This window comes from Citrus sinensis, chromosome 9, assembly GCF_022201045.2.
Source record: "Citrus sinensis cultivar Valencia sweet orange chromosome 9, DVS_A1.0, whole genome shotgun sequence".
Classification (NCBI taxonomy): domain Eukaryota; kingdom Viridiplantae; phylum Streptophyta; class Magnoliopsida; order Sapindales; family Rutaceae; genus Citrus; species Citrus sinensis.
The window spans coordinates 5882193-5954281 of NC_068564.1; the positions used below are offsets into that span (position 1 = coordinate 5882193).

General features: G+C 32.5%; 3 protein-coding genes across 4 annotated transcripts; 1 reads left to right on the forward strand and 2 right to left on the reverse strand.

Annotated features, from left to right (window-relative positions):
- The first annotated feature begins 15676 nt into the window (after window positions 1-15676).
- On the forward strand, window positions 15677-20256 carry LOC102625254 (target of rapamycin complex subunit LST8). The gene is made up of 12 exons (XM_006493833.4): window positions 15677-15808; window positions 15882-15998; window positions 16088-16207; window positions 16554-16655; window positions 16758-16870; window positions 16981-17050; window positions 18068-18145; window positions 18703-18819; window positions 18908-19002; window positions 19099-19178; window positions 19280-19339; window positions 19846-20256. The coding sequence occupies exons 3-12, from the start codon at window positions 16100-16102 to the stop codon at window positions 19971-19973; spliced, it is 951 nt and encodes a 316-aa protein (XP_006493896.2). The 5' UTR covers window positions 15677-15808; window positions 15882-15998; window positions 16088-16099; the 3' UTR covers window positions 19974-20256.
- A 192-nt stretch (window positions 20257-20448) lies between these two features.
- LOC102625708 (DNA-directed RNA polymerase I subunit 1) lies at window positions 20449-37306 on the reverse strand. Of its 2 annotated transcripts, XM_006493835.4 has the most exons (21): window positions 37106-37306; window positions 36668-36837; window positions 36191-36350; window positions 35764-36084; window positions 35234-35491; window positions 34966-35136; window positions 33728-33893; window positions 31828-32012; window positions 30604-30867; window positions 29549-29637; window positions 29320-29467; window positions 28976-29194; window positions 28197-28625; window positions 27960-28104; window positions 25895-26103; window positions 24674-24876; window positions 24238-24436; window positions 23771-24018; window positions 22585-22725; window positions 21624-22431; window positions 20449-21167 (listed from the first exon to the last, which is right to left on the reverse strand). In XM_006493835.4, the coding sequence occupies exons 1-21, from the start codon at window positions 37121-37123 to the stop codon at window positions 20571-20573; spliced, it is 5148 nt and encodes a 1715-aa protein (XP_006493898.2). In that variant the 5' UTR covers window positions 37124-37306; the 3' UTR covers window positions 20449-20570. The 2 variants fall into 2 exon arrangements, with proteins under 2 accessions (XP_006493898.2, XP_052289264.1); XM_052433304.1 differs by lacking the exon at window positions 37106-37306 and having other exon boundaries at window positions 36191-36373; window positions 36668-36813.
- A 1574-nt stretch (window positions 37307-38880) lies between these two features.
- LOC102625993 (1-acyl-sn-glycerol-3-phosphate acyltransferase 2) lies at window positions 38881-45871 on the reverse strand. The gene is made up of 11 exons (XM_006493837.4): window positions 45512-45871; window positions 44870-44992; window positions 44204-44243; window positions 44014-44087; window positions 43807-43866; window positions 43132-43209; window positions 42813-42971; window positions 41153-41278; window positions 39926-40018; window positions 39579-39665; window positions 38881-39475 (listed from the first exon to the last, which is right to left on the reverse strand). Exons 1-11 carry the CDS (start codon window positions 45590-45592, stop codon window positions 39233-39235), a joined length of 1164 nt encoding a protein of 387 aa, XP_006493900.2. The 5' UTR covers window positions 45593-45871; the 3' UTR covers window positions 38881-39232.
- Between the last annotated feature and the right edge of the window lie 26218 nt (window positions 45872-72089).

Below are 72089 nucleotides of genomic sequence, written 5' to 3' on the forward strand. Positions count from 1 at the left end.
GTAACATAACTTGATACGTACATAATAGAGTCCCCAATGCATATATACGTTTGCACCATAAAAAATTAGGACTTGGTTTAATTTATAGCTACGTTGTTTCCGCAGCATTAGCTACAACGTTATTTTTGTTAAGACCCCTATTCAAGTTTGTATTTTGTAAAATTAGGTCATTTGCAAAATTAACGTTCTGTTTGGAATTGAGGTGTTGTAGGAAAAAAAACTGTAACTACGAAACAAAAGTTAATAATATGTAGTAAATATAAATTTTAAATAATAATTTTGATAAAATTATTAAAGATATAATAGATTTTCCATCAAATAAGTGAAAAATCATATCAACATAACTTTTAAGGTACAATACTTAGGTGGCGTTTGTTTTTTTAACTTAATAACTTAAAGTGACTTAACTTAATTAATTAAGTTAATTAGAGGTGTTTATTTTTATTACTTAATGAGACTTTTTAGATAATTTTGACTTAATAAAATAAGCCAAATTTTTTGGCTTTTTACTTAATGGAGAAATCTGAATTAAGCCAATCACTTGCTAATGTAAAAAATATCCTTACTTTATAATTTATTTTTCATTTCTATCCCAAAAGTCACCCATAGACATTTACCCCACATAAAAATATTCATGTTTTTTCTTTCTTATATTATATACGATAAAATTTAAAATTTATGGTATTTTATATATTAAATTTCTAAAATAATTATGTATTCACTTGAAAATAGTTTTACTTATAAATGTTAAAATATTGTGGTATTTAATATATTATTTATTTGACATTCAAATTTAATAAGGATACAAATATAAAAGTACATATTTTTAACTTTTTAAGTTGAAAAAAAAAACTTAATACTTATTTTCCGAGATTCAAACGAAAAAACAAACATATTATTCAGATTCAGACATTCAAATTTATTCAGAATTCAAATTAATTCAGGTTTATTCAGATTTCAGACAAAAAAACAAACGCCACCTTAGTGTTTACCAAACGATTTAATAATATAACTTTTAAAATACAGTTGACCAATCTCAATCTCAAACACAACAACCTAAGAGAGACAATTATACTTTTACCCATAGATGGCATTTATTGAGAATTTATAGAATATAATGACTTGAAAAGAAATTAACAATGGAGGTGAGAGAAGCAAATGGTATAGAATGAATTCACAGAAACAAGTACAACACAAGACATAAATATACTGGCCAAAATCTAGCTGCAAATGTTCCCAAAAGAAAAGAAAAAAAAAATTCTAGCTGCAAAGCTGATCAGCTCCACAGATTGCCCATTAAAACCCTCATTTGGAGACGCGCGCGAGAGAAAGAGAGAGCGAGAGAGAGCGAGAGGGAGAGAGAGAGAGAGAGAGAGAGAGAGAGAGAGAGAGAGAGAGAGATTCAATGTTTTGATTATGTTGCGGGGACCATGTTTGTCACTTGGTTTTTAGGGTAAGAGATGGGCTGATGGCAATGTGGGCAAAAGGCATGTATTGATGAGGGGACATTTTGCTGCATCACTCATGTTTTTCCCCTCAAATTTGTGGCCATCATAAAGAAGGGATTCACCTTACATCTAGCTAGCTAGCATAGATTGTTTGGAGCATAAATTAAAGCTTGACAGCAAATTTCACTTTTTACTTTTCCTCAAAAGCAAAAAAGGAAAAAGGATTTTTTGGTTGTTATATATGGCCTTATTTGATTTCTATTCGATACGTAACATCATAGAGTAAGGAGTTAGCACTCAGCTAAGTTTTTGTTAAGGATTGAGTCAACAATAAGAATTTCAATATTCGGAATATGAGTGTTCAGCACTCAATTCATGATCATACAATGCCGATTAGCATAAACTTAGCTTAACATTGAATTTTTATTCAATATCATATACTTAATTTGCCTAATCAAATTTTAATTTTCTTATTAAAATATTATATGCTTTTGGGTGCTTTCAATGTATATTCCTTTTATAAATTAGATTATTATCGTACTTGTATTTAAGATTTATTTGAGATTGTTTTTTACAGGTTAAAAAATGACTTTGAAAAACTAAAAAACTAATTTTGGTGTTTAGTACATTTTTTTTAGAAATCAGTTGTTGTAAAATTGCCCCATTCTACATAGAAAGAGAATTTTTTTTAAAATCAAAATTTAAAAATCAAATTTTAACTTAAGACAATTCCAATATACATCCTCATATATATATATATATATATGAGAATCCAAAATTATCCTTATTAATTAGGAAATAAAATCATTAGCTCTGAAGAGATTATTATTATTATTATTACTAACTATATTGAGATAATAAAATAGAAATAAAATTAATAAATAAAATATTTATTTTAGTTATCAATTATTATATATATACAATAAAAAAAATATTTCATGTACATATTTATAAATGTGTAAATTAATTTTATTTAACATTATGTTCAATTCAGTCGTTTACATTTTCAAAATAATTTAACACTAAGATTTACTAAATACTTATAATTGCTTTTAAAACTCACAATACTTTTAAAGATAAATTTCACCAAACATTTAACTGATTTTCTTCACACCTAATTATATTTACAGCATAGTTAAAAATATTTATTTTAAAACGTACAACATTATCAAATTTTCCCTTACTCTTAAATGATTAGAATATGTATATGGCAAGTATCTAATGGGAGTGAGGATGTGCGGAAGCACTCTAAATTTTCTTCTGCAAACTTTCTAGTTGTGTTAAATGTACGAGATTGGAGGTAAAAAAAAAAAAGTAGAAAAGGAAACTCTAGTTAAATAAGTGCTTATTTTTCCTGTTAAACTTGAGGATTTATATAATGGCCGTAAAGGAATAAAGAAATAAAAGATTATAAGAAAAATTGAATAACGTTTCCAAAAACAGCTTTTAAAAATGCACTCTTAAAAGTTAATTATTACAAAATTTTGGGACAATAAAAGTTTCTTTACACGGGGCAATACTCATCCAATCTTGCTCCCAAAACTCTAAATTGTACTTGAACATCTTAAAAAATCATGTTTGGATCAGGCAGGAAACAATTCAACGCCCCTTAACAGAAAAGGAATTACTGTTAAGTAAGATATATTAGTGGTCCTCTTAACTTCCTTGCTATTTTCTTGTGGGGTAGATGGAGAAAATTAAGATGGCTAAAAATGTTATGGATTAGCACGACCAAATTAAACACTTTCTGTCTCTCTCTTTCTCAAAATCTCCTCAATAAGCTCAAAGTCCCTACGGCTTTATGCTTAAAAAATTTTCTTGTGCTTAGCAAAGTACAATTAGATTGGCATTTTCTGTAAGCAAATTCCAAACATGCCAGCAAATTTTCAGTACATGGAGAACATGGAGTGGGGGAAGCACTATAACATTTGCATGTGGATATGTAATTTTTTCTTATACGGCTGTACAGAGATTGCATGTATTAAAAACCCTAGTTTAATAATATGATCATGAGATAAGAGGATTAAAAAAATAATATTATAAAAATAAAATATTGGTAATTAACAAAATCGAAAATGAATGCATGAGCAGAAAGTCCTCGGTTCAGTGTGTGTTGACTAGAAATCCCATGCTGCTGCTTTTATACTGTTATGTTTCCAAGACAGCACGAGTGAGTGTGTGTGTTTATTGTGTGAATAAGACCACTTCGAGTTTCCATGTATATGTCTTTGCTCTTAGATTTTCAAACATCTCTGCCTCTGCCATTGCAAATCCCCAGAATCAGCAGTAATTTTTCTTTTTCTTTTTCTTTTTAAATAAAGGTGAAGTACTCAAAAGACTTGACTAAAATACTAGTTGTTGGTTTTTTCATTAATCGGTGCTAATAAGATGATTATACGATTTTTTTTCATCAATCGGTGCTTATAAGATGATTATACAATGCAACCTTTAAAATGAGTTATAACCTTCTTAAAAATTTTATTGGGAATATATAAACGTTAAAGAAAAGATTCTCGTAAATTAGGGTCAAAAGAATGGGAATTTGTTCTTTTAAGATGCTAAAGTCACCTAAATTTTATGGGATAAAAACTTATTTAATCCATATATTTTAAGATTAATGTCCATTTAGTTCTCGTATTTTTAAAAATACCTCGAAACATTCCTGCCGTTAAAGTATTGATACCCATACCGTTACTTTGTATTTCTTTTAGCTTACTTTTACAATATTACCCTTTTATAATTATTATTTTTGGACATTAATAAAAATAAAATAATTAAATTACTAATTTAACCCTAAAAAATATATTAATTTTTAATTGTCAAAAATTGTATGCAAACTATCAAGTGTGCAAATGGTGCTTGCAAAAAAATTAATATAATTTTTTTTATTTTTAGGGTTAAATTGGTAATTTAATTATTTTATTTCTATTAATGTCCAAACAAAAAAATTATTATAAAAGAGTAATATTATAAAAGTAAGCCAAAAGAAATAAAAACTAATAGTAGGGATATCAATACTTTAACGGCAGGAATGTTTTGAGGTATTTTTAAAAATACGAGGACTAAATGGACACTAATCTTAAAATACGGGGACTAAATAAGCTTTTACCCAAATTTTATGATTATCCCCTAATGTGAGTTTTTTTTTTCAATTGAATACATGAATGTGATGGATTGTTATTGGATTATAATTGAATGTTAGAATAGCTAAGTCTTTTTCTTTTGGAAAAAAAAAATTTAAATCTTAACTATACAGTGTCATATGTGCACAAGTGACACAAGATTTCAAGAAAAGCGCGGTGTATAACTCTGATTGAGAGGACTCTTAATTCTCTAATTCTAAACAACAAATTTTCGTTACACAGATCGTTCATGCTAGATTAGATTGTAGAACAACGAGTTTTCAAAAATATCAAAGTTTTTTCGTCATTTTTCTTGTCTTGTGGCAAGTTTTTTCGTCTTGTCTTTCTGACAAGTAGCTTGGAACTCGCTCGTAGTGCCCCTCCCATTCTGCTACCGGTGCTGTCTTTGCCTTTCTATGGCTGGTTCAAGCAGTAGAGGAGTTACTGATTTACAGAGTGAATGTGCACGATTGCAACTTGATGAGGAGGAGGAGGGAGGACTTGAGGTGGCTGGAGAAGAGGACGAAGATAATGGCCAAAATAAAGTTGACTCACGGTTTTGCCTTGTGGGACGTTTCTTAACAGGTAAAGTGATCAACTTTGCTGCCATGAAGAACACCATGGCAGCCTTATGGAGGCCGGGAAAGGGTGTCTGCATAAAGGACCTATCTCCGACACTTTTCTTGTTTCAATTCTTTCATGAAGTCGATGTAAGGAGGATCCTCAATACAGGACCGTGGACCTTTGATCAACACATTTTGCTTGTCCACAGATTAGGGGCTGATGAGCAACCCCATAATGTTCCTCTGTTCCACACCACATTCTGGATCCAAGTCTACAACATGCCTCTGGGTTTTCAGTCTGAAAGAATTTTACAAAGTATTGGCAACTACATAGGTTCGTTTTTAGAGTCCGATGAGAATAATCTCAAAGGTGTTTGGCGAAATTACATGCGTCTGAGGGTCTCGCTCGATGTGAGGAAGCCTCTCAAACGTCGAATGCGGCTGAAACGAACAGGAGGAGAGTGGTTTTGGGTGGATTTTAAATACGAACGACTCAATGTGTTTTGCTTCATTTGCGGCATTCTAGGCCACACCGAGCGTAACTGCCCTACGTTGTATGATTCCATGGAAAGCAATGCTGAGAGACCATATGGTACTTGGATGAAAGCTCCCCCTAGGCGTGGCATGATAAACTCCGGTGAGCGGTGGCTGAGATCAGAGCCACCAAGGGTGGAGGAAGACAAGCTTGGTAACTGGTCACAATCTGGAGTTGGTACGATAGTGGGTGAGGATGGGACCACAACATCTGCGAAGTATGGGAGCAAACTTCGTGGGAAAGAGAAACTGAACAGCTATGGGCCTATGGATTTGGAAATAGCTAAGTCTGACATAACTTGTAACCAAATGGGAATTAATGGCAAGGATATGGGTGACTCTGCTAGGGGCATGGTTTCAATAAAATCAATTGAAAATAGCTACGATTCACAATTAATCATCTCTGAGGCGAAGCGCAGGAGATCAAATCATGGATCACTTTTAATAGTGGGTCAAGAAGAAGTGGATAATCCGACCCAATTGGAGAATGTAAATGCCCCAAAAAATGGACCAGCGGTGGGACCTGCGAACCAGGCCCACCGAGAAAAATGAGTTGCCTTAGCTGGAACTGTCGTGGTTTAGGCCACCCACGCACAGTTCAGGTTCTTGTAGAGTTGGCCAAGCATCATAATCCTTCTTTTATTTTTCTAATGGAAACGTTGTGCAATAGGGAGAAGTTAGATCAGCTGAAAATCCAGTTGGGTTACATTGGCTTGTTTGTAGTGGAAATGGTTGGTAGGAGTGGTGGGCTTGCTTTATTTTGGAAGCCCAATTATAAGGTTCAGTTACTTAAGTTTGGGAAAACTTTTATTGATGTGTCTGTTGCGAATACAGAGGGGAAGCAATGGCGGGTTACGGGTTTCTACGGCTTCCCTGAATCTTCCCGTCGCCGTGAATCTTGGAACTTGATGCGTTCGCTTGCCTCTTCTTCCTCTCTACCCTGGGTGTGTCTTGGGGACTTCAATGATCTCCTCCACTCAAGTGAGAAACAGGGGAAGCATGGTCACCCGAATTGGAAGATGCATGGTTTTCGGAAAGCAGTAACGGATTCAGGGCTTTTTGACTTGGGCATGAGTGGGTATCAATTCACTTGGGAGCGTTCGAGGGGTTCTGAAGATTGGGTTGAGGAGAGGCTCGACCGAGCCCTTGCTTCAAATTCCTGGCTTCATCTCTTCCCGAAAGCTAAGGTTAGTAGTTTGGAAGCGTCTTGCTCTGATCATCTTCCAATTTTTCTTGACCCAAATCCGGTGGTGAACTCTCCGAGGATTAAGAAGTTCCGTTTTGAGAATACTTGGCTCCGTGAGGCTGATTGTATTGAGATTGTGAAGGGTAGCTGGAGTTCGTCGGTTGGGATACCCATTCAAAGTCAAATTGAGGCTTGTGGTTCTGCTCTTCTTCGTTGGGGCAACCATTTCTCTCGGGATTTTCGTGCTCGCTTGCTGGATTGCAAGAAGAAAATGGTCTTGTTGCGGGGTAAGCGTGACTCAGCTAGCGTGGATTGTTTTTTTGAAGCTAGGAAACGCTACAACGAATTACTCCACAGCCATGAAACCTTTTGGAAACAGAGGGCAAAATCCACTAGGCTTAGAGAAGGGGATTCGAACTCGAGATACTTTCATGCCATGGCTTCAGCTCGGAAGAAGCAAAATGCAATTGGAAAGCTTCGAAATAGCCAGGGACAGTGGTGCACGAATCCGGAAGGCATCAATGAGATAATCGCAAATCACTTCACTCAGATTTTCTCTGCTGAAGGTGGCTTATGTGATGAGGCCCTCAAGTGGGTGGAGCCTTCGATTTCAGCTGAGCAAAACCTCACTCTCCTGGAGAACTTCAGTACAGCTGATGTTCGAGAAGCCATTTTCAGCATGCATCCAGATAAGTCTCCTGGTCCCGATGGTATGAACCCCGCCTTTTTTAAAAAATTTTGGCATATTGTTGGTGATGATGTATCTGCTACGTGCTTGAAATTTATTCAACATTGTGAATTTCCTGTTGGCTTGAATGAGACCCTCCTGATCTTGATTCCCAAAACCCCCAACCCGAATCATATTACTGAGTTTCGGCCTATAGCTTTATGTAATGTTATCTACAAAATTGTTGCTAAAATGTTAGCTAATCGGCTTAAGTTGGTCTTGGGGTCTATTATTTCGGAGTCTTAAAGTGCTTTCATTCCGGGTAGATCTATCACTGATAATGTTATGATTTCGGCTGAGGTTATGCATTACTTAAAAAGGAAAAGACAGGGTAGGGAAGGGGTTGCAGCTCTTAAAATTGACATGTCAAAAGCTTATGATAGAATTGAGTGGAATTTTTTGTCTTCTATTATGCTCAAGATAGGTTTCAGTTCTGATTTTGTAAAACTGATTATGTTATGTGTGTCCACCGTCACTTATAAAATCCCTCGCGATGGGCTGGAAATAGGCCCCATTGCCCCTAATCGTGGTCTTCGGCAAGGGGATCCGTTATCGCCTTATCTCTTTATCATTTGTGCTCAATGTCTTAGTTCTCTTATCAATCACTACGAGCGAGCAGGCCTGCTTCATGGGATCAGAATTGCTCGAGGGGCTCCTTGCTTAACTCACCTTTTTTTTGCTGATGATTGTTTCCTCTTTTTCAAAGCTAGTGACAAAGAAGCCAGTGTAATGAAGGCTGCCTTAACTTTGTATGGGGCTGCTTCGGGTCAGCGAGTAAATTTCGACAAATCCTCTATCTCTTTTAGTGCTAATACTAACAAAGAGGTTAAGCATTCAATCTGCAGTCTCTTGGGGGTTCGGGGCACAGTTAACCATGGCAACTATCTAGGGCTTCCCTCCTTTATTGGTCGAAGTAAGTCAGCTGTTTTTCGTTACATCCGAGAGAGAGTTTGGAAGCGGCTGCAGGGGTGGAACCAAAAGCTGCTGTCTCGAGCAGGCAAATAAATTCTTCTTAAAACCGTGGCGCAAGCGCTACCCATCTATGCGATGAACACTTATCTTTTGCTCATGGAGCTTTGTAGAGAGATAGAGCGGATGATGAATTCCTTTTGGTGGGGTAGAAAAGGGCCTGGCAGTGGGGGTATTATATGGATGAAATGGGATAGGATGTGTAAACCAAAGACTCATGGGGGCATAGGTTTTAAAAGATTGCATATGTTCAACGTTGCAATGCTCGGTAAACAAGGTTGGCGTCTCCTAACCAACCCCAATATTCTGGTAGCTCGCCTTTTCAAGGCTCGATACTACCCTAACACTTCGTTTGCGGAGGCTCGGCTGGGAAGCAATCCTAGCTATGTGTGGCACTCTATTTTGACTGCTCATCCGGCCATTATTCGAGGTAGCCGTATCCAAATTGGAGGGGGTCGGCAAACTGTTATTGGCAGTGCCCCTTGGTTACCAGACAAGGACAACGGCTTCATCTCATCGACCATTCCAGCAAACATCACAGCTGTAACAGTTGACAGTCTCATGGTGCCTAACCAGCGAAAATAGGACTATGATGTGGTGAAAGACATCTTCAACAGCAGGGATCGTGACCTTATTTTCTGCATCCCTCTCGGCTCAAGGCGAGACCATGATACTTGGTTTTGGTTGCCTGACTCCAAAGGCCTGTACACGGTTAGAAGCTGCTATAGAATGCTAGACTCATTGCTCCCTCCCTCCAGCAGCAGCGCTTCGCGCAAATTATGGCAGCTCCCTGTCCTTGCTAAAGTAAAAAACTTCCTCTGGAGAGCTATGGAAAATGTCATCCCAACTTCAGACAACTTGTTGCAGCGTCGAGTTGAGGTACAAACTCTATGCCTCATTTGCCACTCTTCTTCAGAATCTATTCTTCATAACCTGGTGACTTGCCATTTTGCTAAATCCTGCTGGATTTCTTCTGTTATTGGTTTCAATGGGACTTGCTTGACTTTTGTTCAATGGATGGAGGATTTGTTTGGCCGTTGTACTCTAAATGATTGTAGTTTGGCTGCTATGATTTGTTGAGGTTTATGGTTGAATCGAAACAACAAGGTTTGGAAAGGTGTCAATGGGAGGGTCCAGTCGGTGCTGAATGTGGCTGGTCAGAGCTTATTTTTTTGGCAGCAAGCTCGAAGGAGTGACTCTTTTCCCCCTCCAATGCCTGTTTCTTCAGCTCATGGTTCTGTTTGTTGGGAAAAGCCTGGCGCTGGATGGTACAAATGCAATGTTGATGCTGCTCTAGTTAGGCCAAGAGGGTTGATTAGCTTTGGGGCTGTAATTCGGTCAGCTGGGGGTGAGTTTATTGCGGCAAAATGTAACATCTTGCCGGGTAGTTTTGATCCTCGGGAAGCTGAAGCTCTTGGTGTTAAAGAAGCTCTCAGCTGGCTAAAGAACTTCTCTTTTAAGTCTGTTGTGTTAGAAATGGATAGTTTACTAGTCTTTAATGCTTTACATGATAAGCTTGACTATCCAAATGGTTTTAGCTCTGTTATTGCCGATTGTAGAGCCTTGGCTCAATCCTTAGGAGAAGTGGCGTTCTCTTTTGTTCGTAGATCTGCAAACTCCGCTGCCCACACTGTTGCTCGAGTGGGGAGTTCTTTGTCAGGTGCGGGAGAGTGGAGTTTTGTTCCTCCTCCCTGGTTATGTAATTCCTTGGCTGCTTAATGAAATTCCTCTTTTAAAAAAAAAAAAACTCTGATTGAGAGAGGGGTCATTGTTCCTTAAATTCCAATATTATCCCTTGATCTAATTTATCATTTGAAACTTGTGATTATTTTGTAATGGTGGAGATATTTCTACTCCAATTTTTCTGTAAATCTACAACACTTCTTAAAATATTTACAACAAGTTCATATTATTTTTAATAGAATAAAAAAATATATAATTAATTAGTTAAATCCTATTATTTTTTCTTACTTAGGTTTCTTTGACTATTAAAGTTAATTAAACATAAATTTTATTTCACTATCTTAACATAGATTAATTTACCAAATTAATTCTAAAAGTAAAATAATAAAAATTACATTTATTTTTATTTTATTATTAGGATTAATTTGTTATTTTATTTTTTTATAGATAAATTAATTAATATCCCAAAAATATTGTTACAAGAGATTTATTGTAAAGCAAATGAAAAGTAAGGGCATTCTAATTTTTTTTATTAATTTAAAAAATGTCCTTAACGGAATCTATATAAGAATTCTATAATAATTAGTTATGCCACCTCTTCAATTATCGTCAAATTCTTGTTAGAGTTTATCCTTCTTTCAACTTCAAACTCTTTTGTTTTCACGCCTCTTTATCAAAGTTTAAGCTTTTAAAAATGAAATAGAAGAGCAATTACAAAATTTCAATAACTTCGTTTGTATAGAATAAACAGTTTTGAGAAGAAAGATTTATTGCATTCCTTATCAGGTGTATTTTTAATTTCTTATTAATAAATTCTCTTGTACAATAGAAAAGCATTTAATTAGAAAAAAAATCCAGCACACTCCAAAAAAAAATATTACTAACTTTATCATTGTAAAATATATTTAATTATAAGGGTCTCTTGAGTAATTTTTTAAAATATAGACACTAATAAAAAATTTACCCTTTTTCTCTCATATGACGCCAAATTAAATTGGAAGTGGCTAACATATCCGTAAAAGATTCACCATTCACTCTTGTCTCTCAAGTTGAATTGATGAATTATCCTTTTGGGCTTACCACTTAAGAGATAAAAATGATTGGCAGCAATCAAAATCACCACTAAATATTGAATGATCGATAGCTAATTACTAATAATGACTAATTGTCGTTTTGCTAGTTAGGAAAGCTAAAGAGGATATCAAAAAGAAGAATTTGACACATAAAAACCTAGTCGATTAAAGTATGCAAATTAAATAATGCATAAACGGACAATCTCCACTCTAGTCCATCGGATTTGGACAAATTAATCTGATAATCTCTATAGAGAAATTAAAAAAGGAATAGATTTAATGGACATATTTTTAAATATACTTTTAGACATGAATTTTTATCTATTAGATTAGGGTTCATTCAAGCATTAATATTAAAATCGATGCGTAATTTTAAAAAAATATGTGAACTAATTTTATAATTAACTCAAATCTTAAGGATTAAGGGAGTAATTACACCTCAATATATATATATATATATATATTAACAAGCTGTGATTGCTGCAATAGTTTATAGAACATCTAATTGAGAGAAAGGTAACAAACTTTGTTTTTCCCCTGTGTGTCATAATAAGTAATAATATAAAAAGGTTATAAGACCTTCTAAGTGAGAAAGAAATAACATCAGGAACAAAGTCAAAAACTATTGAAAAGACTTGGGCCCAAAGTTGCCGACAAAATTGTAACTGAGCTTCTTACTCATTGACAATATGGTAAAAAATAATTCACAATTTATAAAATTGATTACCATGCAAGACATGAAAGAGACAATTCAAGCAATGTCATTGACATGCCTTGGGAATTCTTAGCAATGCAGAGACTTAAAACTACATACCGTATATGGAAATTGGAAGTAATACATATAGGGTATGTTTGGTTATAGTATTAAGGGGGTATTAAAATACTGTTCACATTAATTTAATACCAATATCATGTTTGGCAAAATTTTATAAGGGATTAAGGGGTATGCTAATGCTGCAAACTGCCGCATTAGCTAAACCCGACTGGGAGTCGGGAAAAGCTAATGTGGCAATTTGCCGCATTAGCTTTTGTGCTTTTGAATTTGCTGCTTCTTTTTTTTTTTTTTACTTTTGCTTTTGCTTTTTTTTAATAATAATAAATAATATAACTTTTTAATATAATATAATATAATATTTTTTTCTTTTATTTTTATATCAGAATTATTAATATAAATTAATAATTTATTATTCATATTTTAATTTTTATTATATTAAAAATATTACTAAATAATGTATTATTTAATTATATAATAATTAATATATCAAATTGATTAATAAGTACTTAAATAATATATAAAAATAAGAATATAACTTGATATTACATTATTTAATTATATTATTGTAATTAATATATAAAAATTTAATATAACTAATAAAAATATTTATATATGAATAAATTTAAATAATATTAATTTAAAATAAATGTTATGCTGTCGATTATAAGGCTATAAGCTTCAATCTTTATGGAAAATTTATTTTTTAAATATTTATACTAAAAGATAATGTTAAATTTATAAAATTTAAGACTTCTATATTTTGTATTTTTCTAGGTACTAATAAATATTATTTTCTAAATATATAATTTAAGTTAATCACAAAAAAATTAATACAGTACAGTATGACACCAAACATTGTATAACATTATTAGAATACAATGTTAATATAATACAACATAATACAATACACCAGCATTAAAATAATACAATACAGTGTGCCAAACACACCCATAATGTATTGTTTTGATTAGACATACAAAAAGTTATAGAATAATTTTTCAAAATTGGGACTATAATTTGGTAAACCTTTGTACTTGAGACAGATTATCACTTGAAAGCTAAGTATGAAATTGAATCAATGAAGTTCATGCATTGCATGTTTAAAAATTTGGGAAAATGCTATGAATATGCGTCAAAGTATTGGATGGGATGGCAAGGCAATTTGACGTATGTGAATGTGATATATAACAAAGCAAATTATTGAACAAAAAGTTTAGACTAAAAAACACAAAGCATGTTTTAAAAGTCCCAATTAATACATCATGTAAATCATTTCTTAAGAAATCTAGAAACCACAGATAAAAAATTGACTCTAGGTAATTATTTGAATTCATTAATATACAAATCCTAATTGAGATAAGAGTATAGGAATTTTAATAATAATGTCGATGCAGCTAATTATCCCTGTTTAATTAGTAAATTGACTTGGATTATTTTTTTAATGACATGATATTTATAGTTTTAGTTTGTTTTCATTTTTTTAATGTTATTCCATAGTTTATATGCTTTAATATATATATATATATTTTACTACATTGGGCGGCTCAAAGGGTAAGGACTGCCTGGGCCACCGACTGAGTTGAGGCCCAAGACACAAGCATTTAAATGAAAAATAGTTTCTTTCGAATCTATCTGAATTTGTACTTAATTTATAACCGGAAACATAATTTGGTAGGGAAATCATCACTTTATTCCATGATTTGGGTCATCCTACGTCTTGTAGAAGGTTTTGATAGATTTTTTTTTTAACTTTGTAAACACCAATATTTTATGATTTAATCCAAAAAAAGGCATAAAATTTAATAATTATCAGAGAAACATTTCTTTTATACTTTTTCTCCATGTGTATGTTTTCTATATGGCTTTCTAAAGCTAAAAACTAGGAACTTGTTTATTTCAAGACCAAGGTAGGCCTGAAAATTTCCTCGTTTAACATCATTAGATATTAGCAGAGAAGTAGTAAATAATAGCCTTTTTGCCCTTTTTGAGTAAGAGGACTCTTTAAATTTTAGAATGAAAGTGCATCCTATAAAGTAGTAGGCATACGTATGTTTAACTTTACTTACGATTGAGTTACTTTCATAAAGTCCTTTTTATCCCTATTGGTGCCGAATGTAGCTTATTTTTGTAATTTTGGATAATTTAGTCTCCATATGATTAATGAAGTTGCATTTCATCTCAAATTATTATTATTATTATTATTATTATTATTCCCCATCCCTTATATTCTCTCTATATTATTTCTAGGATTACTACAATTGCAATTGATTTTCAAATAAATATATCGATAGTTAAATTAGTTTTGCAAGGAGGAAAAGAAAAAAAAAAATAACGGAAAGCTCCATATGCAGACTCGACATTACTGGGGCAGCCCAAACTAAAATCTTGTTTGGTATTGAGGTGCTGTGACTTTTAAGCTGCAGGCACTATAAAAAAAGTTATAATTATAAAATAAAAATTAATAATGTGTAATAAACATAAATTTTAAATAATAATTTTGACAAAAATAGTAAACATATTATAGGTTTTTCATCATAAAAATAGTTCGTCAAATCAACTTAACTTCCAAGTTACAACAGTTAGTTTGGTTTACCAAACATTTTAATACTATAGTTTTTAAACTACAACTACTCAATTTCAATATCAAATGAGGCCTACAAAAGAGTTTATGTGTTCATTTATGATATGTTTAGGGTCTGTACTTGTATTTTAAGATTAAAACTACGAATTTTTGGGTAGAACTTCATCTACTATACTAAAATAGATGGGAATATTTTTATTCCATAATATGTGTAAATCCACTTCATTTCAAGAAATTATTAACAAAAAAATCACATTATTTTTATAAAATTTAAAATGTAGAAAGAAATTTAAATAACTAATCAATTAGATTCTTATCTTTGTATAGTTTCTTGACTACTGTTGATCACTAAACTCATAATTTTAATCAAACTATTTCACCCATATAACATAAAATGACCAATTTGTCTAAAATATGTGCATTGTCCCATAAGTTTAAACTTTAAACAATTAATGGAAATTTAATTAGTTAATTATTTAATTTTCTTCTTTGTATTAAATAGCTATTGTTACTACCTTTCGGAATGGCGTGTGTTTATGTAATTTGATGAGTAGAAATATGATCTTCCTATTAAAATACGATAATGTAATTGAAACCCTTATTTTTTATATTCAGCACAAAAAGGTACTTATTTATTTATTTATATCAAATAGGTTCTATGATGTTTGACCCAATGATTGAAGTGCTCTCCAAAATTTAAATACGGTTTATCTAATATTATTGTACTGTTACTTTTAAATCATGAAGAAAAAAAAAGTTATAATTGTAAAAATTATTTTTAAATAGTTGATTAATTGAAAAAAGTATTATTATTTTTTATATCAAACAAATGTTTCTTAAAAGTCGTAGCTGCAAATGTTTTATCAAATAATCGTAGTACAAGATCACAAGGGTATTTCAGTAATTTAAAACGATGCAGGGACCTATTTGCTGTAAATGATTAAGCTTTCTTTATTTGAGAAAATGTTAAATTACAGGGACTGTAATGTTATTAATTAATATTTTTTTCGGAAATTAGAGTGGAATCATGCGTGCAGTCCATACAAAAAAAAAAAAAAAATGACACTTCCTTCCTGGAATTCTCATAAACCCTTCAAAAGAATCAAAACCCTTAATTCGAGAATCTCCACTGATCACATAATTACTGGTAATCAAATCTTACTAATGCTCTCTTATTGTATTTCATTTTATTCTTTCTTAAAAATTTAATTTTTACGCAGGATTTAGAGGTTCACTTCGCTTAGTTCATTATATGTGATCGCCCCCCGCGGGCGCCCCCCCACCCCAAAAAAAAGCATTGATCCTCATTTCTATATACGAATTGAATCCGGCATTTGGTAACTTGATTTCCTTTTCTGGGTTTTTTTTTCAATGTTATTGTTGTTAAAGTATTATCTGCTGATCAAGTTGTTAAACTGTTGACCAGGAGTAGAATAAGATGGCACAGCCATCAGTGATACTCGCGACAGCTAGTTATGATAAGACAATCAAATTTTGGGAGGCCAAAAGCGGTCGCTGCTACCGTACCATTCAATACCCTGATTCGGTTCGTCCTTCACTTAGTATGATTTTCTTCTGGTCTTTGTAGCCTATTTCTCATGATTTTATGTCGTTTTGGTTCGTTAATCTTTTGTTTAAATTTGCGAGTTATTATGCATACCGGTCACTAACTTATTGAGAAATGTATTGACCTTTATTAGTTTACATTGTCCATGCAATGTTTAGAAATACAATATATAGATACATTTTGTTTACGTTGTCAACCTCCATTGTGTTAGTCCTGTCTGCGTAGATGTGTTAAACTTTGCAGCTCTTGTAAGAAGTGATTTTATGTTGTTTTATTATTGGTGAGTTAATGTGGGATGATTCAATGTTTAATATAATGTGTGCAGCAAGTTAATCGGCTAGAGATAACTCCAAATAAACACTACCTGGCTGCTGCTGGTAATCCACATATTCGCTTGTTTGATGTTACCTCAAGCAGCCCGCAGCCTGTGCGTATCTTCTTAGTCTTTTGATGTAATTTTGTTTTCAAAATTGAAATGCCTTTTTTTTTTTCATTGTTTGATGCGAACCTTTTTTTAATCAAATGGCAGGTGATGAGCTATGATCAGCATACTAATAATGTTATGGCAGTGGGGTTTCAGTGTGATGGAAACTGGATGTATTCAGGTTCCGAGGATGGAACGGTAAAGATTTGGGATTTAAGGTAAACTTTTTAACCTTATCCAGGAAGTCATGATGTATCTCTTGTTGCCTTAATCATTACATTCCAGTTTTGGAAATTCTTTAGGCATTCTTATTTGAAGTGAAATACAGGGCCCCAGTTTGTCAAATGGAATACGAAAGTCGTGCTGCTGTTAACACTGTTGTATTGCACCCAAATCAGGTAAAGTATTATATTACCTTTCGGCCATGGGCATCTTCCATTGAATGTGTTGATTTCTATTAGCTGCTTGGAGGTTGTGGGGAAGTATAATTTTTTTGGGAAATGTAGATTCCTGACTAAGGAATAGAATTGGCTGATTTTAGTTTATACTTTCTTTAATCCTTTTCTGTTTCATCAGGCTTGCCTGCAATCTAACAGGACTTAGACTTTAGAATATTCTCATTTGCAATTGGATTAATAGTTGGATTCATTAATTGACCTTGATAGTTATTGTGCTGAATTGCTTTCTCACAATTTAAGTAATGTTGTGGGAAATTAGAAATATTAGCTTCTATTAAATCCTTGACATCTTTGTTCTATATTATTGAGGAGATGTGTGCATTAAATGTTTGTTGAAGAAGCTATTTTATATATATAGCTGCTTTCACAGATTGTTCATGTGTAATTAGCTGGTACATCCTTGCAGAGTCCTGGTTAGCCCCTTCATATCTGATGGGGATTGTCATTAAAAGAAATTTCACTTAGTAATGCTGTTCACTGCCATAGTTTGATGGTTTAACAGGAATTTTAGTTTGATGATTTAACAGTAATTTGATTTGTTAGCTTGAAAAAATTGACTAACAAGTACATTTTTGGTCTCTCTGATTGTTAAGTGATTCTCATTGAGATTTTTAAATTTTCTTTTATGGTTTAGTTATTCTTTTCTTCTTCGAATATATTACTTAATAGGTTTCTTTACCACAGAGAGAGTGTTGAGACAGGGGCTAGAGATATATAGAATAGCAAGTTCTTAATCTCGAAGCATCGCTGATCCCTGTCTCTGTCTCTTTAAAAAATTCTGTGCATTGAGATGTACAAAATTTCCTTTAATTTTTTCCATCCCAATCAAAGCTTGAAATATTTTTTTCATGTTGTGAAATAAGTCTCATTGACATATATTTCTTTCCTTTTCTTCTGTTTTTCACACTGCTCTTGGTTGTTTAATCTTGTCATAATTGTGTTTCTGTTGTTTTGCAGACTGAACTGATATCTGGCGACCAAAATGGGAATATTCGTGTGTGGGATTTGACAGCAAATTCTTGCAGTTGTGAACTGGTATTCTTTTCTCACTTCTATTAGTTTTAGAATTATTAAGATCTTAAGTAAAACCTTTTTAGCATTTAGGAATTATTTTACAAAAGGTAGATCATTATCTCTAGAAGGCTAGTTCTTAAGGATTTTCTGAGAATATCTGTAGGGGCTTCAATATGGATTGAGAACATTTCTTTTTTATCATCAGGATATGACATAGCGAAAACAATGATTGAATATTCAGCTTATCCTATTATCGAACTTGGGGGCTTGCCTGATGCATTCATATTTGGTACTGTTGTTATGTATCTCGATTTACAGCAATATTTACTCCCATTGAGGAGAACCTTTTTGCCCAAATCCAAATAAAGAGGCTTCTTGGCTCTCACTCTTATCCAGAAAATGTCTTTAAAATTTCTAGCTTTTCATTTTCACTATATGTCCACTCTATATCCCTACTGTTGTAGCCTTGTAGGAATACTGTGATGTTGTACAATATTGTACTCTATCTCACTCTGGGAAATTATTTATTTTTTTTTTTTGGGGCAAAGTTCTTACTGTAATTTATGCTGTTAACTTAGGTGCCAGAGGTAGATACAGCTGTTAGGTCTTTAACAGTTATGTGGGACGGAAGCCTGGTAGTTGCTGCTAATAACCATGGAACATGTTATGTTTGGCGCTTGATGCGTGGGACTCAGGTAGCTTTTTTCATATGTTTACTATGTGATGTTACCCTGTTAATCAGATGCGACTCCTGGACATCACACATTTTTTTGTCCCTGGCAGACTATGACCAACTTTGAGCCACTTCATAAACTACAAGCACATAATGGATACATCCTGAAATGTCTCCTTTCTCCGGAGTTTTGTGAACCCCACAGGTTATTTCCTTGTTCTGCATATATTCCTTTTTATCCTCCGTAGTAATCTGCTATGACAAGGTGTAATGTAATTAGTTTCTTTGTTGTATCTTCTAGATATCTGGCCACTGCATCTTCTGACCACACTGTCAAGATTTGGAATGTTGATGGTTTCACATTAGAAAAAACCTTGATAGGTATTTTCATTGTCATTGCTTTCCACTCAGATTACCTGTTGAGTTCCTGCTGACACAATCATAGAATTGATTTTTTGATTTTTGTTTCTCATGTTTTCCAGGACATCAACGATGGGTATGGGACTGTGTTTTCTCTGTAGATGGTGCCTATCTCATAACAGGTACTTGGCTTCTGAAATATAATCTAAATGGAAAATTTTTTAACTTTGAGTACAGACTTACTCATTTAAAGAAGGTTGCATCAGAATTAATACCAAGTAACTTGCCTATCTCATAACAGGTACTTGGCTATTGAAATATAATCTAAATGGAAAATTTTTTAACTTGAGTACAGACTTATACAGTTAAAGGAGGTTGCATCAGAATTAGTACCAAGTAACTAAGGGTCTAGCCACAACCGAGCCAACAATTCTTTTCTAAAACTATTTGGGTTAGCACTCAAGTCTTACACTGTCCTCCGATATTACCTGTATAATACTTGAGGCATCATTACCTAGTGTTTTAAGTTTTCATTAAATCAAATGATTATCTGGTTTCACCCCTGTAAACCTGAGCTGAAAAAATAAAAATAGAGCACTGGGGTTGGATTTGGAGATTAATGATCCACCTTCAACCTGTTTTATGTTATATGTAGTTTTAATGAAATTCTCACTTCCATACCATGCAGCCTCTTCTGATGCGACAGCAAGACTATGGTCTATGTCAACCGGTGAAGACATCAGAGTGTATCAAGGACACCACAAAGCAACCATTTGTTGCGCTCTCCATGACGGAGCTGAACCCTCTGCCTCTTGAACCTAGAATCTGACATCAGCTTGGATCAAGGGCACCACCATGCAAACATTTATCATCCTCTCCCTGATGCAGCTGAATCTGTACGACTTGAACCTAGATTCTGTTTTGGCTCTCTGGTGATTGTGAGTGCATAATAACAATTTGTGCTGAATATTTTATCCATAACTTAAAGATCTGGACCGATATTGTTTTTAGAATCTAGACTTCAAAATATTCACCTTTTCCACTGTAAATGTCATTTGTAGTTACAAATTTTAATGCAGATGCTAACAGGTTTCCGTTACTGATGGTGTTTTATATTCTTTGGTGGACTGCAGTAATTAACAGAAGCAAGCTCTCTCACGAGGCAAATTTATGTTAACCTAAACAAAATCACGATTAATACAAACATTCCCAGAAACCTTTGTAGCTCAAAAGTAGAGCCAGAAACAAAAAGGAAGCTGGTGATACTGTGACAGTAACAAAATTATGGGTATAATGTAAAAGCTCAAAACTTTTTACTATAAATTTCCCTTCGAGAATATTTGACACACGTAGGCCAAAACTTTTTACATTATAAATTAGAAAGCTCATCTTGACTATATATTTGCGAGTACATTAAACCTCCAATTTCTGCATCAAATCAAAAGATCCAGTGCCCATCTTTACTGGCAACCCTAGACAAATCCGAGCAGATGGAGTGTCCAACTTGTCCACCTGCCCATAAGATGCTGCTTCAACAATGAACTTGGATGCTGTCTCAAAAGTCATTTTACTGAAAGGTGATACTGATTCTGCTATGCCCCCAAGTCGGCTCATTGGACGATACCCACCCGAATGGGTCATAAAGTCAGCAATCAGAGATAAGTGTCTGGTATTGACAGATATTCCATAAGAACCAAACACATGCTTTATCTCCCTGATGATGGTTTCTCTGGCGGCTTCCACACCATATGTTTCTAGCATGGCTTGAATGTTGTTGGAATAAATGTACCTGACATCAATAAAATCTTGCAATTGCCAAAACGCATGAAAATCAACTCCTGTTGTATGCAGTGCCTGGACCTTTTCTTTTTCTTCAGGCTTAATATCTTCCCTCTTCTTGGGATCTTTTCCATAGTAAATCACCTGACTTTCTTTGCAGTTAGTCACTTGACACTGATCAATCTTTCCAGAGCTTTGGATGTAAACCTTCTTTGCCACATGCCGAGCAATCTACAATACAAAACAAAACTGGCAACTTTAGATAAGGATCAGAAGAGTGTATATGTGTATGAACATTCAAAATGCTAAATAACAAATGACCATTAAGGGAGAAGGCTTCCAGGATCTATTTTCGTCAACATCTCAATTTGAGTTTAATTTTATTTGAACAAAGGGAAGCTGAATACCAAGCATAAAATGTAAGAGAGAAGACACCTGCTAAATATTTATTGGAGTAAATAACTTCAAAACAGATCTTTGTCTCATTTATTATGACAACTGCATCTTAATTTGCACAAAGTGCAACAAAAGAGAATGCAGACTGTGATCAAAGCAGGAATGGTGCTTTACCTAAAGAGAGGCAGTAGCCTAGAAAACTAACAAATTCTGAATCTCTCAAAAAGCATTTAGTTTACTTTGGGATAAGACAATTACAATGAAGTCTATAGAGAGGAAATGTGAGCATACCTGAGCCAGTAAGATATTAGGTTCATTAATAAATTTGAAATGAGCCTCAAAGTGCATCCCCCTTGCAGCCACATAGATTGCTCTATCCGTGTCCTTCTTAACTAATTTTGCTCTGGCCTTCTTCCGTTTGGTTTTTGACTTGGACTTTTTCTTGCTTGACTTTGGTGTAAAGGGTTTTAGATTTTCAGAGGCTTGATCCTGGCTATTCTCAATCTCATTTGTAGCCCGATCATCTTCAATCTCAGTTTCTGCCTGATCATCATCAATCTCACTCTCAGCCTGATCAATTTCACTCCCGAATCCAGCCGCTGAAACCCCATCATTCATTTCCCCTTCAGAACCATCCTCATAGTCCTTCTCATCTGTAGCTCGTTGTTTTTGCTTGTGTGCGTCCATGCCAAGATCCTCAGCCTCTTCACCATCTGCATCGTCTGCATCATCATCGTCTCCCCTACATTGTGAAACATTGCCTGAACCTTCTTGATCCGTCTCATTTGAAGCCTTTTGTGTTAACCCTGATGCAACATTTTTTATGCCGTTAATCTTGGAGAGCAAAAGCAAATGATTCTGTATAGTATCCTCCAACTCCCTGACGAATACAACCTCTAATATTTCCTCCCAGTCTTCCAAAGTGATATCAGTGTATGTAGGATAGTTTTTAGGTTTGTAAAGCTCCATTGTAAGCACATAAACAGTACAAGCCTGGCCATCATGAGAAGTAAACGCTCTTACTTTTACACTAATTTTCTTCACTATATCTGCAACTGTGATTTTCTTTAACTTGTCAGCAAGACGCTTGGCATCATCCCTGCACAAAGAAAATATGGTAAAGTACGAGTTTAAGATTGGTAAATAAGAAATATTTTACTTCAATTTTTTTTTATAAAAAAAACACCTCCTACTCCAGGAAAAAATAGAAAGAAGAATCAAGAGTGTTGGAATCAAACTGTAAGCAACTCACTCTGTTTTCCCTACTAGCAAGGGGCATGTAATAACTGGAGTCTTAATATCCTTTGAAGCAATGGTCAGGATTTCTTGTAGCCGTGGAATTCCAAGGGTGACATTCATTTCACCTCGCCCAGCAAGATGAAATGTATTCAATCTGACAATTGATAGCAATGATCAAATAAGTTTAAGAAAAATAACAAGTCTATTTAAACAGACTTTAGTGAATGCTTAAAAGGATTGAAGTATGCAATGCTTAAAAGAATTATACTATGTTTCAGTGTACAAGGCATTCTATTTAGTCCCTGATAATGCCCATGAATGCTTGTTGCCTATTCGCTTCTAGTTGAACATTGGAAAGATCAAAAATAGAAAAGTCCGAAAAATTAAACGTAACTTAATTCATACAGTGCCACCAACAAGCATGACCTTCATAGACACTGTGCAATGAGTAAAAACACCCACGAAATGCTATCTTTTAACTGCATGTGCACAGACTTTATTAGTAGCCACGATTATCTTGTCCAGCTCCAATTATAATTGTTGACACGAATGACACTGAATTGTCAACGAAATTGAGCTCAGTCCTCAACGATCCTTCATGTTTGAATGCTCAATCTCCAAAACCAAAAAGTCAAATTATAACTACTGATTCTAAAGTCAATTTCTAGTGCATCAACTGATTCATGGTTTACCAATGAAATGAACCTCAAAGTAAATGCCATGGTTACCTCTGTTGAAAGAGCAAATCTGAAGAATATATGTATATTGAAATTGAAACATGTTCATTCTTTTCATTGAATAAATTATGTCAAAAGAGCAATCCACTATTTGAAAACTACATAAAGCCAATAGCTATATCAAAAGCTCCTAGACAAATAAAGTTTGTTAGCACTGTGTTAACAAAACTTCGAACAATTAAAACTATTACCCAACAAATAATATCATCCAAAAACTGGAAGTAAATTCTGGTAAACATGAAGGTCAACAAATTGAGTTCGCTGTGAACTAGTGAAGAACATTGATCATCTTAGGTCTACAAAATTTGCGAGCAACGATTAATTATCACCCTAATGGCAAATGAACTTACAATCATGATTTCAAAAAAAATTGCAAATTCACTTACAATTTGAAGAGATATATACTAAAATATCAAGCAGCATCCATTGAGAAAAAAATGAAAGGAAAAAGAAGCATCTTACGTCATCTGGGTTGAAGGTTCTCCCACAGACTGAGCAGCAAGCAGGCCAACTGGTTCTCCTGGCTGAGCAAGACTTAATACAAACTTGTGCTTCACTAATTTCAAGAAGTCTTGTTTTGCCATCTCATTTGAGAGGAATTTATCTGCGAACTTCTCAGCATTGTCCTTTAGTGCATCTGGCAATTCCATGATATAAGCATTGGATGCATCAAGCTGACCACTGCATTTTTTGTAAATCATCTCTTGATTCTGGAAAAAGAAGTATGAAAGAGGTATAAAAAGCTAGAAGTGTAACACAAATCCTCACCCTACCCATTACAAAAGTATGGGATCCCTTATCACAAAATTTATTTCTCCCTCTCCCTCTCCCTCTCTCTCTCTACACACACACACACACACACACACAGATATGCATACATATATATATATATATATTATTTCGGGCTAAAAATCAACAACACTACTTACTGCTGCCAGTGCATCAAATTTTGAGATAAAGCTTGTTTGATGAACATCCACTCCATCTTCTCCATAGCAAAATTGAACAATAGAACCATCAGCATCACGGACGCTATAATCATAGCTGATTTTCAGGCATTCAAGATTTTTTATGAGGCATCTTTGAAGGTATCCACTGCGAGATGTTTTGACTGCTGTATCGACCAATCTATAAAATGGAACGACCTTGTTAACGAAAGAAGAAGGATAAAAATTTATGTGATAAATACACATCCATAAATCGTATCTTCCTATAAAATGCTTTCATTTGACATGAAATATACAGACCTAGGATACTATTGGTGAATGTACACCATGATATAAATTTAACATATAACTTCAGGCAAAAGATACAAAAGCCCACAGAAAGATGTGAAGAAGGGCAAGAAAATGAAGATCAATTTACCCTTCACGGCCGGCCATGCAATGGAAGTAATATTCTTGAGGGCGAAGGCCAGTAAGGAATCGATCAATTATAAAGCCCCCGGCACGTGGGGCCCAATCCCATGGATGAAAACTGGGTAATGTCTTTCCAGAAACCATCCGTGGGACACGTTTGCCTTCTAGTTCTTGTTGACCCAAATGAGAAGATATTTGCTGGAAATTAACCTGATCAAAGCATGAGCAAATGATGAATGCTATTAATACCTTAGAATCAGACAATCGGGGAAGAGACGCCCGGGGGGAGGGGAGGTGGTGGTGGTGGAGGGGCCTGGTACTATATCTTTTCAGGTTTCAACTGGTTTACAAGAAAATTGTGACCCAGTCCAACCATCTGATATCCTATTGTTACAACATGTATCATAAGGACACCCTAAAAAATAAATAATAAACAGAGGCAAATTTCCTTAAAGTAACACCGGAAACATCTAGCTTCCATTAATCTCTATGATGCATGCCAAAGTAAAATTGGGGCTAATTAAATACACTATACAGAATAAATACACTACACAGTTTCAATTGACAAAGATAGTGAAGTCTTGTACCAGTTAATACTTTTAGAACTATCACCGGTTGCATTCCTATATAACATAGAATTGATCAGAAAAACTATCCTCCACAAAATTCCAAAAGACAAGTTGTCTACCGTTCCTCCAGAATGCAAGGTGTGTTGTTAGATCTTTGTATGTAGACAATTCAGTGTTTTAGCTTTGTTAATCTTTTTTTTTTATTGATATTGATATGGAAGGCTAAAGTGTGAAGTTCAATTCATATCTTAGCATAATTGGCAGTGCATGGCAACTTCTATATGATTTATATGCTTCTGTAACTTTTCATCAAAGGCAGTAATATCAACACATTTTTTCATTAAATAGTGTTATCATGGTACATGACCATGCCAACAACAGCCACTCCATGGATGTGATGAATCTCCAATAAACTTGTATCAAGGAAAAAGTATGAAACATCTATATAAGTTATTCCACTGAATTGGACTAGCTGCTAAGGTGTGAACGAGAGAATGCAGGATATAACAAAGTACAAGCGGATGGTAAAATCAGACAGTAATCATTACTTTCTAGTACAAAATCAAAAACATTTGATACTCTAAGCATCATGAAGGTGCCTTTCTATCACAAAATAAAAATTTTTGATACTCTAGGCATCATGAAAGTGCAAAACTCACCTTGCTACCTTTAGCCCCAGATGTTGTCATAAGGGAAATCCAGTTCTTTCCAGTAGGCTTTAGTAATCCCTCAGATAACAAATCATTAATGACAGAAGAGCTTGTGTGCTTATTGAGTTGACTTGTCATCTTCATATCAAAGTATGCCACAGCAGCATCTCCACCACCACGCATAGCCTTCTCGATTTCTGATTTCAATTTTATAGGGTCTGCAAACCAGATAGATCAAAAGAGTACCATTCCATTAAAAGTTGTACAAAATGAACAAGAAAAAGAGAAAAAAGGAAAATGAAGATAATGAAGATCAGATAAATACGAAACATACTGCAATTGTCAGATTAGGACAAGATGCTAAAAAGCAACAAGAATGAGGCCTTCTACCCAAAGAAATGAGAAAACAATTAGAAGACCTCATCCATCTGGCAGCTTCTTCTTGCAAAACTTTTATTTTAATTGGCTAATTACTGAACGACGTCAATTTGACCAACTGGGAAAGCATAAGTTCCATCTGAAGTTTAATATTTTGCATGAGCTTCAACTCCAGGTAGAACTAATATAGATGATGTTCTTCAAAGACACATCCCAAATATATTTATCTCCTTCTCCACATTATGTTTTGAAGAAATTTGAAAAGTCTTGATCATCTGTTCTTGTATTGTGTAACGCTGTTTTCTGTTTGTGCTATAAACTAATTCAGGCAGCGAAAATGGGTGGATGATTGTGGCTTCTTGCAGCTACTTTTTTCACAAAATAGCTTCATGCCTTTGACAAAGATGATATGGCTTAAGTTTCATGGAATTGCATAATGTTAGCTACTTTAGATGATTTGGCAGGAAAGAAATGCAAGGATCTTTTCCTGCTTTTCAAATAACTGATATATGAAAAAGCTTAGCAGTCCTTGACATATCCTATAAATTGGTCATGGCCAAGAACAGTTTTCTTGAAAAACATATTAAGCAAGTTACACCATTAATTGAATCAGCATATTGCTGGTCAAGTAAGCTGAACTAGCTGAATCGCATTTCTTATGTACATGCCCTAAACCATTAAGTTTGGTTAACATACGTACTAGTTTGTTCAATCAATAAGATCTTTTTGGAGGCACAAGAGATTTGGAGTTCAAATGCTACTCACACCAGGGCTGCGGAAGGGGGGGGGGGGGGGGGGGCACTTACGCGCTACTTCAAAATTTAAAAGAAAGGAAGACCAACTTGTAAGATCTTTGTGATGTTGTGAGGTTTGGTTCAAATGCCTCTCGCTATATATATATATATATAACCCCTGGTTAACTAGAATGGCTCAAGACATCATAGATGATAATCTGTATCAACATCATATACAAAAAGCTTCAAAATAAAGATGCATTTACCAAGGGCATGCAGTAAACAATAAGAGCTATCTAAAAATTTTAGAAAATTTATGATGCAGCAGGGTAATCGAAGCAATTGATAGGATAAATAAATATTAGATATTGTTCTAGGACCAAACCAAGCCGATGCAATTAGGTTACGCTCTAATCGAAGCATGATTAGATCTCGTTTTAATCCAAACGACTCAATGAGATTTTGATAACGCTTTACAGCGACATAAGATGATGCTCTAATCCAAATGACCATACAAAAGAGATTTTGATAATCCAAAGGAAATTGTAAAAGAGAGCTTTTTTTAATCAAAAGTTTACAATTATACTGGAAATAAAAGACTAAAACACATAATAAGACATGAATTAAAATAGAAAATATTAAAAATCTCTAAAACAATTAAAATCCCAAAATCTCCTAAAAGGTCCTACGGCAATTTACATCATTAAATACATCAAAGTTAGTCAAGATAGCTGAACTCGGTTTGTTTCCCCTTTTTATTTTGGTTGAATGTCCTAAAAAGTAGGCTCAAGAACTTCTAGAAGATCTCCAGATAACTCTAATATTGGCACTTGCACCAAACTGATTCAAATATTTCAATCCATTGCCCTCTTTTATCACTGTCCTCAAAAACAACAGATACAAGATACTATTTGAACTGCTGCAGACAATATATGTTTCAAATGTTTTAAAAGAGAACATACCTATCTCAGCACCATCCTCAAGCTCAAGAGCTTCAAGATGAACTCTTTTGCCAATCTCTTCAGAACCGTGAAGATGATTCTTCCTTTCTCTCTCTTTATCTTTCAATATCAAAAGATCGTCCACTCCACACGTAAAGCCATGCATCTGAACCATGAACATGAATTAGAAGTTTGATGAAACAATCCCACTTCGCTACAAAATCATCATAACATCCAAGTCTATTTAAGCCAGCTAACCTGCAGAAAAACAGTAAATAAACGGCTCAATGCAGAAAGCAGAGTGCCTGCAGTATTGGAGCCATAGAGCTCCTGAACTGTATGAACCAAGCCATAGTCAGCAAACTGAGCCTTGTCAATTACACCCCGCACCAAATCATTTTTGTAGATCAAAAGCTTTTCTTCACTAAGCTCCTTTTCCTTTGATTTATTCTTTTCAGCCTCCTTTTCTTCACCGGGTTTACCTTCAACAACCTCTTTTTTTTTGCCTGATTTATCTTTGTGCATCTTATTTGTTTTGCTCAATTTTCCTTTATCATTCTTCTTTCTACCACTCTGTTTATCTGCGTTAAATCTCGTCTTAAAAAAGTCTTGTGGGAGTTTTCCACCTCTTTCAACAATAAATGGTGGGCGCCCCCTGGTAATATGATTCAGCACAGCAGTAATGACCTAGGAAGTCAGAAGTACATGAGAACACAAATAAAGCCATCAGTAATATATTCCCAAATAAGAATGTTTAGTAAAAATGGAAACATTCAGAACACTTTCTGAGCTCCAGCAACTTTACACATATTTTCAGAAACCAGGGGGAAAAAGATATTTTACTTCCAAAGTGTGTCAAGTACTAGCTTACACAGAAAATCACCAAACACTGCTGCTTGAGAAATAAGCAACCAAACAGTTACAGAAGTTTAACATCCTAAGCTTCAGAAGCATCAAATATATACTTATGAAAGCTACTGAGCACTGATCAGTATTTCCAGCTTTTGACTCATTTCAACAGTTTATCAAGCACTAACCTGCTTTCCTGTCCAAAGAGGCTCTGGCTTCCATATTGCAGGAAGAAGGGGCAACACCTCTTGTTCTGATCTTGAAATTAATACTCTCTGGCCTGGCTTGCCAGTGAAAGAACCTAGCCCACTACTGGAAACACCAGAACTATATAGAAGCTGACAGAACTCGTCACGGTTTAAGAAAGTATCCTTTTTTGTCAGAAGTGCTGCACTGACAATATGATCCTGGAGAATTTAAAAGAAAATAATGATAAATTATTGGCAACCCTTATGGTCGTATCGTGAAGAACTAGGGAACAAACAAAAATCAAGGTAGCAGTAAAGTATAATCATGATACAATACACTGAACCTGGATTAATGATCTAAGCGGATCACCATTGGAAGGTCTGACATACTGATTATTTGCATTAACAATATTGTAAGCTTCAGCGCGAGAAACTTCATCTTGCGGGAAGTGAACATTCATTTCATCACCATCAAAATCAGCATTATATGTGCTGGAATTAAAACAATTATTAAATTAGTAGGTCATATGCTAGAAAAGCTAGTTATCAGTTTGTGTGCGTAAAACAATCAACCTGCAATTGGCATAGTGCATTCGAAGTGTCTTCTCCCCCTTGAGCACACGAACTACATGCGCCATTATGCTCGGTTTGTGAAGCGTAGGCTGCAAGAAAAAAATGTTATTAAGTTAGAACAGCATCAAGGAGGAGAGAGAGGTTTTCTTGGCTTTTTTTTTGGGGGGGGGGGGGGGGTGTTGTTGGAGGTGATGCAAGGGGCAGGGGAGCACCTGTGTGGGTCAAATAGAGACATCTAATTCAAATTAACATGCATAGCATACTTTATAAAATAAAAGATAGAGTGGAAAAGAAAATACTAAATCCTAACATCCAAAAAAAATTGCAAAAATACAAATTCTCAAATCCAATAAAATGCAAGTGATTAAGAAACAGCCTTGTACTTTCTCTATCAAATTCATTAACCACAACTACCAAAGAGTACTGAAACACTTTCAAAGTTCATATGCGAAGTTTGAATTCCAACTCATGTGGCACCAATACAAATTCACCATTTGGATGAGAAATGAAAAGACTTAGTAACTAATTATCATCTGACCCTAAGAGAAAATGGCACATCATCGGCTACATGAGTTGGGATCCCAACACTATAAGCTTACTGAATCCCAAAGGCTTAAGCAATAGAAACTCTAACACACTCACATGCAAGGCATAATTTAACTAATACAAATGCCCTGTTGATCCAAAAACATACAAATAAATGTGTCAATACAACATACAAATACAGTACCACTATTCAATTTAACATTCGAAGGATTTTGGGATTTGAAAACAAGACATCTCTGTCAAATAGACTTTACAATTTGAAGCTTAAGAGAAAGATAAAAAAAGATGTAAGGCCCTGATTAAATCTAAAAAATTGCATTTAACTTTCACTTGAGAACTGAAATTACAATCTTTTATGAACAGTCAGGCAGTAGGCACACATATTTAGCACTTGATGGTTCTCCCAGCAATTACTATTATCTTGCCTAAGGAGGCCCAAGACTTGAATATATTAAACGTATCCACACAAGTATGAAGTTCAGATATTGTCAGTTTAAGTTGTGAAATACCTGCCGATTGACAAGCACAACATCTCCATCCTGTAGGTGCCGATACACCATCTTGCCTTCAAATTCATTATCAGAATCCTTTCCAGGCTGCACAATTGCTCCTCTTGATGTATCTAGTTTTCTTCCTATGGAAATTCGCATTTTTTTGTTTGGCGGCAGTCTCATAGTGGACAACTTATCAAGATAGTGCGTAGCTCCGGGATGAATTTCAGCACCATTAATGATCGAATCCCTTAACTTTACGACATTCCAAGGAGTAACTCTCTGCAAGCATAAAAATTACAAAGCAACAAAGAAGCAAGAAATTACCAGAGTCAGATGTTTAAGTGCTCATGGTTATCGCACTCGTTGAAAGTGCAATAAAATGAGATTGTAAGTTCCAAAACATCATGCAAAACATACACATGTTGACAATCAAGGTCAACAAAATCAACCACCAGTTATTTGAAAAGGGTTTTTGAAAAAAGGATCCTTTAGCTTGCTCTCCTCCCCGGCAAGAACAAAAACTAACAGATTCCTGACGCAATTCCTGACGCGTAGATTCTTAACTTCCTGGGCTACAACAATGTCAACCTAGGCAACATACGTAATTGTGATATAACGTAGAGGAAAAGAATGGATGTCAAAGCTGTGACTATTTAAATCTTCCAGACAAACTTTGAGGTAAAGAGCAAACATGTTTCAAGCTACAGACTCAGAAGACATATGGAAGCATGAGGGAGACATTATGCACCATGTAGTGTCATATCAAATGGTAACAAGTGAAAATTAACTACAAACACATGCAATCAGGACAGAGCCTAAAAGAAACATGGATTCAAAGAAAGCTAGCACTCTTGACCTCAAAAATTAAGTGAACCTCACACACCAACCAAACTAACATCTCATCTCAATATTTGTCTGTCTTCAAGAGTTTTTTCACAAATTAGGTAGCACCAACATGCAAAGAAGTATGAGGAATTTTCCTTTTTTTTTTCTGCCTACAAATTCAGCCTAAATTGTGACAGATTAAAGCCCCTGGAGCAAATGTAATTATTAACTATTTGATCGAAAAGTTTCTTCCAAGTATATGTGTATGCAAAGGTAGTTAAATTTGCGTACACATCTCTAATAATGGTGATTAGAGATACTTCAATACTTTCCTCAAAATATACTGCCATAATAGAAAAACAAGTAGAAATAACACAGTTTATTTTGCAATCAAGAAGCATATACAACCCTTACCTCAGGATAGGTTAGCCTTAGTGCAAAATAGGGAGGAATTCCAATCTCATTCACAGCAAGATAGGGATCAGGTGAAATGACAGATCGACAAGCATAATTAACTCTCTTTCCCATCAACTTCTGACGGAACAATCCTTCCTTTTTCTCTAGCAACTGACAAATTCCCGAAGCCACATCTCTCTGACCTTAAACAACCATTAATAACAAAGAGGTTACCGCTCAGCTGATAAGGTAAAAAGTCTTCAATTTATTAACAAGAAAAATTTACCGAATCATTCAGTATAGCTCAGATACAACAGTATAGCTGTGCCTAGGATGATACACTATCACACAATGTTGAAATGACCGTACTATTTACACAAATACAATCAATGCAAGAAAACCAAAAATAGTTCTTTTATGTAATTGCTGGCAAAATGAAAGAGTAATTATCAACTAATTTCCTAACTTATGGCAAACGAGCACACAACTATTTGAACTTTAATTTTTTTCATGCAACTACCTCACTTATTGAATAATGAAACAATGCTATTTTTACATCCACATCGTTAGGCTTCGTTAAGGAATCTTAGTAGAATGATCGTAAGCATATCAAAATGTATGAAAATAAATTTTTAATATTTTATTTCTTTACAGTGATGAATTCGAATAATTATTTGAAATAATTTTTTTTATTAATTCACGATGAATTTATTTGAATTACTATAAATTAGGAAAAATTAATATATCTTATTGTGTGTGTGTGTGAGTGTTTTTTTCGTCCTTTAGCATATTGGAATTCGAGATTTTATATCTCTTAACTTGGTCCTCATTTTAGTAAAGTAAGGGATATGATTTTACAAAATTATTACTTAAAACTAAATGTGGTTTGTATAGAAGCTCATAGGTTTTACTCGTACTCAAAAGCTATTTTTGTACTCTTAACATGATTGCTAGCATGTAAAAGATTGTAAACATTATATCATACATTTTGAGATGCCTGGAGTCATTTTAGTAAATCTACTAAGATTCTATAATGAAGCCTAACAAATTTGAATGGAAGAGTAGCTGTATGTCATTATTCAATAAGTTAGGTGGTCACATGATAATAACTAAGTTCAAATACTTTCGCCATAAGTTGGGTAGTTGGCTGATAATTACCCTTAAAGAAATTTCCTACAAGCAATTTATAGATCTTTAGTCCAATACTGTCATGAAAAATAATAAAAACCTAGAATAAATTAGTGTATTGTCAATCAGACAACCCCGCTTAGTCTAATATGCAATCTCAATCTTTAAGTCCATCAGCATATTATTGATTGGAAACTATGTGCATCTACTGTCTACAAAATATTGTACAAGGCAGGAGATGGAACTTTTCAATTGCAAAGTCATAGATGATTAAGAGAATGATAATATTTCTTAAGGTTTCGCAAAGTTGGTTGAAGAAAGGATTTTGCATGTTAAAGAAGCGATTGCTCATCTTTTTCTTTTTCTTTTTATTTCTAACCATGTCTATTGACAGAAGAGGCTGATGTAATCTCAAAGTAAAATTTAAAATGGGGAAATGCCATTATTTATCACAAAACATTGTCAAAAATACTCACTCTGCGGCTAATCATGTTCGATCCACAAAACAGAAAATAATAGAACAACTTTTATCACTCAGTCTAAACTAATTTTCATCTCCACATAGCCAAATCTCAATCCAAACATAGTAAAAAATACTCACTCTGTGGCTAATTATGTTTGATCCACAAAACAGAAATAATAAAACAGCTTTCATCACTCAATCAAAAATAATTTTCATCTCCATATAGCCAAATCTCAACCAACATCAATGCTAACATCTACAACTACAAAAGTCTTATCAGACAAAAAGTTGGCTGATATTTGGAATCAATATGATTAAAACACTTACCAGCAGCATTTTTGCCATCAAAAAGCACATTGACAGACTGCTGAAGATTCATCCATCGAGCAACAATTACCTTCGCATTATCTGGCTGGTTAACATAAGCATTTGCCAGATATATATTGGCCTGCAGCACCTTACTAAGCAAAACAGTTTGAGGATGCTCCATCACCTACAACAAGAATCAAACAACAATAGCAAATGAAGCTATTTAAAAAGTATCCCTGAAGAAAGAGCACAATGCCCAACAGTACAATGTAAAGAAAGGATAAAAGCTAATTGCATCTGACACAGTAATAACCAAACATATTCAGAAGCAACACCAACAAATATTGACATGTGAAGAAAATCCCAACAAAATTTAAAGATGATGCTAATCTAGAAAAAAGGAGCCACCATCAAGCATGAGTAATGATAATCTCGTCTTTTCAACTTTTAATTCTCGAAAGATTTATCCACCACAGGCTCTAAATAAGCACAACTTAAGATTTATCGCTTCTATATAGCTCTAAATTAAAGCAAGTATGATGGGTTATAAAAAAACCGAAGTGAAGAAAGGGGCAAAAACATAAAAGCCATCAAAGTGAAAGAGAGTTTGTAAATGCATGATTAAGATGCCCCAACCAATTAAAACACAAATGATGGGTATAAAGATCATATGCAACATAATATGCATAACAAGGGGAATGGCATCCATACAGTTGCTTTAGAGCACAGACAAATTTCCTAAATTATATTGTTGAGGTACTAAATTCTGTACACAATTGATAAACTTGCATGAAACAACCTCTTCTTCCTAAAATTACACAAACTCACTTTCTGCTCTTGCTGTCAAATTTTCTTTAACAAATTCACATAATCATTCATCAGCCTGATCTAGGGCACTGCCACTTTTAACATGCTTGGACTTTGCCTAAGTCACAGACATGCTGCTTTAACCTAAGTAACGTTGAGTAATTTATAAATAAGAGTCCTCCCTTTATAGAAAAATAACTAAGGGAACCTGTATATCCATCTGATGTTAAAGAGATTTGACAGTCTACAAGAAAACTGTGTGTGGAGTAACCTCATGTTGCCATGTAACTGAAGACCATGCTAGATTAACCAGTAACTACTTGCATTGATTTGATCTAAATAGAGACACAATCAAAGCAAACAAAGAGAATGCGAGAAGAGGAAACACAGGATTGTGATACAGATTTGAATTATACAATCTCCTCTCTTGCAAGTCGAATAGTACTTACAGAATCACCTCCTTTCGATGGAAGGCGGAATTTTATCGGAGGTACCAGAACGACCCCTAAGAAAAATATAGAGTGACCTGCTTTTTTTCCAAATCCTTGCTGCTGCATATCACTGATGAATGAGCAGAGTTCAAACTCATTTTCCCACAATTTCTCGATAATATCTTTAACCTACAAGAAACGTAAAATGGATTTCAAATTCATGCACAACTAAAATTAAAGTAGGCAATTATGACAGTCAGGAGGCTAATGGCAAGAAGGAACATACATCGGATGGCAACAAAGGTCCAGAAAATAGATCTTTTTGCTTTTTGAAACCAGAAGGCACTGCTCCTGAACCTTTCTGATGCCTTCTAGCGGCGGTATCTTGAGTTCCAGGGAAGGCGCCATTAAATGAATGAGTTTCAGGGGCATCAACATCACTAGAAGTTCCTAAATCCTTCTCTTCTTCTCCACCAGAAAATGTCTCCCCTAGGTTGCATCCTCTAATTAAATTTGCTCTAATATCAGCATGTGGCATACCATTCTGCAGCCATCAATTTGCACAGGAAAAAATATTGGTTACCAATGTCCAGAAAGCTTATTAGCAGGAAAGAGATAACAAATGATCAGTCAACACCACATAGAACATATGATTCTTGTAATATTCATAAGAAAGACAAAACACTTACTTTTGTTGACACAGACAAAAGGTACACAAAATTTCAGGCTAAAAGATACCATAAAAGCATAAAACAGCACTCACAATTCCCAATTTCTTAGAACAATACCAAGCATTACTGATATGAAAAGATATACCATGTGAATCCATCCAAAAGTTGGCTTGCTGATTCTCGGATTCTTTGCTTTACAGTTCCCACACTTTGTAGTCTCAATCTTCAAAAACTGAAGTAAAGCCAGCTTTGCCTCAGCAAACTGAAGAGAAGTCCATTCTTGAGGCTTTAAATTTCTAACATTGTCGTAATTTCCTCTTGGGGTAACCATAGAACACGAGGATTTATTGCTAACATCACTGTCCTCTGGATTTGAGGATTCACTAGGTAAGTCTAAGTCTAAACTTTTGGCAGCAATAATATCACCCTTTATGATGAGTTCCAATTTCCGCACACATTTCTCAACCTTAAACCAACATTTAGAGAGAGAAAAGAATATAGAAAGAAGGCGTTAGCAACAATATAAAGGGAAAGAAAAAGTACTCCGTTATTCACCTTTGAAGTGAAATTACCTCTCTCCTGCTCGCTTTAAAATGATGGCAAAAGAAGCAGATCCTCTTGAGAAGAGTGTAAAGAAGATTGAACAGCAAGGGATTATAAACCGAAACGACAAGATCGATATGACCAAAATGACCTGGACAAAGAAACTGACGTTGGCCGCAGGTTTTGCAACTGCATTAAAAAAGAAGAATAATCTGCATCAAACAAATTTACAAAGTATCACTCATAAAAATATTAACCACTATCTCAGAAAAAATATATATATACTTCAAAATTATCAAGAAATGAATTCAGAGCCGGTTGTGAACATTAGTTGCCAAGTAAAATTGGGTTTTTACCAAAAAATTAAGTAGAGGCACAACACTCACAAACATAAGGCTTAGTTCAAAACAATACAATCAATTTGTAGGAAAATTAAGATTATTTTAAAGACAAGTACAAGTAAATCAAGCATAGTGGGATACTGTACAATTGAAGAGGAAACTTACGATGAAGTCTCATCTAGAGGACCTAATATTGGATCATACAATCCTCCGGGCAAGGGTCTACTGACTCGGTCTAGCAATAGAGGTTCCGTAAGCTTAAGAAAACTTTGCTTTCGAACTTCTTCATCTGTTAAGAAACTGAACCAAACCGCCTTCACAGACTCGGTCGTAACCTGTAACAAAGCTCGTATTCAAGACAAATAATACACTAAAAACTGAATTCAAAATTCAACTGGCTAAAAAGAAAATAAATAAATAAATAAATTTCAAAATCAATTAAATTAACTTAAAACAAACGAATTTCAACATTTACTACTCAGCAACTTGAGCTTCATAAAAACATAAGCATTAATTTTATAAATTTCATGTGAAGATAAAGAATGCGAAGCGCCAAAAAGAAAAAAAAAACGAAAACCAAAGCAATGCGAGAAAGGGAGAGACCTCTGTCGTTTGATTCATGTTGACGGGAGCTAGGGTGACCGGCGGTGATGTTAGTTGAACAGAAAGACAGAGAAATGATCGGCGGCGGAAACGGCGACGTTAAAGAGCGGAGTGGAGTAGGGTAGAGGAGACAGTTCGAGGTTTAAGAGAGGTTTGTGGCGTGGGCGCCCTTTCAACTTTAAACCGGGGCCAACGAGGCAGGGTTTAACTGTCCGGTTGGTCGAATGATAGAGCTTTATATAGGTCTGCCCTTTTTTTGAAATGTCGATATTACCCTTCCCTTCTTTAGTTAAAGCCAATGCAAAGTGTTTTGTCTTCGACGGAAAAGAGTTCTAAATTCTAATTGTACCATGTGTTTATTTGAATATCATCATACGTTTATGCAATCAAATGTACCAATTTATTTTCTTTTCTAAGATTTATCCTGTGAGTCCCTATCCGTAAAACTTTTGACTTGTGCTTAATTCTTGCCATTAGTTCAAAAAAAAAAAATTACACCATATGCTGTAATAATGTATTGTTATTATGTTATTACATCATATGGTGTAATAACTTTTTCATTTAAACCAATTATATATAAACGAGGAATCTCATACTTTATCAAAATAAGAGATCTCTTAAAAGACAATAAAAATATGTACTTTAATGTATTATAAAATAAAATATATTGTATTCAAATGTGAATTTTTCTTGTTTCTAATTTATCCCGACTTTAATAAAAAAAAAAAGAGAGAGATCTTTTATTAAATAATAACTATATATACAGTTATATATATGGATAGGTTCCAATGAAAAATCCCACACTTTAGTTAAAGTGAGAATTTCCAATTAGAGACATTATTTCATAAAATTTACATAGGGAAAAAATCTGCATGTGATGGGTGCTATCATATGCAAATTGCACATTTTAACATGAAAAAATGTTTTTTTTTTTGGTTTTGTTAAATTTAAAAATTATTAGTAATAATAATTAGTTATATTTTTTCAACTTCGGGATTATTTTAAAAATATATAATTAAAGGATAATTTAGGTTTGAAATATTATAAAATCATATTCTTAAAAAAATAGATTTTTCAAAAGCCACTTTTGTAAACTTTTAGAAGTTAGTACAAAAATAAATTATTCAATCACCACATTTTGAAATAATTTATTTTTAAAAATGTTTACCAAACACATTTTGGTATTAGATTGTCAAATAATCATTTATTTGAAATGCCTGTTGCAATTATAAGTGGGTAAAAAAATGGAAAAAAATTATAGAATACCTATGATGTATTACAACTAATTGATACATACATACCGTGTGTATTTGAATTTAATATAACCACAACTTTGATTATGATCTTTCAAACTAAATACACACATGTCATAACATTATTTACTTATTATATAACTAATATAATACCTCTAATTTATTCTAGAATTTCTAAAAAAAATGGATATAGACAAGTATCTCGTTCGCTGATTTATGCCAGAAGTCTGGTTGTCAAAATTCATAATAAGCTTAATCCAAGTAATATTAATACACTTCTGATTGTAAAACTGCATAACTTTTGATGCTACAATACCCAACCAGTTGACCGAACGTCCCAAAAATCTGTTAATTTATGTACTATTGTCCGCGTATACGATCCTCATTCTCTATTTTGAGTTTCCAACGTATTGATGATATATTCAACATTCCAAGAATGACAAAATCTACATTTAACAAAAATTCTTGAACAAACTGAAGTCCATTCGCAAGACAGCAAAGTCGCGCAACGAAAGCAGCATCTTAGGCAACGAAAGCAGCATCTTAGAATTTCAATGCTCCGGTGAAGTAAAAATGGTCAAACGACAACTAAAAGTATCATGAGGTCTAGCTAATCGGAGCACTGCTAGAACAGCCAGTTTTAAATACAGTCTATACAAAATTACCCTGATTAACCAGCAAATAATGAATTGATGTGCTTTACAAACTGCGTCACACCGGTATCAAAGCCATAGCTAGACATGAATTTGAAACAGAAATGCACGACTAAGTTACTCGAAGTAGATCTCGTAACCTACATGTATCATAAGTTCGCAAAAATATAGTTGTCTATGAGTTTCCTCTTGCACCAAAAACTTGAGTATCAAGCACTGATTTACCGTTGTTTGTCTTGTGTGGTCTGCTCCGGCTCTTTGCTGTTCTTGGGCTTTGATGGGACGACCTTGGCAGGGGTAGAACGCTCTGACTGGGAAAAGCGAATTAAGATCTGCATCAGAACGGTGACAATACCCAAGCCAAATGCCGAAAATGCAATGCCCTTCCATGAGGATAAAAGTGAAGACCACTGAAGAAACTTCAGAACCCCAAATATTACCAGAGATGCCCAGGAGATAACGACCTGTTTGCAATAGAATATAATAATTATTTCCTGTCAATTTCCAACCTAGCTAGGAATACACTCGCATCAGAAATTGCCTTCGTTTATGAGATTAGTAACTGACCAGAAGTGATTTTTTTGGCCGGGGAATTTCCTGCAACTCTTGGTCACTAAATGTGTCTTCTGCATTATGTTTGTCCAAAAGTGCATCCTACGTGCAAAAAAATCAGGGAGACTGAAAATAAAGCTTACCAAACCAAGCAGATGATAAGATTTAGGCACACGAAGCAAGAGTATAGAGGCTGTGTAGAATAAACTGAACAAGCAAGCATCAAGGAGTATTCAACTGCATCAAGTATACATCAGTTACGCCATTTGGTTCATTAGACAATTAAAGAAAACATGGAATAGCAGAACCTACACAAACACTGCCATCCCAGAGGGGATCTGGACTATTTCTATAATACTCACCTTGGCCACGAACGTATCTCTACACCATTGTGCAACAGCATCATCCGTTTCAGGCAATTCCTTCATCAAATGCCTTTTGAGGTGCACGTGCATCTGCAGCAGATAAACAGGGCATTAGCTTCACTAAAGTGAAATACCAATATAATTGCATATGATTTACAATGACTAACTATTTCAAATTTTTGAGTTAATGATAAGCAAGAAATTAAGCATAGAGAAATTCCGAATGACTTTCTATTATGCCCCGCAGCACCACACCCAAAAAAAAAAAAAAAAAAACCAAAGAAAGAACCATTTAAAGTCTAATCGAATTCATTCAGACCAACTAATCCACTTCAAAAGTTTTAATCAGTTACAATAACTTTGATGGATTAATTGATCTGCAGAAAAGAAACCACCTTATGGCTTCAGCTAACAAATAGGATGTTATTTTCTCTTGACAATACCAATAACCCAATCCTCTGACCCATCAGTATTTTCAATGCAATATCAAAATGAATTGCATAGACATAGGAGAGGATAGAGCTTTGGTAAAACTCTCTGTTTTTTTAACCCAATAACATCCCTATGCCAACAACAATAAACTTGAAAGTAATCTATGTCTTGTCATCGGGTATTCAACTTGTTGAACCTGTACCCAATATTCTTTCTAATACTCTAATCCTTGCATTGAATGACTCAAGAAACACTTAAGCCATCATATGACCACGAACAATAGTCGACAAACTTCAACTTCAACCAATCAACATTCACTTCACTGGGAAGTTTATGCAAAATAACAATGCATTAGACCCCTAAAACTGCCACCATTTCTCAATTCTCATCAGCAGTGAAATTGGTGACTACATTTTATGCCTCATAAAAAATAAGCCATTTGCATGAGAATAAGATCTATTATCATAGGCATGTTGCCAAGTATCCCTAAAAGATCTGTTATTGTAGGCATGATGTCGTGTACCGCTAAAAGATGAGAAGAAACAGGAATAACAATCTACACATGAAAGAATCCAGTGATGTGCCTTTTAAAGCACATGGGGACATAAAAACCCACGATCATAAGTGACCAAGTAAAATGCTTATTAAACCAATGGGTAAAATCAGCAGCTTAGTCATGTGCAATATGAAATCATGTGAAACAGCTTAAATTTCAAAGGCAGAACCATAAGAAATCTCAAAGAAATATGTGATATGCATTACAATGTTACTTCTCGATCTCAGATAGCTTACCACAGAAGACTGGCCCTTGAAGAGTCTGATCATTGTAGGTGCAGGTGAACTTTTGGGAATGGCTACTGTTACATCATAAATGGCTGGGACAAATGAGCGCATATGACTCACTGCTGAAACAAATCCCTGAAAACCACACATATTAGATTAAAATTTCATCATGCAATAATCAGATACTTAGGATGAATGCCATGCAAATACAGCAGCAAGGTTGAGGACTGACAAGAGTTCCATCTTACAAGAAGCAACAACGATTGACAATTAACTAAAATACTCACTCCATTTAACCAATTTTGTTTTAAGATAGATGAAGAAGAATATTAAATGAAAAAGAAGAAAATAAAATCCTGGTTAGACAATTCAGAATTTGGCCTTTTTGTGTGTTGGACACAACATGAGGTTGTTCTGTGAGCAAAAATGTAGGTGAATATCCATATAAATAGAAGTTCAGAATTTAATCTGTGAAACTAGGCAACTGATTCTGTAAGGACAGAAATGGTATAAATTGAACGCACCATTGCAAAATTCAAACCGAATCACACAGAACTTTTTACCTAATAGCAGTAAAACTTGCAAGTTATCTTCTGCCAAGTAACAAAACATCTTTTTGGAGATAAAGCAACAAAGAAAATAATTTCAGCAGTAAAAGATGTCTGTGCATTCTTGTTCCTTGAAGTAGCATTTCAAAATTCAATTTGGAAACAAATCAATAACATCAAAATATTGAAACTCAGAGGATATGGAAGACCCTATTAAAAGTACAGGTTTAATCCACCATACAGCCACCTTCAACATCTTAATCACATGTTAAAAACAGCAAAATTACAGCCTTTAATTTTCCACAGTAGTAGTACTCAAAATTTGTGGCACTAAATTCCAAAAAAAGCTCCTGAAGGGGCCGATCACAATTTAAATACTTTATCACCCTTTTTAGTGAACATTTTTTTTTTTGGGTAATGATTAATCAGCATCAACTGATAATTTATAAATGCTTCCGACAAGCAATAGTATTACAAGTTACTGATACTACTTTCTATATATTAGCTTAAAGAGTAAATTATAAAAGCCAACGACCTCATAGAGATTATAGCTTCGCCTTCAACAAAATAAAAGTGCTCCCAGGGAAATCAATCCAGAAATTGCTTAGGATTTACCACAGCTCATGTATAATAAATCATAGAGTTCAAATAGGATGCATCATAATATAGGGAAAACATAATGGACTACCGTTTTAACCTTGGCCTAAATAGTTCTAATATTAGAGAAAATTGTCCAATCTCATCATTGTCATCAAAGAGAAAGACAAAATCAATTCCACGGTACTCAAATATAGCATGGATGATCTCTGTTAACAAGACTTTTAGTCTTGAACCAGTTGGAAGGCAGCAAACTTTTCAATAATCAATTTCAGGCAAGACAATTGAAATGTATAATTTTTATATTCACAATACTTCTAGGTCAATCATCTGGGAAAATTATCCCTCACAATTTAGCAACAAAATACAATTCAGACGGATTGCACAATAGCACAAACACTGTAATGCCAAATAGAGGACTATGATTTAACAGAATATTTTATTTCAATTTTGCTGTCTACTGGAATATGGAGAAAGTAGCCAGAAAATATATTCAAAGATAATAAAAAAGAGGTGAGATCAACCTTAGTACGAGGAATTAAAACATTTCTAGGAATAGGCAATCCTGTTGAAGCAGCATATTCCTGAGCTGCTAAAAGCTTAGCCTGTGTAAATCGAGTTCCTTCTACAAAGAGAGCTAACCAAAAGGGTTGAGGATAGTCTCTTAGACGTTGGAGACCTGACTGCAGAAATAGTACCACAAGATTCAAAGGAAGGAAATAGTGGAGGTCCAAAACTAGACACGCTTATAAGATAGATTAAAAAAGTGTGTTTGGGGGGGGGGGGGGGTATGGAAAATAATATGCAACCATAAATCTGTGGCAAACTTACTGAAAAGCATACCTTTAATGTGCTCTCATCCTTTGCCCAGTTTCTTTCCAGAAAGAGATATTCAGAAAACCACATTGACCAACCTATGACCTGCACGTATAACATGAAATACATGTTATATTATTATAAATCCTATAAAAACACTCAGGAATACAAAAAAGGTAAAAGAAAGAAAAAAAAAAAAGGGCATAAGTGAAAACGTTTGGCTAAATGACAAGTAAGCAGGGACGGGATAATAGAATTATAAGACAACTAAGCAAAATATACCCAGATTTTCATCATTTCACATGTCATGGAGAAGATTCAACACATAGGTTTGACGAACAAGTACTAATTGCCAAGGCAAAACAATATTTGCCGCTTCATTTTCCAGTTAAGCAGGATGGTATTCATGTGTAGTAAAAAAGCAATAACACTTTGACAAAATATTTACATTCTGTCTTGCTTCCAGGACAAAACAATGAATACGTTTGAAAGTGCTTCTCCTTCCATTTAAAAAGTATAGTGACTTGAAAATTGAATAGTATGTAGAGGCCTTGTACCACAAGTCTAGAACCGAATCTACCAAAATAGATTATCAACTTAAAGATTCTATTCCAGTCCATAATTTTTAGAATGCCATTAGGTTAGAGAATGAAACACAAGAAAATCCAACCAACTCTTAATCTGTGTCAGATGAGAACATACCGGAAGAAATTTTGATGATTTCTTCATAACGGCCAATGTGCTACCAAGACAACCTGACCGCTGCCATAAGTAAAATTAACAAGAGCTCAGCACAGTAACCTTGTAACACATTATGAGATCAAATGTTTGTCCATGCATCAGCATGTGAAAAATGTTTGCATGTGGGTGTACACACAAGAACAACATTGCAACAGATAAATTATGTACCTGAGCCAAAACCCACCCAACAAGCCAGTCAATGTCACTTTTGTGATTGGAAACAACAAGTGCATGTTCTTTACCTGGGATATTTAATAATTCCAACATAAGCTAATAAATAAGTTATTTAGTACAACTTTACATTGCACTTGGTAAACACAAATACAACATGTATTGTCAATGGAAACTTTAGCCTTACCCATTAATCGATACGTTTCACGGTCTACGAAAAGTTTGATCTGCAGCCAGAAGCATAGAATCAGAAACTAATTTCTAGAGGACATGTAAGCTAGCCTTGCAAGGTAACAATTCCATTTATATGTTATAAAAGGTGTAATCGAATACTGACTCGTCAAACTATCAATGTCTTGGATCAAGAAGGATGAAAGCTTTAAAAATAAGGCTGAAGTATGCCCATATTCTTTTTCTTCTTCATCCTCCCCCTTTTGCTAAGAAAGTTTGCCAATCCTTGTGTAATCAAGATTTCCCAAGAAATCTTGCAGGATTATTACTAATATCAACATAAACTAATATCTGCCATCAGCCATGCCAACCATTCTATCGCATAGTTTTCTCTTCACAATGGCAAGAATGCAACAGACTAATAAAAGAACATAATAGAAAAATTCTCCCTGCTTATAACCAGGTGGTTGCTCAGACATTCAATCATTTATAAATGCTAACGAGGTAAAGATTGAAAGTGGAAGTTATGTGATCTAGAAGATGCAATGCAGAAAACAAAGTACAAAGTTCACAATTGACAGACATTGATCATTGTATAACAAAATGAACCCAAAAAAAAAAAAAAAAAAATCTGAAAAGCATATGAATAAATTGTTACTATGATATGGGAATTAGTTAGCACCTTAACTCCAGCCCACCAATCAACTATCCATACAAGTTCCAGCCATAACAATTCCGCTACCCATCTATTGATTCTCCTGTACGTGTTCTTCGATAGAGGGCGAATAGTCACAAAGCAAACTGCCTGAAACAAGTTGAGTTCACCAATCCAATAAGTTCATAACAATCATAACCCCAAAATGAGAAATTATTGTAAATGAATTCATGAAAAGGCCATAAGCCTTCACATCCATGGAGACAGAAATAATTTAATAACAATAACATATAACTAAAATTCAGCTTAATCACTACAAAATTTAGAGAAATTATGTTAAATGCGAAATAGGAAATCCTAGGATGATTGAGTTCAATTAACTAGCAGTATAATTATAATAAGCATCTCAATTTGGCCCCACATAACAAAACCGCTAAGCTCCACAAATTTTCTACCACCGCATTTTCTAAAGAAACAAACAAAAGTCACACAGTTTATAATACAACAAATCTCTAAGCCTATCAAATAGATAACTAAATCTCTTAAAAAATTGTAGTGAAATGCTTAATAAAATGAAATCTGTAACGAATAACAAGATAAATAAAAAAATTAACTTTAAAAAAACAAATTTCGATCAGTATGTTTATTTCAAAAAAAAAAAAACACTACCTGAATGAGATTGACAACGAGGCCTGAAATGAAGAAGAGAAGGCCCAATGGGACGATGACAGCTGCCGCTGCTATCGCCATGGCCTCTGCTATTCTTTTCCTTTCTTTTTTTCTTTTTTGTGTTGTGATTCTGATTTGTAGAGAGAGAATGAGGGTTCGCTTTGCAAAACAAGAAGAGATTATAATAAATCTGAGATTTTAAATAAGATGCTGAAATTGAAATTAATTGATGAGATCATTTATTATCGTTTTTATTGTAATATTTATAATAAATTTGGGGAGATAGAGGTCACGAAGAAGACGGTGTTTGAGCTTTAAAGGCGAGTTTTCACATTTCGAGAAATGGATATCAGATTTAGCCTCTCGTTTTGCAGAACAGCCATCATTTATTAGACGGCAGCGGGTCGGGTCGGATCAGATCTGGGTTTGGGAATTCTTTCATGTTTGTTCCTAAAGATATTTTTCATATTAACGTCTAGACCCCCAAATTTTTATTTTAATTAATAATTGGGGCCCACCGTTTTGGAAATGTACATCTAAATCCCTTCCCAATTCCCATTTGGTGAATTTTGTCTATTTTGAATTTGGATGGAGATAAAAGCTCAAACCAAAATTAATGTGTATGCTACAATGAGTTATATCTATACAAATAGATAAAATTTACTAACAGAATTAGGTGTTGATGTCTTTTTCTAACTAGTAAGGTCTAGCTATTTATTGAGATAAACCTTAAGAGTTTAAATGTTATTACACTTTTTTTTCCTAATATAATCTTTATATATTAATGAGATTGAAACAACTAAGACTAAAGTTTTTTTTCTAAGAGCTTAACCAAGTAATTTTTAAACAGTTTTATTCAACTAACTACCCAAGTTTGAATCTTAAAAGATATAAGGAGTTAAAAAAATTATTATTTTTTCATTCTGAATAAACACTGAAAATTATTATTTTTAAATAATATCTTCTAACTTAAGTTATGTGATATTTAATATGCAAATAAATGAAAATTGTCTAGTAAATTATTGTAACTTTTATAAAATTCTATTGTCCGCACAATAGATGCTACATTGTTTAGAACGAAATCTTAGGATAGGTTTTGTAATGAGTGACATCACTCTTGAAGCTCAAACCAAATTTTATGCCCTTATCAAATTTGTTTTTTTTTTTTATATTATGGGACATTATATAGTAATATCATTATGTAATTTTTTTTAAAATTATATTAGGAAGTGGTTGTTAGATAGGCAATTCACATGGCTCATAAACGCATTATGTGCGAGTTTGTTATTATTATCAGCATGAGATGACATACAACGAGGATTAATTCAAATAATAAACTAGCAATAAAATGTGTTAAGATGACAGTAGTGTTTTTTTCCCCTAAAATTTTAGGTACAAAGAAAATAGATAAATAAGAAATACAAGAATAATTTATATGGTAGGAAATAATTATATTTTATAGGGGTATTATTGAGAAAATATTAAAGTTCATTCAGATGTTTCGCTATTAAGATAAAAATCAGAATATTTAACTTTTTTTATTCAAACATAATCATCTTACAATATATTAAAAAAACAAACAGATTAAAAACTTTAAATATTTGAAAATAATTAAAATTCATACTTTAAGTATAAAAAAAACAATTAACCCCTAATTGTGTTGCAATAAAATAATAATATCTCCTTTTGGAAAAAAATAAACTTGAACTTTAGTTTGATTGGGTTGTCAAATCAATCTCAACCTCTTACCTCTGTGGCAAAACCCCAAAGGTCAGAATCGAATAAGAAGAACAAAAGACAATAATAATAATAAAATATAATATATAGAATAAATAAATACGCAATTGCATGGCCAGCTTAAAATTGGACAGGTATTGTTTGTTGGGAATTTGAACGAGCGAGCCAACAACAATGAAGATAAAACCTTTGTTCAATCAGCAAACATCAAATCCAATCGCTAATTTTTTTTGTTTTCATTTTTTACTTTTCACTAATTTTATACTCATTCAATTTAAATACTTAATTTATTTATAAAGTAATGTAATAAATGATATGTTATTATTCGATAAATACGTCACCATTTGATAAACTCAAAATTAATTGCGCGTCGTTGTTCCAAGATACAATCTAACACCTTTTCTCAATTTTAAAAAAATCTGACTTGAAAATCAGGGAAATCAACTTTAAATAAATTTAAAGAAAATCTACCCTTACCCATATCAGTTTTAATGCTTTGCTTCTAGAAAAATTAAGGCATTGGAATATTGGATTAGGCAAACAAACAACCTAACAAATAAGTTACTTACATTATTATTATTATTATTATTGTGTGACGACACTATGATACCCCTATTTGGCGTGAAGCCACGTGTACAAAGTACAAGAAGCAGTTAGTGGAATTGGCGTGTTTCGACTTTCCGTGTTGGTTTTGACAAAAATTGTTGTCATTTTCATTGTAAGATTTTTCGTGCCTTGAGTTGGATTGGTCATTGGTGACCGAGACAGCATTAGATTAATCAATAGATTAACAACAAAATTATAGAAATTATGTTACTAATCCATATCAATAGAAAATCATGTGGGGGGATAGATTTTCAGCTTATGGTGAATGACGCTACGAGTTGTTTAATTAATTCACAACTTCAATAATATTATTCACACAAAGTAATAGGATTGCGTTGGATGTTTCGGGTATTTAATTTGTGAGGATCAAACTAAAAGATATAAAAATATAAAATTTAATGTATTAAGAGACAAAACACCATGTATCTTTATCCAAGAGAAAATTTAGAATATATCATAGAAACCATGTTAGGCATATAACAAGTTAATAATGTTGTGACATGTGCGTATTTATTTTTAAAAATCATAATGTAAATGGTGGTTATATTAAATTCAATTATACATGTCATGCATGCATCAATTCATTATAATATATCAAAGGCATTCTAGAATTTCTTATGAAGATAGGCAGATAATAGAATTGTGTTAATTTATTCATAAGGGTAGTGAATTAACTTGACTTTGTAAAAGATAAACAAATAAAAAATAAGTTTAAAGTAAGGATAGACGTGTAAATAGCACTATATATATATAATTTTTCAATTCAAGATTTTAGCGTGTGGAAAAGTTTAAAAAAATTTGATAAACTCTGCAATTTTATAATATTAATTACTTAAAAACCGTGAGTTTTTAAAATTTTTTCAAACTTTTCGACACTTTAAAATTTCTGAACAGAAAACTATTATATAATATATACACACACATGGTGTTATCCACAGTGCATTAATATTTAGTAAGCTGGTTATAACTAGAAGCAATGCACCTGCTTCGACTACAAATTTAATTGTTTATTGTAAGTGATGTGTGCAGTGTGCACTCTTTTCTATGCGGAATTTTTATGAGTTGGCCAACCATTTTTTCGGTCACTTAGTTAAGATGGTTGTGGAAAAAGGTTATGGTGGATATTATTATTATTATATTTGGCAATTAATTTCTAACCTTCTCCAACGGCCTTGTTCACTCCAAAGTCAATTGAAATCACATCATGTTCCATTGAAATGGCAAATCAATGGGTCAATATGTGGTATCTCTTGTATTTTTCAGGAAAAATAAAAATAAAAATACATTTTAAACTCTACTACATGGATTGAGTAAATTTCGGGCACAACAAAGCTATCGTAAAATAAAATATTTTATAGTTATTCAACAATTGAAATGCAAAAGTTATACGTCAAATGGCCATTTGGGCTTGTAGCCGAAAGAGTTATACTCATGCCTTTAACATAAGTTGAACTAATGAGCTCGCGTCTATATTCATTCCTTTTGGCCAATAGTAGATTTACCTTTGAAAATTAGTGAGAGTAGATTTTTGAGTTAAATATTTAGCAAACGTCTAGACTATACTACAAGTGTCTGTATCTAGAGTCTTAATAGATTTCAAATTTTGTACATTTATATATATATATATATATTAAAGGAAAATATAAATTTAATTCACGAAGGTCAAAGGGAAATATAAATTTAATTCATGAAATTTAAATTATTAATTTTTTTTAGCTCTGCTAACTAGTTGATTTGGTAAATTTTCTTATGTAAAAAAAAAAAAAAACAAGAGGTTTGGTTTCAAACTCACAAGGACATTTTTAGTTACATTTAAACTCAATTGTATCCCACTAATTGAAAAAAAAATTATTATTACCGTCTCCGTCAATTAAATTTAAAGCACAATATATTTGATATCCCATCAAAATAAAATATTTTATGGTTTTTCAACATTTGAAAACACTATGGGTAGAAATAAGTTGTAAAATTTAATTCATTAAATTCAAATAATTCATTTTCATGTGCTAAAACATATATTTTTCCTTAGATAGCTAATATATATTTTAATACTGACATACTATTGAGGTAATTTTTAAACCTTAGAGGGCCAGTGTGCGTAAGGATTCTCCCACTAGAGTAAAGGAGGTCCATTGATTTTGTATAGCTAATATTTGAAGTTATAAAAATGACACCATCATCCTGCTCTGGATTTTTGTTTTAATGTTAAATTAACTTCAACAAGAAACATGAGCTCACAAAAATTTATCTCCTCAAACAAAGAGAATTAAGGTTTGTAAACATAAGATGAAGCCCAAAGAACATAGATGAGATAACAAATCTAATGATAATTCTTCTATAGTCACCGTGAGAATGAACAAAAGAGTAATTCTCAGTATGCTTGGATCGCAATTATCAAGGCTATTTAATAAATAATTCAATTTGATTAATAAAAATGAAGTTCTTATAGAGGGACGCATATAAGAAATTAAGGATAGGCACGGTTGGTTCAATTTTTTTATTGAATCCGGTTGAATTGAATTAAGTTATTCAAAAATTTAAACCGGACCAAACTCAATTTGGTTCGATTTTTTCTATTTAAATCATTTGTATTTGTCGTTTTTTTTTAGAGGGGGGGGGGTGTTTATAGACTAAACTGATTGATTTTTTTTTTCAAATTTAAAATCGAACTGAAATTATCAATCCGGTTTAGTTCGGTTTTTAGATGCAATTCGTCGGGTATTTTGCCCACACCCATTACGAAACAGATGTGTTATTGGGCTTTAATTATAAGTTGTTTCTATTGGGCTTATATATCTATTTGTCGCTCTGAGCTATTACCACCCCTCAGCTATCTTTTTACACCCCTCAATTAATTTACAATCGTATCCCTCATTTGAAAGGCATATAATTTCTTCCCGTAGCAAACCCACACTCTTCTACACCATAATTTATATATACATCGGTAGAATTCATTAATCTCTCTTTCTATTGACATGAAAATTAATCTTCCATAATTGATTCAAAGCAATCTAAAATTTAAATAACTACTTTCTTGAACATAAACCACTTTAATCACAATTCAATAATATTCATAAAAGCCCATCAGCTTATTTGTATCTCATAGTTGGACATTCATGATGGCCTATCACAAATCCACCGTGGATCATTCAACAAACCTAAGTGAATAGACTTCATTTTTTAGAACAGTTCAAGAAAATCAATAAATCTAACAATATGAAACTAATCAGGCCTAAGTTTTTAGTACAGTGAAGAGTTCAAGAAAAACTTTTTAGAAGGGATTTGTTCCGGAAGTGTGAATAAAAGCTATTTCTGTAAGTTACGTAGGTGTCAAAAGAAATAACAAGATATTCTTATTTGTTCATTGGGGTTTAGTTAGAGGATGAAACCCATTGAGCAAACAAGATGAGAAATTATGTAGTTACCCAATCGTGCCAAAGGGATGGGCTATAAAAAATTAGAATATAATATAAATTCCAACCGCATTATCTTTGGTCACGTTACATTATCTCTGCATTATAAAAAATGCTCTAGAATTAATTATTTAACATTATCTTGGTCATAGCTTTGGAGGATAGTCGCTTGACTCGTCACTCTTCACCTCCCATGTAATTGAATTAGTAAAAACTTAAATAAACTTGGTTATTGATAAAGCGATACTGTATTTTACTATCTAATAGATGAATTCTATCTCAGCTGAAACTAGAGGCGGTCAATGAGCCAGACCACACGAGGCACGGCACGGCAGGAGCACGTTTTGGTAGAACACGCAGTACAACATGGCACGTGGGTGGGCTGGGCTGGTCTTAGAATTTTAGGCACGTGGGCTTTAAAAGTACGACACGATTAGAGATGAGACAAAGTACAGTACACGAAAAAGCACGTAATAAGCACGTTTCATTTTTTAATAAAAATAAATTTAAAATTTTATGATTTTATAAATAACTTGAAATTGAATCTTTTAATATATTTTATTAGCTTAAGTTTTTTTTTAAAATTTATTTAATTCTTAGTTTAAAAAATAATAATTGATTTATGTTTATAATTTATTAAATAAATAATTGATATCATGATTTTAATAAATACAATTATAAATATCATGATTTTATAAATATGTATTAATATTATTATAAACTATGATATATGACTCTACGTAATTCCAAGTTAACAATTAAGTTAACCCTTAAAAAATTATTATTGTTGTTATTGTTAAGTACTAAAAAATAATTCTAATACCATAGAGTCAAATTTAGTAACTAATATTATATTCTCCTATTATTATTATTATTAATTTATTATTATTAAATATGGACTTGAGTTTTGAATTTTTGATTCTATTAAATTTGAATAAAGGCACATGGATCCAAAAAAAGTACATAGGCTTAAAAAAATAAGACAATAATTTGGCATGTGCTCTTAAAACAAGAAAAAATGCTTAGTGGACTTTTTTTTCTAGGCACGGCACGGCACGAGTGGGCATGGCACATGTATTGGGCCGGGCCTAAGTAAAAACAATTAGGTACGGTACGACACGAAACACATAGTGGGCATGACACGGCACGAGCACGAGCACGCTGGGCTTCCTTTGATGGGCCAGGCTGGCATGGCACATCTCGTTGGCCATCTCTAACTGAAACTCAAATTGAGACTCCTTAATTAGATATAATAGTGCGTGATTAAATAATTATATAATAGAGATATGGCGAGAGTGAATTTGGATCTAATTTTGAGGTGAGTTGTGCTAATCTTTTATCATGCAACCATTTATAATAGTGTATAGCCAAGATTAAATTATCAAATATATTATTTCTTATCTAATAATTATTAATTACAATATTTAAAATACTTAGCTGACAAATAAATCAAAAAAATTTAGTGAAAGCTGTCTCACGAAAAATACTTCTCTTATAGATAAATAACATGATAAATATTTGTTTAATTATTATATTTTGATTTAAATATATGTTTAATCCTTATAGTTTGAAAGATATCTTAAAACACACCTACTATTAAATATGTAACACTCTTACCTTTATTTTTCTTTGCTGTTACAATAATAATACTTTGCTACAATCTTGAAAGTATTAATGAATTTATCAATAAACAAAGTTAATTAACAAATTGACCAATAATTATCAATCTAAAAGAATTAGTATTTTTGCGTACTAATCTTTTTGATAATTATTTATAAATTAATTAATAACAGTCAACTTAAAGTTATACTTAATACCTTAATGTCTAGCTAATAATTATCTTTAAAGCATTTAAGTTATCAAATTAACCCCAAACATAAAATACTAATAAAGAATTTACTTTATTTTTTATTTTATTATTAATTTAATTGTAGGAGCATCTTGGGATTTTTTTCAAAATATAAATAATAAACAACCACTTAAAATCAAAATATAAGAATTAAATTAGGGAAGGCAATGGGGAGGGTAGGGGAGGGGACTAACACCCCGTACACATTCCCGATATTTTGCATATGTCCCCATCCCCTCCCCATCCCTATCAAAATTGCGTAAATGGATCCCAATTTCCTCTCCAAATAATAAAAAGGGATCCCCGAGGGTTTTTGATCCTAAAAAACCTCAAATAACTAATACATTTTTAATTTTTAAAACAAAAATTTTGGGGTAAGGCCTTTTGGATAAGGCCTAATTGAATAGTAATTCAAGACTACAATTTGTATAAATATTTTAACATGTGTTATTCTTTTCAATTGCAAAATTATAAAGACTTAAATGGCTTATCTAATTTTTTATTCTTTTTAATCTTTTAATAGAAGAGGTTATTTCATTCTTGCATTTGCTGCTCTAGACTACAATTCCAAAACCAAAATCACACTCTCTTATAAGTAAATTTATTATTTTATAGGATTAATATAAAAGTAAGTTGGTTTTAATTTCTTTTTATTTTTTAGTGAATACTTAACGACACATAATTATATATCACTTTCATTTTATTTTTGTATATGATGCTAGCTAATTATCTAAAAAGTCTAAATTTGGAATTGGAAAAGGAGATGCATGAGAAATAAAGTCTATATGCTTCTTGTGGAAATTTTCTTAATTTAAAGATAGTTAATTTATTAATTTTCTTTATCGTACACTAGATAGTGAATGAAAATTTCATGTTATAAAAGATTTATACTTGATTTTAATAAGTTTCATTTCAAGTTTCATATCATTTTCACTGTTCAATTTAAAATTTTGATTTGACCTTCAACCTAATCAACTTAACCAGACGATATAAGGTTTGTGTAGAATTGGATTAAATAAGTTTATTTAGTAAAGTTGGATGGATTTTATCTCAACTCATTAAAAAGTAGACCATGTTAAAATTTCACTAACCCTATCAAACTCAACTTATGCCCACCCTTATATTATTCTATCTAAATCATAAAATGCCAATAATCCAACTCTTTAACCATTTTCACATTAGATTTAAGTTGAGCCAATTGACCTAAACTACATAACCTAAATTCCAACTAAATGTGAAATAAGACAAAAAATTTCTAAACCACACGTATGACTCGTAGATAGGGATGACAATGGGGCAGATATGGATTGGATCTACTTTGCTCTAAATCCAGATCTATAATAAAAATTAAGATCCATATCTGCTCCAGATCCATCAAAGACCCATGTTTTTCGCTCCATATCCGAATCCAAATAAATAAATAAATATATATATCCGCTCCAAATCCAGAAAAAAAATTAAAATCCAAATCTGCTCTAAATCCATCATGAATTCTAAAACTTTACAATAAAAGAGCATTTATTTTTTGGAATGAAAATTAAAGACTAAAATGTATTGATAACGATTAAATTATATAATTTGTCTAAAAAGTTTAATAAATATTGTATTTTATGTTTTTACAGCAAAACAAGAAAATAAGAAAGGTAATAAAAAAATGCAAGAGTAAGATCAATATAATATTCTTGTCTCCATCGTTTTGATATCACAGCACAGCCACCATCATTCCTACAACATTAGATAATGTCATATAAGTTAAATATGATTTATATTTAATACTTTATCATTTTTATTATGACTATATTTAACTAAATATAGGAATGATATAGTTAATTGTACCTCATCCATGTCCACATCTTCTGAATATATCAATCTAGTATGTGTTGAAGAAAATGAATCTGATTCTGAGCACAAAAATTAAATTAGTTAGACAAAAAATAGTTAACATAAAATAAATAATTCAATTATAAAAATTCGTACCAACATCTTTAGCCAACAACCAATCTTGACAACACATTAAAGCCTCTAATGTATTTGGACGGAGTTTACTGCGATGTGGTGTCATAAATCTACCACTGGTACTAAATGCAGATTCAAATGCAACTGTGGATACAGGAATAGCCAAAATATCTCTAGCAACATTGCACAAAGTAGGATATTTAGATCCATTCACCTTCCACCAACCCAATATGTCAAAGGTATCAGTTCGAGGCAGGACAGATTCCTCCAAATAATAATCTAGCTCAAACTTCACATGGTCAGTACTAGTACTTTGACTAATAAATGTCTCAAAACTAGCTCGACGTTGTTCCGTTCCTAAATGAAATGCCTCCATTGGGGATTGAGTAATCAAAGGCTCATTAGATTGATAAACGTGTCCATATGATTTTGACTTTAACTGATATTCTTTCACTAAATCATAACAATAATTACGGACACTCCCAATTCTATGTTCACAATCATATCCATAAAGCATAGGAAAATAGTATTCTACTAGTTTCATCTTATATCTAGGATCCAAAACAGTTGCCACTGCCATTAACTCATTAACCACACTCCAATATTTGTCATATTTTTCTAACATTTTCTTTGCCATTATCCTTATTTTATCATTATTAGAACCTATCCACTCATAAATAGATATTCTAATCTCACAAGTATAATAAAAGTACAAATTCATTGTAGGATATTTCGTGCCAGAAAACAATTTTGTAACTTCATCAAATAATTCAAGCCTACAACAAATTTCTTTTGCAAACTCCCAATCTTCTTCACTAGGCAATGATTTATATTGAGGTTCTCGTGGTTTTAAACGAGAGAACACGTCTTTATAAACTAAACCAGTGTCAAGCATATAATAGGTAGAGTTCCACCTCGTTTTGCAATCAAGAATCAATTGCTTGGTGCTTGAAATTTTTAATTCACGAACACCCTTCATAAATTTTTCATGCCTTTTGGGTGTCATTTTCCAATAAGAAACACTACTATGAATTCTCTCAATACTTTCACTAATGACATCTAGCCCATCATTCACTATCAAATTCAAGATGTGTGCACAACAACACATATGAAACAACCTCCCATTTAATAACAATGAATTAGAAAGTTTGTCTAAGAGGATGTCAACCATAGCATCGTTAGTAGTGGCATTTATCAACTGTTAAAGAACACATTTTCCATCAATATTCCAATCTAATAAGCACTCCATTAAATTATCAGAAAGTGCCTCAGCAGTGTGTGGACACATCACATGTATAAACCTAAATGAAAATGACAAACAATAGAACAAAAATATTATTATGTGAATTGAGTATTTATTAATCATAATGAAAAGGAAATGACAAATATATAAATAAATAATGCTATAGAAAGTACCTTATAAGGCGACTTTGCAGCCTCCAGGAATTATCTATAAAATGTGTGGTGACAACCATGTAACCAATATTCTGATTAGAAGTCCATAAATCAGTAGAAATAGAAATTCTACTTTGATTACTCGCCAACAACTTCATTATTTTAGACTTTTCATATTCATATCGCTTAAAGATATCTTTCTTTAGCGTATTTCGAGAAATGACCTTAAACACGGGTTGTAAAGAACCAACAAACTTCCTGAATCCAGAATGTTCAACCATACTAAGAGGGTATTCATGCTTGATAATCATATTTGCAAGCTCTCTTCTTGAAGTGTCATAATCAAAAGAAAATGCCCCAACTTGGACTTTACCTTTATTTACAGTAGCATTCAACATAGCATTCTTGATCGTTGGTTGCTTACGTCATGGACATCTAAGCAAGTGCTTATGTAAATGGTTTGTTCCACTTCTTGAAACTAACTTTCCATTGCATTGGTTACAAACTGCTTTCAATTGTCCATTAATCTTTTGCCTCGTAAAATGATTCCACACAACAGACTTCAATTTTTTACTAACAACAGCAGTTTCATCGCTAGGAATTGGTGAGGTTGAATTCAACTCCATCCCATTTGATGGTTCAATTACTTCAACATCATCATACCCATCATTATCATCATTTTCTAACTGCAGTAAATTAGGATAGAAATCCATGTTTCACCTAATTGAAGAAATAACCAAAAACATTAAGCGTCTATGTCACTGAAAAAAATTAATATTACACATCAATATTAGACAAGTAAATAAATACAATTATTTGTAAATGAATATATAAAATTAGGAGCATAAATTAAATAAATAATTGAATTCTTCTCATTTAATCTTCATTCACATGGATCCTTTATTAATGAAATCAACTGTCATAATTTAAGATATATTCAAATAAAAACTAACTTACATGGAAAACTAATATTTTAAGATATATTCAAATAAAAAATAACCTACATGGAAAACTAATACGTAATTTGATGATTACCATATACCTAATTCAGTATTATATAATTAAATTATGTGGATAGCCACCAATGGTTAGTGATTACACAACATGAATAATGTTATGAGAAAATAATAGAAAAAATTAAATTTAAAGACTTACTTGGTAATTAAAGGACTGATCCAAATATTCAAATAGAGTAAAAAAAACAAGAATGGAATGAAGAAAAAGAAAGAGGCTGTTGTTGATTTTTTTTTTGGTTGGAGCAAGGCTGACGTTAAGTTGACCTAGAATATGAATAATTGAAAGAAATTAGGGCAAACTAAAGTGTGGCACTTAGTATGAATGGTATCAGGATTCACGAATTCGTGAATAAGTGAAAAAAAATATATATTATGTGTCATATAACAATATAAGGCTTCCTTATTATAAAAAATATTATTTCCCTTTACGAATGGTATCATGAATTCTATTCATGACTAAAGGCTTCCTTTTTTTTATAATAAAGGGAAATACGTAACATGAATTTGTGAATCATCAATCATGATACTGACTTCAAGGCCGACTTTGAAATAAAAAATATAAGGCTTCCTTTAATTGTTTTCACATGCCTCTTTAGTCTTTTCAAGGACAATTTGGAAAGTCAATTTTGAGACAATACGTACTAGTGTATAGGAGAAATTAATATATTCGTTCAAAGTTATTTAGTTAATATAATAAAATAAATTGACAATTGTCCTATTATTATTTAAATTTAAAAAATTAATATTTAAGTTTTAAGATATTAATTAAATAATGGTAAATACTATTAATATGCTATGAATGAAATTTATTATCATTTATAATTACACAATTGTTAAGAAATTTTTAAAAATAAAATAAAATTAAAAGATATGTGGATATGGATTTGGATCTAAGTATTAAGACAGATCCAGACCTGCTCAAAATCCGTCTTAGATCCGCACAATTGATATCCAAATCCAATCCAAATCCATTTTACACTGATCCAAATCCGATCCGATTGGATTTGGATCAGATGGATCTTGGATCAAATCCGATCCATTGCCATCCCTACTCGTAGATTGAAGGTAAAGCGGGTAAATTAGCGTTAGAGTGGTAAATTGGCTTACAAAATTAAAAAAATAAAAAATAAAACTTTTAAATTGACATTAAGTATGAAATGAAATAAAAAATTTGTAATTCACACTTGGAAATAGTAAAAAAAGGGAAAATGAGTAAATTAAAGTTGGAGTGGTAAATTAGAAGAAAAATTTGCAAACAAAATAAAAACTTAGAAAAATCACATAAATCTTGTAAATTAACATTAAGTGTGAGATAAAACAAACAATTTGTAAACCACACGTAAGACTAATAAATTGATGGAAAAAGAGAGTAAATTAATGTTAGAGTTGTAAATTGCAAGAAGAACTTGTAAATAAAACAAAAATTTAGAAAAATGAGGTAGAACTTGTAAATTGACATTAAGTGTAAAATGAAATAAAAAATATGTAAACCACACATAAAACTAGTAAATTGATAGAAAAATTGGTAAATTAATGATGGAGTTGTAAATTACAAGAAAAAAGTGTACAGAAAATAAAATCTTGAAAAATGACATAGAACTTGTAAATTAACATTAAGTGTAAAATGAAACAAAAAATGTGTAAACCACACATAAAACCAGTAAATTGATAGAAAAACGGGTAAATTAATGATGGAGTTGTAAATTAGAAGAAAAAAGTATAAACAAATCAAAAACTTGGAAAAATGACTTAGAACTTGGAAATTAACATTAAGTGTAAAATGAAACAAATAATGTGTAAATCACACATAAAACTAGTAAATTAATGAAAAAATGGGTAAATTAATGATAGAGTTGTAATTTGCAAGAAAAACTTGTAAACAAAACAAAAACTTATAAAAATGACATAGAACTTGTAAATTGACATTATGTGTGAAATGAAACAAAAAATTTATAAATCACACATAAAACTAGTAAATTGATGGAAAAAGGGTAAATTAATGATGAACTTGTAAATTAAACTGTAAAGAAAATAAAAACTTGGAACTTAAAACTTGTAAATTAACGTTAAATGTAAAATGAAACAAAAATGTGTAAACCACACATAAAAGTAGTAAATTGATGGAAGAAAGAGTAAATTAATGATGAAGTTGTAAATTAGAAGAAAAAAATGTAAAGAAAACAAAAACTTGGAAAAATGACTTAAAACTTGTAAATTGACATTAAGTGTAAAATAAAAAAAAAGTGTAAAACACATATAAAACTAGTAAATTGATGGAAAATATGGTAAATTAATGATGGAGTTGCAAATTAGAGGAAAAACGTGTAAACAAAACAAAAACTTAGAAAAATAATTTAAAACTTGTAAATTGATATTAAGTGTAAAATGAAATAAAAAATGTGCAAACCACACATAAAAATAGTAAATTGATGAAAAAATGGTAAATTGATGGTGAACTTGTAAATTATAAGAAAAAAATGTAAAAAAAATGAAAACTTGGAAAATTGACTTAAAACTTGTAAATTGACATTAAGTATAAAATAAAACAAAAAATGTGTAAATCACACATAAAACTAGTAAATTGATGGAAAAAGATGGTAAATTAATAATGGAGTTGTAAATTACAACAAGAAATTATAATCAAAACAAAAATTTGGAAAAATGATATAGAACTTATAAATTTACATTAAGTGTGAAATGAAACTAAAAATGTATAAATCACACATAAAATTAGTAAATTGATGAGAAAATAGATAAATTAATTGTGGAGTTGTAAGTTGCAAGAAGAACTTGTAAACGAAACAAAAATTTAGAAAAATGACATAGAGCTTGTAAATTGACATTAAGTGTGAAATGAAAAAAAAAATGTGTAAACCACACATAAAACTCGGAAATTGATGGAAAAATGGGTAAATTAATGTTGGAGTTGTAAATTGCAAGAAGAACATGTAAACAAAATAAAAACTTAGAAAAATGACATAGAACTTGTAAATTGACATTAAGTGTGAAATGAAACAAAAACTTTGTAAACCACACATAAAATTAATATATATTAATGGGGAAAAGGGTAAATTAATGATGGAGTTGTAATTTGCAAGAAGAACTTGTAAATAAAATAAAAACTTATAAAAATGACACAGAATTTGTAAATTGACATTAAGTGTGAAATGAAACAAAAAATGTGCAAATCACACATAAAACTAGTAAATTGATGGAAAAATGGATAAATTAATGTTGGAGTTGTAAATTGAAAGAAGAACTTGTAAACAAAATAAAAACTTAGAAAAATGAAATAGAACTTGTAAATTGACATTAAGTGTGAAATAAAACAAAAACTTTGTAAATCACGCATAAAATTAGTAAATTAATGAAAAAAAGGTTAAATTAATGATGAAGTTGTAATTTGCAAGAAGAACTTGTAAACAAAACAAAAACTTATAAAAATGACATAGAACTTGTAAATTGACATTAAATATGAAATGAAACAAAAAATGTGTAAATGAAATATAATACTAGTAAATTAAAGGAAAAATAGGTAAATTAATGATGGAGTTGTAATTTGCAACAAGAACTTGTAAATAAAATAAAAATTTAGAAAAATGACATAGAACTTGTAAATTGACATTAAGTGTGAAAAAAATAAAAAATTGTGTAAATTACATATAAAACTAGTAAATTGATGAAAAAATAGGTAAATTAATGTTGAAGTTGTAAATTACAAGAAGAAATTGTAAACAAAAAAAACTTAAAAAAATTATATAGAACTTGTAAATTTACATTAAGTGTGAAATGAAACAAAAAATTTGTAATCCACACATAAAACTAGAAAATTAATGGAAAAAAAGGGTAAATTAATGTTGGAGTTGTAATTTGCAAGAAAAACTTGTAAACAAAATAAAAACTTAGAAATATGACATACAACTAGTAAATTGACATTACGTGTAGAATGAAACAAAAAATATGTAAATCACACATAAAACTAGTAAATTAATGGAAAAAATAGTAAATTAATGGAGTTGTAATTTGCAAGAAGAACTTGTAAACAAAATAAAAACTTAGAAAAATGACATAAAACTTGTAAATTGACATTAAGTGTGAAAAGAAACAATAAATTTGTAAATCACACATAAAACTAATTAATTAATGGAAAAAAAGGTAAATTAATGTTGGAGTTGTAATTTGCACGAAGAACTTGTAAACGAAACAAAAACTTAGAAAAATGACATAGAACTAGTAAATTGACATTAATTGTGAAATGAAACAAAAAATGTGTATATCACACATAGTACTAGTAAATTAATGGAAAAATGGATAAATTAATGATGAAGTTGTAATTTGCAAGAAGAATTTGTAAATAAAACAAAAATTTAGAAAAATGACATATAACTTGTAAATTGACATTAAGTGTGAAATGAAACAAAAAATGAGTAAATCACACATAAAACTAGTAAATTGATGGAAAAATGAGTAAATTAATGTTGGAGTTGTAAATTGCAAGAAGAACTTGTAAACAAAACAAAAACTTATAAAAATAACATAGAACTTGTAAATTGGCATTAAGTATGAAATAAAACAAAAAATTTGTAAACTACACATAAAACTAGTAAATTAATGGAAAAATAAGTAAATTAATGTTAGAGTTGTAAATTGTAAGAAGAACTTGTAAACAAAACAAAAACTTGTAAATGTTGCATAAAACTTGTAAATCAACATTAACTTATAAATGTTTCATAAAACTTGTAAATCACACATAAAATTAGTAAATGTAACCTGGAACTTGAACAAAAAAGAGTAATTACTTGCTACTTAGGTTGCATGTTACCTATTTATTTAGAATTAATGGTAGATATTTTTTTTTCAAATCTAACAGCCCACGTCCATTACGGCATCAATGCCGTAAATTTTGTTACGACATTATAGAATGACCCATATAATAAATACAAATATAATTTGATATGGTAGAGTTTTTGTCTTACTTAAAGAGGTATCATGTAGAATATTTATTTTGTCCTCGGCGGGGGGGGGGGGGGGGGGGCCCAAATCACTACGGCAATTATAACAGTGGATATGATGAAATCTGAAACAATGAGGACTAAGGTGGAAATGTAATTGATACAATTTAATTTGGTGAGTTGTTAGGAGTTTATTTGGTGGAAATGTAATTGATACAATCACATTAGACAAATTATTACCTTATAAATAGTATCTAAATTTGAATCATAACCATTGATTGATTGCAAATAAAGATAATTTTCTATACCTTATTCACACCTTGAAGAATTATTTATACTTTTGATGTTTTTGGAAATGAAATGTGTTGTGCTTTCAAATGCATTTATGGAGACAGAAAGATTTTGACTGTCACTACTGGTTGTAGTGCAATGTGTCGTGACTTCTGCAAACAAGATTTACTTAATAATAAAAAATGATCATATTTTTTTTTGTTAGGCCAGCAAAAAATTCTTATTTAGACTCTAAAATTTCATTCAAAATATTTCATATATTCTAGTAACATATTATTAAGTAATAATATGTTTGAAAAGTTGGGTTAGAAACTGATGATGTCGCATTTGAATTTTGATTAGAAATCTGAATTTTTTTAATGTATACTTCATCAAATTTATATCCATGCTTCTACTATATAATTTCCACAATATGTAGATTACGTTGTCGGAAAATATGGATGAAATGTATATATGTGATTATATGTGATTCTTGCATATAACATACATTACAAATAATAGCCCTAATAGTTAATGATCATAATTACTATCAATCATGGTTTATCACTATCAATTTTTTTTTTTTTTTTATGTAAAAGCTAGCTCGTATAACTTAATTAATCATGCATTATAAATCAAAGCCCTAAAACAATTCAGTAGATATTTAATAAATATTTTTGGATTGTAATTTTATCTTCGAAATGTCAATTATCGAGTTTTAGACAACTTATTTTTGTCTCTTATATATAGTTGGTATATACCGAAACAATACTTTAATAATAAAATTTACCACATACTTAATTACCTTTTAATCTAGTTTGTAATTTCATCAATACAATAAAAATAAATTATTTCATAACTCACAACAATCTCAAGTTGGATCTTAGCCAAATTGTGTTTGAAAGTCATAGAAAAATGATGATGTCATGTCGCACGTCACATGGAATGTCATGTCACACGTCACATGCTCTTTGTATAAATCTATCCTTCTTATTCTTATTCTTGATTTATTGTTTTAATGAAAGAAATGAAAGAAATCAGATTGTATAATCAATATATATTTATGAAAATCTCCTAATATGGAATATAAAATATCAAAATTATGTTTAATTTCTTTTATAAGACTTTTAATCATGTTTAATATATACATTTCATCCAGATTTTCCGACAACATAATCTACATATTGTGGAAATTATATAGTAGAAGCATGGATGTAAATTTGATGAAGTATACATAAAAAAAAATTCAGATTTCTAATCAAAATTCAAATGGGACATCATCAGTTTCTAACCCAACTTTTCAAACATATTATTACTTAATAATATGTGACTAGAATATATGAAATATTTTGAATGAAATTTTAGAGTCTAAATAAGAATTTTTTGTTGGCCTAACAAAACAAAATATGATCATTTTTTATTATTAAGTAAATCTTGTTTGCAAAAACATGATTCTTTGCAGAAGTCACGACACATTGCACTACAACCAGTAATGACAATCAAAATTTTTTTGTCTCCATAAATGCATTTGAAAGCACAAAACATTTTATTTCCAAAAACAGCAAAAGTTAAATAATTCTTCAAGGTGTGAATAAGGAATAGAAAATTATCTTTATTTGCAATCAATCAATGGTTATGATTCAAATTTAGATACTATTTATAAGGTAATAATTTGTCTAATGTGATTGTATCACTTACATTTCCACCAAATAAACTCCTAACAACTCACCAAATTAAATTGTATCAATTACATTTCCACCTTAGTCCTCATTGTTTCAGATTTCATCATATCCACTGTTATAATTGCCGTAGTGATTTGAGCACCCCCTCCCCCCCGCCGGGGACAAAATAAATATTCTACATGATACCTCTTTAAGTAAGACAAAAACTCTAACATATCAAATTATATTTGTGTTTATTATATGGGTCATTCTATAATGTCGTAACAAAATTTACGGCATTGATGCCGTAATGGACGTGGGCCGTTAGATTTGAAAAAACATCTCTACCATTAATTCTAAATAAATAGGTAACATGTTACCTAAGCAGCAAGTAATTACTCTTTTTTGTTCAAGTTCCAAGTTACATTTACTAATTTTATGTGTGATTTACAAGTTTTATGAAACATTTACAAGTTAATGTTGATTTACAAGTTTTATGCAACATTTACAAGTTTTTGTTTTGTTTACAAGTTCTTCTTACAATTTACAACTCTAATATTAATTTACTTATTTTTCCATTAATTTACTAGTTTTATGTGTGGTTTACAAATTTTTTTTTATTTCATACTTAATGCCAATTTACAAGTTCTATGTTATTTTTATAAGTTTTTGTTTTTGTTGAGATTAACAGTCAAATCTCGCCTCCAAGATTAACCAAACGAATCAAACTAACTCCTCAAGAACAATTATCAAACAATAAAGAAACAGCAACTTAACCAAGAAAACCAAAGAACTAAGAACAGAGGAAGCAAGAGGAAGAAACACAGAAAAAAGGATTACGTGGTTCAGTACCGAAGGTACCTACATCCACGGTTGAAGAACCCTCTTGGGCTTGAAGTTTTTATTGAACAGATTGATTAACAAGAGACAATTGATGACAAGGATTAAATCTCTCTTACAAAGTATTTTCTATCTCTCACCCTAAGCCTCTCGAAATCATGAATCAAGTCCCACTGCTGATCAGCCTTGAGCCACCTTTTATAGCTCTGATTTCGTCCAGCTGTTAGTAGCAACAAACTTAACTAACCCTGGCCCCACCAATGCTGACTCAGCTCGCCACTTAACCTCTTAACAGAATTAACTAACTGGCTTCACAAATCTCCACCTTAGTTCATTCTGTTCTAGCTTCAACCCAACTCTGCTTCAGCTTGTTGCCATGCTTGACTTACAGGCATCTAACTCCAATCAAGCTCAGAGAGTTCTTGAACTTGATTGTTGGTAATGGTTTTGTCAATGCATCTGCTGGATTGTCTTTTGTAGATATTTTAACGACATCTATTGCACCCCTTTCAATCTCTTCCCTTATGAAATGCAGCCTTATATCTACATGCTTGGTTCTTTCATGATACTTGGAATTCTTGCTCAGCTGAATTGCACTTGAGCTATCACAACATATAGGAATTGTATCTTGATTCAGTCCCAGTTCTGATACTATTCCACTGAGCCACTTAGCTTCTTTTACAGCTTCAGCAAGTGCAATGTACTCAGCCTCAGTTGTTGATAAAGCAACCACAGACTGCAGTGAGGCTTTCCAACTCACAGCTCCACCATATAATGTAAAAACAAAACCAGTAGTTGACCTTCTTTTGTCCAAGTCACCAGCAAAGTCAGAGTCCACATAACTAATGATTTTACTTGTGATACCATCATTCCCTCCAAACAAAATACCAGATTCAGATGCCCCCTTCAGATACCTGAGAGTCCATTTTGCAGCATTCCAGTGAGTCTTCCCTGGGTTCCCCATAAATCTGCTAACCAGGCCTACACTATAAGCAATGTCAGGTCTAGTGCAAACCATAGCATACATAATGCTTCCAACTACACTGGAGTAAGGAACATTCTTCATATACTCAATATCAGCATCACCAGATGGCTCCTGCTGTTTTGATAATTTGAAATGAGTGGCTAAGGGAGTAGAAACTTCTTTAACATCCACCATTCCAAACTTGTTCAAAACCTTTTTAATATATCCAGCCTGTGTGAGAAATAGAGTTTTAGCAGATCTATCTCTCTTGACCTGCACACCTAAGATCTTGCTTGTAGAGCCTAAGTCTTTCATTTCAAAATCAGATCTCAACTCAGACTTAAGTTTCTCTATTTCTTCTCTGTGTTTGCATGCTATGAGCATGTCATCCACATAGAGGAGTAAATAAATCCCATCTCCAGAAGGTAAAAGCTTACAATATACACAATTGTCATACTGACTCCTTGAATAGCCATGAGCCACCATAAACTGGTCAAACCTTAGATACCACTGTCGAGGGGATTGCTTTAAGCCATATAGACTCCTTTTAAGCAAGCAAACTTTGTCTTCTAATCATTTCTGAATGAAACCCTCTGGTTGTTCCATGTATATTTCTTCCTCTAGGTTGCCATGAAGGAAAGCTGTCTTGACATCTAGCTGGTTTAATTCCAGATCAAAATAGGCAGTGATGGCAAGCAACACCCTAATTGAGCTGTACTTTACAACAGGGGAAAATACTTCACTGTAATCCAACCCTTCCCTTTGTGTAAAACCTTTAGCAACCAGCCTTGCTTTATACCTTGGAGGTTCAACCCCAGCAACCCCTTCCTTTAGCTTGAAGATCCATTTGCAGCCCACCAATTTTCTTTCCTTAGGTTTTTCTACCAGAATCCAGGTGTCATTTTTCTTCAGTGATGCCATTTCTTCTCTCATAGCTGATAACCAATTTGACTTGTCTCTGCTGTTCGTGGCTTGTTTGTAGCTACTAGGTTATTCCCCAATAACATCTTCAGCCATTGTGAGTGCATAGGATATTAGATCAGCTATGCCAAATCTCTTAGGCATTCTGATAACTCTCCTTTCTCTGTCTCTTGCCAGCTGATAAGTCTCTTGTTCTGAGGAGCTGGTTCTGCTGTCATGAGATTTGCTCTTGTCATTTGCAGGCTCCACCTCCAAGTTAGGTTCTTGGCTGACATTTTGCTCAGGAGCTGACATTTCAGTTTCAACCTTCTGATGCAGCATGGTATCTTCATAGAAAATGACATCTCTGCTTACTATTACTCTTGAGGGTTTCCCATCATAACACCAGATCCTATATCCCTTGACTCCCTCAGGATAACAAATAAAGATACCTTTGATTGCCCTAGGCTCAAGTTTTCCCTGGTTGATGTGAGCATATGCAGGTGAGCCAAATATCCTAAGGTTACTAAGATCAGGAGTTTTACCAGACCAAGCTTCTTGTGGGGTTTTGAAGTTCAATGCTGTAGAGGGGCTTCTGTTCATTAGATATGCTGCTGTAGTGACAGCATCAGCCCAGAAGTGTTTTGATAAATTGGCACTAAACAGCATACACCTGACCTTTTCTACCAAGGTCCTGTTCATCCTCTCAGTAAGGCCATTTTGCTGGGGTGTGTGTCTTACTGTTTTGTGTCTTACAATTCCTTTCTCTTTATAATAGCTATCAAACTCCTTGCTGCAGTATTCCAGGCCATTGTCAGTCCTCAGCCTTTTCACTTTCCTCCCAGTCTGATTCTCAATTAATGTCATCCATTCTTTGAACTTCATTAGTGCTTCCCCTTTCTGTTTTAGGACATAAACCCAAACTTTTCTGGTGTAGTCATCAATCAGAGTCATGAAGTATCTAGCTCCACCATGTGATAGAACTTGTGAAGGCCCCCATAAGTCTGAATGGATGTAGTCCAGTGAGTGTTTGGTTTCCTTCTTGCCAGTGCCAAACTTTTGTCTGGTTGCTTTGCCAAACACACACTTTTCACAGAATTCAAGTGAGGTGATTTGATCAGAACCAATTACTCCTTGTTTCTTTAGCTCTCTTAATCCTTTCTCACTCATATGTCCTAATCTCATATGCCATAGTTTAGTTTTATCCTTACTAACAGAGGCCATTATTCCTGGTGTGGAAGAGGATCCTACTAGAATATAAAGACCATTTCTTCTCACCCCTTTCATTGTAACTCTGCCATTCTTAATAACCTGTAGCTCACCATTTTCAGCTTTTATACTATAACCAGATTGATCAACTTCTCCTAAGGAGATTAGATTTCTTTTAAGCTCTGGTATGTATCTAACATTCCTTAAATCTCTTTCTACCCCATCATGCATGGTAATGGCAACTGTCCCAATTCCAGCAACCTTACAGGCTAAGTTATTACCAAGTAAAACTTTACATGTTTCAACTTTCTCAAAAGTCTTGAAGAGCTGCTTATTTGGGGTCATGTGGAAAGAGCAGCCTGAGTCTAGGATCCATTCTTCAGTGGGTTGCTTCTCGGCAGCAATAAGTACATCAGCACCATCTGAATCTTCTTCATCCTCAGATGCTATAGCTGCTTTTCCAGATGTCTCCTTCTGGATCTTTTCAAGTTTCTTCTTTTCAAAACAGTATTTGATATAATGCCCTTCTTTCTGACAGAAGTAGCATTTCCTTTTCTTCTTTTTCTTATCAGTGTTTTCCTTTTGGTTGCTTCCTTTCTTCTCATGTTTCTTCTTCTTGTCAGCGTTTGATTTAGCCATCAAGATTTCTCCCATCCCTTGATCTTTTCCTTCAGCTCTTTTCTTCAAATCTTTTGATTCCAGTGCACTTTTCACATCCTTTAAAGTAAGGGTTTGTCTCCCATACAATAGAGTATCAACGAAATGCTCATATGAGTCTGGAAGGGAGCTTAACAGTATAAGGGCTCTGTCCTCATCTTCAAGATTGATGCTCACGTTCTCCAGGTCCAGAATCAACTTGTTGAATTCATTAAGATGATCTTTCATGGTTGTTCCCTCCTTCATGGAGAACGTGTACAGTCTTCTTTTCATGTAGAGCCTTTTTGCCAGAGATTTCTTCAAGAACATCTCTTCTAGTTTTGTCCAGAGGCCTGCTGCAGATCTTTCTTTTGCTACCTCTCTCAGCACTTCATCGGAAAGATGCAAGATGATAGTGCTGTGAGCTTTGTTGTTGATGGTCCTCATGTCTCCACCTGAACCTGAGGACCCCTCTGCTTTCTCCTTTTTACTGATCTGATCTTCTTCAAAATCCAGAGCAGCATCAAGCCCTTGTTGTATCAAGATTGCACGCATCTTGAGACTCCACAGATAGAAGTCATTTTCTCCATTGAACTTTTCTAGATCATATCTTGTAGAAGCCATTCCAGAACCAGAGTTGAGAGTTTTAAGGGCTCTGATACCAGTTTGTTGAGATTAACAGTCAAATCTCGACTCCAAGATTAACCAAACGAATCAAACTAACTCCTCAAGAACAATTATCAAACAATAAAGAAACAGCTACTCAACCAAGAAAACCAAAGAACTAAGAACAGAGGAAGCAAGAGGAAGAAACACAGAAAAAAGGATTATGTGGTTCAGTACCGAAGGTACCTACATCCACGGCTGAAGAACCCTCTTGGGCTTGAAGTTTTTATTGAACAGATTGATTAACAAGAGACAATTGATGACAAGGATTAAATCTCTCTTACAAAGTATTTTCTATCTCTCACCATAAGCCTCTCGAAATCATGAATCAAGTCCCACTGCTGATCAGCCTTGAGCCACCTTTTATAGCTCTGATTTCGTCCAGCTGTTAGTAGCAACAAACTTAACTAACCCTGGCCCCACCAATGCTGACTCAGCTCGCCACTTAACCTCTTAACAGAATTAACTAACTGGCTTCACAGTTTTGTTTACAAGTTCTTCTTGCAATTTACAACTCCAACATTAATTTACTCATTTTTCCATCAATTTACTAATTTTATGTGTGATTTACACATTTTTTGTTTCATTTTACACTTAATGTCAATTTATAAATTCTATGTCATTTTTCTAAATTTTTGTTTTGTTTACAAGTTCTTCTTGCAAATTATAACTCCATCATTAATTTACCAATTTTCCATCAATTTACTAGTATTATGTGTGATATATACATTTTTTGTTTCATTTGACAATTAATGTCAATTTATTAGTTCTATGTCATTTTTCTAAGTTTTTGTTTTGTTTACAAGTTTTTCGTGCAAATTACAACTCCAACATTAATTTACCATTTTTTCTATTAATTTATTAGTTTTATGTGTGGTTTACAAATTTATTGTTTCATTTCACACTTAATGTCAATTTACAAGTTCTATGTCATTTTTCTAAGTTTTTGTTTTGTTTACAAGTTCTTCTTGTAATTTACACCTCCAACATTAATTTACCCATTTTTCTATCAATTTACTAGTTTTATGTGTGATTTATACATTTTTTGTTTTATTTCACACTTAATATCAATTTACAAGTTCTATGTTATTTTTATAAGTTTTTGTTTTGTTTACAAGTTCTTCTTGCAAATTACAACTCCAATAATTTATCTTTTTTTCTATTAATTTACTAGTTTTATATGTGATTTACGTATTTTTTGTTTCATTCCATACATAATGCCAATTTACTAGTTGTATGTCAAATTTCTAAGTTTTTATTTTGTTTACAAGTTCTTCTTGTAAATTACAACTCCAAAATTAATTTACCTTTTTTTTTCCATTAATTTTCTACTTTTATGTGTGGATTACAAATTTTTTGTTTCATTTCACACTTAATGTCAATTTACAAGTTCTATGTCATTTTTCTAAGTTTTTTTTTTGTTTACAAGTTCTTCTTGCAATTTACAACTCCAACATTACTTTACCCATTTTTCATCAATTTACTAGTTTTATGTGTGATTTACACATTTTTTGTTTTATTTCACACTTAATGTCAATTTACAAGTTCTATGTCATTTTTCTAAATTTTTATTTTGTTTACAAGTTCCTCTTGCAAATTACAACTTCATCATTAATTTACTCATTTTCCATCAATTTACTTGTATTATATGTCATTTACACATTTTTTGTTTCATTTCATACTTAATGTCAATTTACAAGTTAAATGTCATTTTTATAAGTTTTTGTTTTGTTTAGAAATTTTTCTTGCAAATTACAACTTTATCATTAATTTACCATTTTTTCCCATTAATTTACTAGTTTTATGTGTGGCTTACAAAATTTTTGTTTCATTTCAAACTTAATGTCAATTTATAAGTTCTATGTCATTTTTCTAAGTTTTTATTTTGTTTCCAAATTCTTCTTGCAATTTATAACTCCAGCATTAATTTACCTATTTTTCCATCAATTTACTAGTTTTATGTGTGATTTACACATATTTTGTTTCATTTCACACTTAATGTCAATTTACAAGTTCTATGTCATTTTTTTAAATTTTTGTTTCCTTTACAAGTTCTTCTTGCAACTTACAACCCCAACATTAATTTATTTATTTTCTTGTTATAATTTCTTGTTGTAATTTATAACTCTACATTAATTTATCTATTTTCCCATTAATTTACTCGTTTTATGTGTGATTTATACATTTTTAGTTTCATTTCACACTTAATGTAAATTTACAAGTTATATATCATTTTTCCAAATTTTTGTTTTGTTTATAATTTCTTGTTGTAATTTACAATTCTATCATTAATTTACCATCTTTTCCATCAATTTACTAGTTTTATGTGTGATTTACACGTTTTTTGTTTCGTTTTACACTTAATGTCAATTTACAAGTTCTATATCATTTTTCCCAATTTTTATTTTGTTTACAATTTCTTATTGTAATTTACAACTCCATCATTAATTTATCATCTTTTTCATCAATTTACTAGTTTTATGTGTGATTTACACATTTTTTGTTTCA

What these genes read in the sequence shown, in the direction of transcription:
- LOC102625254 (XM_006493833.4), top strand. Translation starts at nt 16,100, where the DNA reads ATGGCACAGCCATCAGTGATACTCGCGACAGCTAGTTATGATAAGACA. An exon ending in CCTCAAGCAGCCCGCAGCCT is followed by an intron (nt 16,656 to 16,757) that starts GTGCGTATCTTC and finishes ATCAAATGGCAG; the next exon opens with GTGATGAGCTATGATCAGCA. An exon ending in ATTAGAAAAAACCTTGATAG is followed by an intron (nt 19,179 to 19,279) that starts GTATTTTCATTG and finishes CATGTTTTCCAG; the next exon opens with GACATCAACGATGGGTATGG.
- LOC102625708 (XM_006493835.4), bottom strand. An exon ending in AATTTGATGCACTGGCAGCA is followed by an intron (nt 24,019 to 24,237) that starts GTAAGTAGTGTT and finishes TTCTTTTTCCAG; the next exon opens with AATCAAGAGATGATTTACAA. An exon ending in GAACCTTCAACCCAGATGAC is followed by an intron (nt 22,726 to 23,770) that starts GTAAGATGCTTC and finishes ATCAATTGTCAG; the next exon opens with ATTGAATACATTTCATCTTG.
- LOC102625993 (XM_006493837.4), bottom strand. Translation starts at nt 45,592, where the DNA reads ATGGCGATAGCAGCGGCAGCTGTCATCGTCCCATTGGGCCTTCTCTTC. An exon ending in ATTGGTGGGCTGGAGTTAAG is followed by an intron (nt 44,244 to 44,869) that starts GTGCTAACTAAT and finishes TTCTGGCTGCAG; the next exon opens with ATCAAACTTTTCGTAGACCG. An exon ending in AGGATGAGAGCACATTAAAG is followed by an intron (nt 42,972 to 43,131) that starts GTATGCTTTTCA and finishes CTATTTCTGCAG; the next exon opens with TCAGGTCTCCAACGTCTAAG.